The sequence below is a fragment of the Nicotiana attenuata genome, chromosome 3 (genome assembly GCF_001879085.1).
Source record: "Nicotiana attenuata strain UT chromosome 3, NIATTr2, whole genome shotgun sequence".
Taxonomy (NCBI): domain Eukaryota; kingdom Viridiplantae; phylum Streptophyta; class Magnoliopsida; order Solanales; family Solanaceae; genus Nicotiana; species Nicotiana attenuata.
In genome coordinates, this window is record NC_031991.1 from 36555768 (window position 1) to 36627856 (window position 72089).

At 39.9% G+C, this 72089-nt stretch overlaps 2 protein-coding genes across 2 annotated transcripts; one reads left to right on the forward strand and one right to left on the reverse strand.

Annotated features, from left to right (window-relative positions):
* On the forward strand, positions 27717–33279 carry LOC109223533 (ubiquitin fusion degradation protein 1 homolog). The gene is made up of 10 exons (XM_019387895.1): positions 27717–27885; positions 28213–28264; positions 29524–29601; positions 30073–30097; positions 30188–30220; positions 30349–30470; positions 30561–30691; positions 31662–31882; positions 32573–32823; positions 32959–33279. Exons 2-10 carry the CDS (start codon positions 28262–28264, stop codon positions 33052–33054), a joined length of 960 nt encoding a protein of 319 aa, XP_019243440.1. The 5' UTR covers positions 27717–27885; positions 28213–28261; the 3' UTR covers positions 33055–33279.
* On the reverse strand, positions 37591–45558 carry LOC109223534 (epimerase family protein SDR39U1 homolog, chloroplastic). The gene is made up of 13 exons (XM_019387896.1): positions 45285–45558; positions 45102–45164; positions 44878–44953; positions 44038–44097; positions 43569–43687; positions 43275–43319; positions 43071–43149; positions 42756–42817; positions 42546–42648; positions 39734–39794; positions 39512–39582; positions 38179–38318; positions 37591–37998 (listed from the first exon to the last, which is right to left on the reverse strand). Exons 1-13 carry the CDS (start codon positions 45372–45374, stop codon positions 37897–37899), a joined length of 1071 nt encoding a protein of 356 aa, XP_019243441.1. The 5' UTR covers positions 45375–45558; the 3' UTR covers positions 37591–37896.

A 72089-nucleotide genomic window follows, 5' to 3' on the forward strand; every position in this document is an offset into this window, starting at 1 on the left:
CTCGGGTTACTTTGGTAAGCCGCCGTTTGGGTCTGTTGTTGTGCGAGGATTAAGACCATTGAAGGCCTAGGGATGTTCCTGGGTTATTTCTGTATAGGGCATGTAATTACTTCATCGGGCTTGTATTTATTATATATGTAATCTGCCATCTTGTATTGCTTCTTCCTGGGCTTGTAATAACTTGTAAACAAACAGTTGGGGAATTAGTGAAAGAGGGGGAACGGGGGGATACTTTATCTTTGCATGAATGGGTAGAACACATGGCTATTGGGCTTTAATTTGTTTATTTGCTTGACATGTCCCGTCTCTGGGAATTATCTACGCAATGTGTTGATTGACTCATCTATTCACTTAGAGAATATGACTTAGGAATAATATAATGTCTAAACATGCAAATGTTAGAAAGCATGTCTATACGAATTAAAACAAAGCTTGTTGATTGCTCATTGTTGTACCTAGACACCATGTTTAATAGGAGTTTAGCAATGACTGAAACTGCATACTTTTGTGCTTCTTTTAATTATGTGAAGCATCTAGACACCATGCCTATAGGATTTTGATGCCAATAGGGACAAAAATGAATAATTATGCACCTTCACTGGCTTCACTGCCCAAACGCAAATCCTGTAGAGATTATGCCTATAGGGTGCTGTCACTAGCCTAGAAATCATGCTTATAGTATTTTTAATGGGTTCATGTATTAAAATTAACTGCTTTGTCAAGACAGTTTGCCTAGAAATACTGCCTTTAGGACATTATGTCAACTGTGGAATTGTTTAAACACATAGGAACCATGCCTATAGATCTTGAATAATTAGCTCATCTTAATTCCAAACCTTCCTATCTACAGATGCCTGCCTAAATACTTTGAACGTTGCTAGTATACGTTCATAACTGTCTGCATGTATTTGTGTCTATATGAGGAGATGAGCTTGAGCCTTTAGTGTCGATTTTGTGAAGTCCTGTTTGCTTTGACTACACGCCTAGTTTTCTCATTTTGAGCTGCCTAAGAAAAGTCTGGAACGACCAAAGTAGAAGGTCCAAAGCCTCCTGGATCATTGTCCTGGGACGCGTAAAGCACGCATAGGGCACAGTTTAGAATTGAACTAGAACGCCTTAGGTAAACAACTTCAAGATAGTAATTGGGCAGCAGGAGATGATAGTATGTGCCTGCTGAATAATATGAGCAACCCTCATATTAGGGAGTTGCGAAGAACTATTTTTGTTGCACGGGGTGATCCTTTAGGCTATAACACTTAGGGCTCTCTCCCCCATAGTTACTGTTTGTACACTTGTTTGTTTGAACTTAGATTAAACTAGGTCATATCTTGATTGTATCGATTGTTTATTAACGTATAATGTGCTTTCTTTCCTATGTGCAATTTGTTTTGTCTTGTAAATTTAGACTCACTACTCTTCTTTCACTTATACGACCACATAGAGTAATTATAATTCAATAATCCCCATATAGTTTGAAATTTGGTCGGGAACAACAGTTGTGGACCTTGAAGAGTTCCTAACACCTCCTCTTTGATGTAATTTGAGCTCTTACCCGATCTTTGATAACACGGATTGTTATAACAGAGTTATTTGCAAATAGGTGCCTTAACGCGCCTTAAAAATCATTAGGTGGCGACTTTTCTCTTTTAATACCCATTTAAAAGAGTTGTCACATGTCGAAACCCGTTTTTGCAAGAAAATTGGGCGCGACAACTGGGCTATGAACTTGATGATATAGTTCAATGTTCTGAGGAAGCTCATCACGTCCTTCTTGCTTTTGGGTAGAGGCAAGTCTTGATTGGCCTTGATCTTTGAGGGGTCCAATTATATCCTCTTTCTGATGGCGATGAAAATCTAATAGTTCTCTTGCGGGTACTCTAAACGCACACTTCGCAGGATTCAGCTTCAAAATGTATCTCCACAACCACCCAAAGAACTTCTTTAAGTCACTTAAATGATTCGCACTCTTTCGAGACTTGATGATGACATCATCTACACATACTTCAATCTCCTTGTGGATCATCTCGCGAAAGAGGGTCATCATGGCCCTCATGTAGGTAGTCCCGGCGTTCTTGAGACCGAATGGCATGTCCCGGTAGCAATAAACCCCCATGGTGTAGTGAATGTTGTTTTCTTCGTGTCTTCTTTGTGCATCAGAATATGGTGGTATCCAGCGAAACAATCCACGAATGATTGCAACTCATGTTTCGCATAGTTGTCAATAAGGATATGGATATTTGACAGAGGAAAATCATCCTTGAGATTGACTTTGTTGAGATCTCGGTAGTCCACACATATCCTGATCTTCCTATCCTTCTTCGGTACTGGTACAATGTTTGCCAATCAAGTAGGATAATTGGTGACCCTCACCACTTTTGCTTCTATCTACTTAATGACTTCTTCTTTGATCCTTAGACTCAAATCTGGCTTGAATTTTATGGGTTTTTGTTTGACTGGTGGCCTGGTAGGGCCGGTGAAAGCTTAGTCCGGGCATGTCGTCTTATGACCAAGCGAATACATCGATGTATCATCACAGGAGCTCTATCAATTCGTCTTTCTTTTCTGCCTTCAAATGGATGCTGATTCGAGTCTCTTTCACATCTTCTTGACTTCCTAAATTAGTCACTTCTTTATTATTCGAGGTTGGGCTTCTTCTTGCTTTCTAGCTGCTCAATCTCAATCTCTTGCGGGAGGTTCTCAGGCATCATACTCTCGTCGTACTCTTCATAGTCTGGATCATTTTGCTCAAGGGTTTCGTTACATGTCATAATTTCATAATGCGGGTTTTTATTGATTTGATTACTTAAAAGAAAAATTGAGTATAAATAAAGATGAAGATGAATTTGCGATGATTTCAGGAAAGTTTTCTTTTTATTTCATCAAAAGGAACATCTCAGCACTCAAAGAGACAATTTAACAAAAAGTGCAAGCATGGTTCTGGCCTCAATTGACCATGTGTTTTTCAAAATTACTACAATTCCACATACCAAGACTCCCAGAAAACTAGAGATGGACTGGCGGTCCAGTCTGCAAGGTCTCTCCTGATTCGGCATCTAGAATGGTTGGTGTCTTAATATCAACTTCGCTGCAACATTCCTCGATAATGGCCACGAACAATCTTCCCATCCCATAAACGATATCATCTTCTGGTGGTGAGATCTGACCCGGGCCTAAAACGCGCTTTGGCCTTTCGGTTCAATTGGCTCTGTTATCCTATTTGATCGGGCTCCCAGCCCAGCCCCTAGTCGCTATCCGCACTTCATCATTTCTTGCATTGTCATCATTGACCTATAAAGTGACTACATGCTATGATTCTACTCATTCTTCTCTATTTGTGTTGCTTGTATGATCTCGAATTCATGGAAGGCGACCCCATCTAATCCTTCTATGAAAGGAACCACATGCTCCAAGTAATATGACTGGCTCCACTCCCCGTGTATCACAATCTTCTAGCAATCCCACTCGAATTTCATACACTGATGGAGAGTGGAAGGAGCTGCCCCTACCATGTGTATCCAAGGCCTTCCTAGTAGTAGATTGTATGAAGACAAAATAACCATCACTTGAAACAATATCGGGAACTCAACTGGTCCAATCTGCAAGGCTAAGTAGATCTCTTCGTTGACATCCTCATGCAACCCATCAAAATCCCTTACTCTCACGTGGCTCTCTTTTACTCCCCCTAAATGAATGCCCAATTCTTGCAGAGTAGAGAACAGGCATAGGTTTACTCCATATCCTCGTCGATTAGTACTCGAGATATGACTTTGTCTCCATACTTGACTGTGATGTGCAGAGCTTTGTTGTGATCCATACCCTCCACAGGAAGTTCGTCTCTTCGAAAGGAAATCTTGTTTGCTTCCACCATCTTTCCAATGGTTGCTGCTAACGCCTCGCTGGTAGTATTGCTCCTCACACTTATCCCACCTAGTACTTTTACCAAAGCATCCCTGTGACTGTCGAAGCTCATTAACAAATCCATAATTGATATGTGGGCAGGGGTCTTCTTCAACTGTTCTTCTATGGTATATTTTTTAACTGGCATCTCCTCCAAAACTTTGTTGTCTCTGCGTCTGTTATGTTTCTCCTCTAATTCTTCTCTCAACTTGGGTTCCCTTGGTTCACCTCTTCTGGAGCGTAACACTTTCCTGACCTAGAGTGTATTTGGATTGGCTTATTTTAAGTTCTTATTGGCTTTTAAGCACTTTTCTAGTTGTGGTGCTTGGCAATGATAAAAAGTGCTTAACAGCACTTACGAAAAGTACAAAAATAAGCCAAAAGCCAAAAGTTGGGTATTACCAACTTATGGCTTTTGTCTTTTAACCTATAAGCTACTATTTAAAAGCTAATCCAAACACCCACCTCGTCATTCCGTGAGTAGCTACGGTGTCTATAATTTTGCCCTTTCCCTTTGACAAATAAGTTCACGAAACTGTCTTATATTCTCGACTCCTAACGATGGTGGTGAACCGTTGTTGGTACACCTGAACCATCACAGAAGGTTTCAACTACACTGTCATCAATGGAGTTACTCGAGGGGGTGTTCTTTTTCATGTCATAGTCCTTGTCTAATGCGATCATGTTGGCTCCTTGGTTTCTATGGTTTGGTAGTGGGTTACGGCTTACATTTGGTGGGGCTGGGGTGCACTGGATAGCTCCACTATTAATTGATAGTTCGATCTCATTCTTCAATCTATAATAATCCTCGGTGTCATGCCCAGGACCACCTGAATGATAGGCGCAGCGCTTGCTTGCATCGAAATATTTGGAGGATTGATCGGGAATTCTTCCTTCCACCGGGTATATCAGTCCGGCTCTTCTCAACCTTTCAAACAATTGGACTAAAGGCTTGGAAATTGGAGTGAAGTTTCTGGGAATTCTTTCTTCAAAGTTTGGGCATGGACTGGGTGCATAGGCAGGTTTGTTTTTGTGGGTAGTGGTTTGAACTGGGACATATGGTCATGGTGGGGTTGGATGTAAATTGGCTCGGGGTGGATTATAGTGGGGTTGAGCTTTGTAATATGGTTGGGTGGTATATACTGGTTATAAGTGGATTAACATGGAGGATGAGTGTTTCTGGGGCTGGAGTTGGTTTGACGAGGAGGACTTGATTGATACTATGGGATGATTATTGTTACTTCCTCTTTCTTCTTTTTTCCAATGCCTATAGAACTAGATTGTATAACCTTTCTAGTAGCCTGTAGCACAGCCATTTACTAAATCTTACCTGACTTGATCCCTTTCTCCAAGAAGTCTCTCGTTTTGGCCAGCTCGAGAAATTTCTGACCCATCATATTTTCGATATAAATTCCCTCTTGAGCACGGATAAAGTACTTAGTTAGCTCATTATCATCCAATGAAGGTTGAGTCATAGCTTCTTCTGATCTCCAGCGGCGAGCATAATCTTGAAATAATTTAAAGGGCTTCTTCTGTAGATTCACCAAAGCGAATATATCTGGGGTGATTTTGGTGTTAAATCTGAAGCGACTCATAAGATCTTCCGCCATGTCCTGCCACTCCCTCCAATTCCTGTTAAGCGTTTTTCCAGTCAGACTCCTTATAAATAGCTTCATTCTTAGCTTTTAATTTCTTTCCACTCTGACCAGCTTGTCACAGTAAGCCAACAAATGAGCGTAGGGGTCGCTTGTTCCATCGATAATGTCAAGCTTTGGAGGGTTGTATCCCGCGAGCATATCGACATCAGGATGTATGCACTCTGTTACATCTCGCATTTTTGTACGTTAAAGTTTTGTTTTTATTTAATTGACGTAGACTCGGGGATGAGATTATCTTGAGGTTGACGTATTTATGCTATTTATAACAAGCGACAAGTAAGTGTCATGAAGAATAAAGGGTGCACGAATTAAAAAAAAAAACGAGTTTCGTTGAAAGTGGCCAATTTGGTATAAAATACGGGTCGAGCGATAATACCCGATAATTATGAACTAGTAGCATGCAAGGTACCATATGACCACGGTAGTATGATGTATAAAGTATATTAAAAAAAATAGGTAGATTTTTAAGTAATTTAAGATAATTTTTAATTATGCAGGTATTTGATTAATTATCGGGTAACGAAATATTACCTAATTACCTATTAAGTGGATAAAAAGTAAAAATTTCTCCCCCACCCCACGTGGCAGCAAGCCACCTTCCAAAAGATGACTCTTAAGTCACCTTTAATTAGGTGGCAACATACTACAACAAAACATGAATTGGTAGCTGAGGAGCTATGTCTTACACATTACTACAATCAAGATAAGATAATTAGCATCCTTACACTTTTCCATTCTCACAATCAGAAACATTAAACCATGAACTGATAAGAAGCCATAGAATGTTGGCCATTCTTAAGGCTTTCTGCAAAAAACGTGAATTTTCGCAAATAAAAGAAATCCAACGAGAATTGTTACCAACGTAGAATTTTGCGGTTCTAAAGGAGTACGGTGCAACCTTTTCCAAGAACATCATACGGATTTTTCCCTACTCCAGGTATGTTAAGGCTATCTCTTCTTTCTTTTTGGCATGATCCAAATTATACAGAAGAAACGAGCAAACACACAGTCTTCATAAACGACTCTACTCATAGAAATACTAGGGGTATCTGTGTTCTTGATTCCCCATGTGATATATTATTATATCTTTTGTTCATGGGTCTCAGAGTAATACGCAGTTGAAAAAGTTTATCCGGAATGAATATTGAGATTATTACATATTTTTCATGCATTTCATTCATTTATACATGTGCATTGACCCATGACCAGATGGCGTTATATACGCATATTTATATGTGTGTGTGTGTGTGTATATATGTATGTATGTATGTATGTATACGGGATATGGGAAAAAGGTTACGGCGTTATATACGCACCACCACCTGACCAGTTTGTATATGTTGATGATGTTGCCCACAGTTGCCGAGATGATATGATGGGATGCCCTCAGAGGCTTGATGATATTATGTACACCTATACCTGTCACGACCCCAGTTCGCCCTCCGTGAACTGTCGTGATGGCACCTAGTCTCTACGACTAGGTAAGCCTAACAAGTGCGAAAAAACAAATCGAAACTTGCGGAAGTATAAATCAAAAACCCAAAATAACTAAAAGGGACAGTATATAGAATGGCGCTCGGCAAATACAGCACAATATCTCAAACTTCTACATCACTATCCCAAAACCCGGAAACTCATGGGAACACAAGCTGAGAGAAATATAGTAAAATGCTCTAACTCCGGAATGTCTACATCAATAGTATCATAGAAGGGCTAATACTACAAGATAGAATAAAGATGGCGACTCTTCGGTCTGCGGACGCGGCAGATGTACCTCGAAGTCTCCAAAAGCTCTCCCTGCCTCAAGGATGGTAAGCCTGTACAGAGGTACCTGGATCTGCACATGAAAAACATGCGCAGAAAGGGCATGAGTACACCACAGCGGTACTCAGTAAGTGCCAAGCCTAACCTCGGTCGGGTAGTGACGAGGAAGGTCAGGGCCCTACTGAGGTAAGTATATATATAATGAAATGACAGGGTAAATAAGCAGTAAAACAGAGAGTCTATAATAAGGATCTACACAGCATAAAAAGAGTGCAATAACGGAAACAGAGATAAAGACGAACTACAAGGAAATACCACTCATAGCAAGGATGATAACCGTGGATCTCTTGGTATCCTCAAAAAAAATATATTAGGGATCTCTTGGTATCCCGTGGATCTCTTAGTATCCTCAATATACGTGCCGGAGATCTCTTGGTATCCCGCACTTCAGTCCAGATCATAAGTACTTACAGGGGATCTCCCGGGATGCCGTCTCGTAGTCCCAAATTAAAAACACATAGCAGCAACACAAGAAGTATTCTACAAATGCTAGATTTCGTACTAAGTAACAGATAAGTCTAGCCTAACATGCTTCACGTAATGCAATTAAGGCAAATTGAGCAAATAGGCAATTAAGTCTACTAAACATACTTTTCTAAACTAACAACATGCTAAATACGCAAGTAACATGAAATAGGAGAAGGAACTCAATTGAAATACTTAAGAAAAACCGGATTTTTCAACAATTAGCTCAAGTACGCGCTCGTCACCTCACGTACGAGGCATTTCAATTACCACAATATCAATCCTAAGGGGAGAGGTCCCCTACACAAGGTTAGACAAGCCACTTACCTCGAATAAGGCTCAGAATCAACTAGAAACCACGCTCTTGCCACGAGTTTCCGACTCCAAATGACCCAAATCTATTCAATTCCATTACATAATGTAAATAATACTTCAAGAAGCTGAATCTACAATTAAATGCTAAGCTAATACGCGAATTATGTAAAATGACCAAAACGCCCCTCAGGCCCACGTCTCGAAATCGGGTGAAATTTATATTTTCAGAATTCTCACACTCACACGAGTCTATTTATATAAAAATGTCTCAAATCGGATGCCAACAACCCAATCAAAATCCAATAATTCGGTCTATGAAGTTTATCCAATTTTTCCCAAGTTTTTCCAACAAATTCAAAATTTAAGGGCTAGATTCAAGTTAGGAATCATGGAAATTGATCTAAGTTGGGTAGAGATCACTTACCCAAGTCACCCAGGTGAAAAAGTCTTCAAAAATCGCCCCTCCCGAGCTCCCAAATTCGAAATTATGAAAATAAGTTTAATCCCTTGAATTGGGATTTTAATGTCTCTGTCCAGATATTTGTTCACTACGATCGCGAGAAATGGGACGCGATCGCGAAGAAGAAGAATGAAAGGCTCCTGGTTTGGCCTATATGAACGCGACCAGCTACACGCGATTGCGGAAGAGGGACAAACGGGCTTACGCGATCGCGGTTGAAGACACGCGAACGCGAAGAAGAAATTGGGCTACTGAGCCACCGGCTCAGTTTCTACTATGCGAACGCGAAGGGGCAGCTGCGAACGCGAAAGAGGAGTGGGGCAGTACTATGCGATCGCGAATCAAGTGATGCAATCGCGAAGAAGGAATTGGGTCCCCTACGGAATTACACTACGCGATCGCGAATGGATGGCTGCGATCGCAGTGAAGAAAAGTCTGCAACACCTGAACCTGAATTTCTGCAACTTGTAAACAACTCAAAATGACCCGTTGAGCATCCGAAACACATCCGAGGCCCCCGGGACCTCAAACAAACCTACGAACATATCCCATAACATCATTCAAACTTGTTCCAACCTTCGGAACACTATAAACAACATCAAAACACCTATTTTTCATCAAATTCAAGCTTAAAATTTCCAAAAACTCTAAAAACACATTTTTGATCAAAAAGTCTACCAAACCTCGTCCGAATGACCTGAAACTTTGCACGCACATCCCAAATGACATAACGGAACTATTGCAACTCTCGGAATTCTATTCCGACCCTCGGATCAAAATCTCACTATCGGACCCGAAACTTCCAAAATTCAACCTTCGGCATTCTAAATTAGCTACAGACCTCCAAAACACAATCCGACCACGCCCCTAAACCCGAAATCACCTAACGGAGCTAACAGAACCATCGGATTTCCATTCCGAGGCCGTCTTCACACTGTTCTGACTACGGTAAGTTTTCCAACACTTAAGCTCTCATTTAGGGACTAAGTGTCCCAAAACTCTCCGAAACTCAAAACTGAACATCCCGGCAGATCAAAATAGCAGAAATAAACTTGGGGAAAACAGTTAACTGGGGATCGGGGCGTAAATTCCAAAAATGACCGGCCAGGTCGTTACATTCTCCCACACTTAAAAATTCGTTCGTCCTCGAACAAGCACAAAGACATACCTGAAGTAGTGAAAAGATGAGGGTACTGGCTGCGCATATCCTGCTCGATCTCCCTGGTCACCTCCTCGACCTGCTGACCCCGCAACTGAACCTTCCCGGACGCAATGTTCTTCGACCTCAGCTTCCTGACCTGCCTGTCCAATATTGCCACTGGCTCCTCAACATAAGATAGATCCTTCTCCAACTGGACTGAGATAAAATCCAACACGTACGACGGATCACCGTGATACCTCCGAAGCATCGAAACATGAAATACCGGATGAACCCCTGCCAGGTTGGGAGGTAAGGCAAGCTCATAGGCAACCTCCCCAACTCACCTCAATATCTTAAAAGGGCCAATAAACCTCGGACTCAACTTACCTTTCTTCCCAAATCTTATAACGCCTTTCATAGGCGAAACCCGAAGCAGAACCCGCTCTCCAACCATGTAGGAAACATCACGAACCTTCCGATCCGCGTAACTCTTCTGTCAGGACTGGGCTGTACGGAGTCTATCCTAAATCATCTTGACTCTCTCCAAAGCATCCTGAACCAAATCTGTGCCCAATAATCTGGCCTCACCCGGCTTGAACCAACCCACCGGAGATCTCCATCGCCTACCATATAAGGCCTCGTACGGTGCCATCTGAATGCTGGACTGATAGCTGTTGTTGTAGGCAAACTCCGCCAATGGCAAGAACTGATCCCAAGAACTCCAAACTCAATCACACACGCACAGAGCATATCCTCAAGAATCTGAATAGTGCGCTCGGACTGCCCGTCCGTCTGAGGGTGAAATGTTGTGCTCAACTCCACCCCAGTACCCAACTCCTGTTGTACGGCTCTCCAGAACTGCGATGTGAACTGAGTACCTCTGTCTGAAATGATAGAAACTGGAATACCATGTAGACGGACAATCTCTCGGATATAAATCTCCGCCAACCGCTCCGAGGAATAGGTAGTACACATAGGGATGAAATGCGCGGACTTGGTCAGCCGATCCACAATAACCCAAATGGCATCGAACTTCTTCAAAGTCCGTGGGAGTCCAGATACGAAGTCCATGGTGATCCGCTCCCACTTCCACTCCGGAATCTCTATCTGCTGAAGCAATCCACCTGGTCTCTGGTGCTCATACTTCACCTGCTGACAATTAAGGCACCGAGCTACAAACCCAACTATATCCTTCTTCATCCGCCTCCACCAGTAGTGCTGCCTCAAATCCTGGTACATCTTCGCGGCACCCGGATGAATGGAATACCGCGAACTATGGGCCTCCTCTAGAATCAACTCCCGAAGCCCATCAACATTGGGTACACAAACTCGACCCTGCATCCTCAGTACTCCGTCGGCACCAATAGTCACATCTCGAGCATCGCCATGCAACACCTTGTCCTTGAGGACAAGCAAATGAGGGTCATCATACTGCCGCTCCCTGATATGATCAAACAAGGAAGACCGAGAGACCACACAAGCTAGAACCCGACTGGGCTCCGAAAGATCCAATCTCACAAACTGGCTGGATAGGGCCTGAACATCCATCGCCATAGGCCTCTCTGCTGCTGGTAAATAAGCCAAACTCCCCAAACTCTCGGCCCGGCGGCTCAAAGCATCGGCCACCATATTGGCCTTGCCCGGGTGATACAAGATAGTGATGTCATAATCCTTCAGCAACTCTAGCCATCTCCTCTGATGCAAATTAAGGTCCTTCTGCTTGAACAGATGCTGCAAACTCCGGTGATCAGAATGTATCTCACAAGGCACACCGTACAAGTAATGACGCCAGATCTTCAGGGCATGAACAATGGCAGCTAACTCAAGATCATGGACAGGATAATTCTTCTCATGTATCTTCAACTGTCTGGACACGTAGGCAATCACCCTACCGTCTTGCATCAATACTGCTCCAAGGCCAACTCTCAAGGCATCACAATAGATAGTATAAGACCCCGAACCGGTAGGCAATATCAAAACTGGGGCTGTAGTTAGGGCTGTCTTGAGCTTCTGAAAGCTCGCCTCACACTCGTCCGTCCACTGGAACGGAGTACCCTTCTGGGCCAGTCTGGTCATAGGTGCTGCAATAGATGAAAACCCCTGAACAAATCGACGGTAATAACCCGCCAAGCCAAGAAAACTACGAATCTCTGTAGCTGAGGATGGTCTGGGCCAACTCTACACGGCCTCCACTTTCTTCGGATTCACCTGAATACCCTCTCTCGAGACCACATGACCCAAGAATGCCACGGAATCCAACCAAAACTCACATTTTGAGAACTTAGCATACAGTTTCTTCTCTCTCAAGGTCTGGAGCACTGTCCTCAAGTGCTGCTCATGCTCTCCCCAACTCTAGGAATACACCAGGATGTCATCAATTAAAACGATCACGAACGAATCAAGGTATGGCCGGAAAATACTGTGCATCAGATGCATGAACGCTGCTGGGGCATTAGTCAACCCAAAAGACATAATAAGGAACTCGTAATGACCATACCGAGTCCTGAAGGCAGTCTTCGGGATATCTGGCTCCCGAATCTTCAACTGATGATAGCCTGAACGCAAGTCAATCTTAGAAAACACACAAGCACCCTGCAACTGGTCGAACAGGTCATCAATACGAGGCAAAGGATAGCGGTTCTTCACTGTCACCTTATTCAACTGGCGGTAATCAATACACATGCGCATAGAACCATCCTTCTTCTTCANTATGCAGCGCAACCAAAGAGAATACAATTATAGCACGGCAGAAAACTAGTACATCACCCCAACACGTACACCAACAACAATGACAATAATACAAGGTACGGCAAGTAAGTCAACTTAAGAACTGTAAATCACGAAGAAACGGTAGGACCAACTCACAAGGAATAGCCATAGAAAAGAATGCTGGCATAAAGTGAACAGTTCAACAAAGGGAAAACTAACATGTAGCAACGATCCCACAATACACAAGTCAATAACAAGGGAATCGACATGAGTCAAGTAGTCCCAAATAAAGCAAGTCAACAAAAATATAGGTTATCTAAACTCCTTTTAACGTTGAACAAATACGAGGATATCCGACAATTCAATTAAGGAAAGATGATCTTAGATTCACTTAAGACTAAACAATTATAGGAGGAGATGATGATAAATTCCCAATTAAGATAGGCAGCTATGAAAAGATAGCATGACAATAGGAGAAGCGAAATTCTTCAATTAAGTCAAATAGGAATCGATTAGGCAATAACAGTGAATCATGAAGCAATTAATTCCAATTAAGCATGTAGAGGTGAAACTAGTAAATAGGAAACTCAGTCATGTCAAGAACACATTCATACACAGTGAATATAAAGACCTGAGAACCCTAAATGCCAATTTTCCACAAATAAGTCCGATCATACACTCGTCACCTCGCGTAATCGAACTACAATCAACATAGAAGACTCAAATCCTAAGGGGAAGACCCCCACACAAGGTTAGGCAAGATACTTACCTCAAAGACGACACACGGTACTCTAAAATGCACTTCTCGGGTGAAAAGATCTCCGTACGGCTAAAATATACCCAAATTAACTTCAAAGCACAAATAAAACACATAAGAAACTATTCCGGATCATAAAGTCTCAATCTTTAACTATCACGACCCCAGTTCGCCCTCTGTGAACTGTCGTGACGGCACCTAGTCCCTATGACTAGGTAAGCCTAACAAGTGCGGAAAAACAATTGAAACCTTGCGGAAATTATAACTTAAAGCCAAGATTTAACAAAATGTAAATGAAATGTAAAATGCCACTCGGCACATACAACACAATATCTCAAACTTCTACAATACAATCCCAAAACCTGGAAACTCACGGGAACACAAGCTGAGAGAAATATAGTAAAATGCTCTAACTCCGGAATGTCTACATCAACAATATGATAGAAGGGCTAATACTACAAGCTAGAATAAAGATGGAGACTCTTCGGTCTGCGGACGCGGCAGATGACCTCGAAGTCTCCAAAAGCTCTCCCTGCCTCAAGGATGGTAAGCCTGTGCAGAAGTACCTGGATCTGCACATGAAAAACATGCGCAGAAAGGGCATGAGTACACCACAGCGGTACTCAGTAAGTGCCAAGCCTAACCTCGGTCGGGAGTGACGAGGAAGGTCAGGGCCCTACTGAGATAAGTATATATATATATAATGAAATGACAGGGCAAATAAGCAGTAAAACTGAGAGTCTATAATAAGGATCTACACAGCATAAAAAGAGTGCAATAACAGAAACCGAGATAAAGACGAACTACAAGGAAATACCACTCATAGCAAGGATGATAACCGGGGATCTCTTGGTATCCTCAAAAAAATATACTAGGGATCTCTTGGTATCCCGTGGATCTCTTAGTATCCTCAATATACGTGCCGGGGATCTCTTGGTATCCCGCACTTCAGTCCAGATCATAAGTACTTACAGGGGATCTCCCGGGATGACATCCCGTAGTCCCAAATTAAAAACACATGGCAGCAACACAAGAAGTATTCTACAAATGCTAGATTTCGTACTAAGTAACAGATAAGTCTAGCCTAACATGCTTCACGTAATGCAATTAAGGCAAATTGAGCAAATAGGCAATTAAGTCTACTGAACATACTTTTCTAAACAAACAACATGCTAAATATGCAAGTAACAAGAAATAGGAGAAGGAACTCAATTGAAATACTTAAGAAAAATCGGATTTTTCAACAATTAGCTCAAGTACGCGCTCGTCACCTCACGTACGAGGCATTTCAATTACCACAATATCAATCCTACGGGGAGAGGTCCCCCACACAAGGTTAGACAAGCCACTTACCTCGAATAAGGCTCAGAATCAACTAGAAACCACGCTCTTGCCACGAGTATCCGACTCCAAATGGCCCATATCTATTCAATTCCATTACATAATGTAAATAATACTTCAAGAAGCTTAATCTACAATTAAATTCTAAGCTAAAACGCGAAATTATATAAAATGACCAAAATGCCCCTCAGGCCCACGTCTCGAAATCGGGTGAAATTTATATTTTCAAAATCCTCACACTCACACGAGTCTATTTATATAAAAATCTCTCAAATCGGATGCCAACAACCCAATCAAAACCCAATAATTCGGTCTATGAAGTTTATCCAATTTTTCCCAAAATTTTCCAACAAATTTGAAATTTAAGGGCTAGATTCAAGTTAGGAATTATGGAAATTGATCTAAGTTGGGTAGAGATCACTTACCCAAGTCACCCAAGTGAAAAAGTCTTCAAAAATCGCCCCTCCCGAGCTCCCAAATTCGAAATTATGAAAATAAGTTCAAACCCTCGAATTGGGATTTTAATGTCTCTGCCCAGATATTTGTTCACTGCGATCGTGAGAAATGTGACGGGATCGCGAATAAAAAGAATGAAAGGCTCCTGGTTTGGCCTATGCGAACGCGACCAGCTACACGCGATCGCGGAAGAGAGAGAAACGAGCTTACGTGATCGCGGTTGATGACACGCGAACGCGAAGAAGAAATTGGGTTATTGAGCCACGGCTCAGTTTCTACTATACGAACGCGAAGGGGCAGGTGCGAACGCGAAAGAGGAGTGGGGCAGTACTATGCGATCGCGAATCAAGTGATGCGATCGCGAAGAAGGAATTGGGTCCCCTCCGGAATTACACTACACGATCGCGAATGGATGGCTGCGATCGCGATGAAGAAACGTCTGCAACACTTGAACCTGAATTTCTGCAACTTGTAAACAACTCAAAATGACCCGTTGAGCATCCGAAACACACCCGAGGCCCCCGGGACCTCAACCAAACCTACGAACATATCTCATAACATCATTCAAACTTGTTCCAACCTTCGGAACGCTATAAACAACATCAAAACACCTATTTTTCATCGAATTCAAGCTTACAATTTCCAAAAACTCTAAAAACACATTTTTGATCAAAAAGTCTACCAAACTTCGTCCGAATGACCTGAAACTTTGCACGCACATCCCAAATGACATAACGGAGCTACTGCAACTCTCGGAATTCCATTCCGACCCTCGAATCAAAATCTCACTATCGAACCGAAAACTTCCAAAATTCAACCTTCGGCATTTCAAGCCTAAATTAGTTACGGACCTCCAAAACACAATCCGACCACGCCCCTAAACCCGAAATCACCTAACGGAGCTAACGGAACCATCGGATTTCCATTCCGAGGTTGTCTTCACACTGTTCTGACTATAGTAAGTTTTCCAACACTTAAGCTCTCATTTAGGGACTAAGTGTCCCAAAACTCTCCGAAACTCAAAACCGAACATCCCGGCAAATCAAAATAGCAGAAATAAACTTGGGGAAAACAGTTAATAGGGGATCGGGGCGTAAATTCCAAAAATAACCGGCCGGATCGTTACAATACCTATGCATGACACGGCATTTATATGCACGTGCATGACATTATAAATGTTTCAGGATATATAAAGTTATTCAGATTTACAGATGGATTTCTTTATTCCATATTTCATCTATGTCTCTTATGTACTTATTTTCACGCCTTACATACTCAGTACATTATTCGTACTGACGCCCTATTTCCCAGGGCCTGCGCTTCATGCACGAAGGTTCAGGTAGGCAAGTCGACGGTCCCCCTTCTTAGGATCCTTGATCAGCGAGAGTTGGTGTGCTCCACTTGATCCGGAGCTGCTTTTGATTTTGGTACGAAATGCTTGTATATATACATGGGTATGGCGTGGCTCAGTGCCGTCTTTGTTCAGTTGTATTTCGATTAGAGGTCTGTAGACAGTTATGTATAGTTGGATAGTATGTGGCCTTGCCGGCTTTCAGTTATGGGTATATAGTTGTCTATAGCAGCCTTGCTGGCTCGCCCACTGTATTCCGAATATATATGTACATATGCCTTTTGGGCAGGTTTCCTTCATGTATGTTATCCTCGTAATTCAGTAGATGTTAATCGGGTTTTTAGTTTAGATGCATGCTTAGGGGTGTTTGACAGGTATTGGTTTGGGTCGTGACAAGGCCCTCATAATCCAAGCTCTCGCTCCCTCGAGCAACCTGGAGATTCTTCATCTATTTCCTCAATACTCGTAGTTGCTCTGACACTAACTCCTCTTCTTTGTATTTTGCTTCTTTCTCCTTCTTGGCATATTGGTCTATTCATAGGGCACTCTGATTTGACGGGCACGATAAAGGTGGGCTTAGAAGTGACATATACAGGTGGAACATACCGCTCATATGTGGCGGTATGTGCCGCAGGTAGGGGTGTACAAACCAAAATGGAAAATCGCACCAAACAGAAAAGTCAAACCAAACCGATTAAAAAATTCGATGAGGTTTCATTTGATTTGGTTTGGTATTGAATTAAAAAGCCCGAACCAAACCGACATATAAATATATAATTTTTTTATATACTTTTAAGACTTTATGTAGAATTTCTTTAAAAAAATATCTAGAAATATTTGGGATTCTCTTATGGGATGTAATATTTAATAAAATAGGATGTGTTCCATTTTTATTAACTTTAAATAATGTGTTGTATGATCACTTTCTTATCAAGTATTATTGAAATGCGTCAATATCTTTGTTTTTTTATATTCATATGTCAAGATCTATTAGATTCTTATATTTTTTCGAATTTAAAGTGGTATTTCCGATAATTAAAAATTAAATAAAACATAAATCATTATTTAGGTATCATATTGCTCTTATGTTTAATTATTAAATTCGGTTAACGTTGAAAGTCTACATCATGAAAATTTATTGTCAAACAACTAAAAAAAATTAACTATCACGTGTTACTATGAGAATTCTTCCATAAGAATATTTTAATAGATCATATATTTTTCAATTTTTATTATATATATATATACACTTATCAAAAATTTAACATAGTAAGATTGACATATTATTTAATTTAACAAAAAAATCCAAAAATCCGAAAAATCGGATAAAACCGGACCAATCCAAACCGATATAGTTGGTTTGATTTGGTTTTAATAAAAATCGAACCAACCGAGTCCATGTATACCCCTAGCTGCGGGTATATATTATGTGTAGTTGTTGGTAAAAGTGACATGGTCACGGCGCGGTGTGAACCACATTGTTGGTGGCTGGAGGATTTTGTGGTGCTTAGACATAGTCTGGAACATAAGGTGTGTGCATAGGAGGGTTTGTTGGATTTGTTAGGGTTACTGGTGGTATGACTTAAGTTGTGTGGTTTGTAGTCATAGCAGTTGGGGTATTGGTTGTATGACGGGTTGATGAAGGGAAATGATCAGGGATTGAATCTAGGGAAGGGAAGCGGGGTGGTTACGCAAGCATCGTCACGGCCAAGTGTGCCAGCTCCCGGATTTGTTGTACCTCTTCCCTCAATGACTCCATTTCCTGATTCATTTGGGCAACATGTTCGTCATTCCGGGTATCGTCCTTTTCCTCCGATCCCCCTGGGTTGTCGGCTACTACTATAGTGTTTCTGGCTGGGTCATTGGTTGCAGTCATCTTCCCTTGGATAACAGATTGTACAGTGGCTCGGCTAGTTTTAGTATCAACACAAACCAACCTCTGTTTCAGGGATAAAAATAAAGCAATAAAGCGAGAAAATAAAGAAAAGTAGAAGTTATGTAAGGACCTCTTTTTGTCGGAGGTAGGCCTATATCGCGACCATTTGACAAAAAATCAGATTTTGACACATTCAAATATGGAGCAAACTTTAATTTTCATTGATAGGATTTGTGGGTTATAACAAGGCTTCACCACCGGGGACAACTGTCACAACATGGTTCTCAAAATCACAAAAGATTGTGTGGGCTTATAGATTCGCCCTTAGGGAATGAAAAGATACAAGAAAGGAAAATTAACCAGCAACTCAATAATCATCCTCGTTGTCACCTCCCAAGCCTTCTTCTTCCGACTCCTCCTCAGGGTCCTCTTCAACCTCCTCCTCATCCTCGTCATTGTGTACCCTGGTTCCTCCTCGAGATCCTCCTCTAACTCTATTTCTGATTCAAATTGTATGTATTCAATCACCTGGTCATCGTCATCTGGTGGCGGCAGTATATGGTCGATCGAGCCGGGAACCAATTGTCGATGCATGGCAGTGGTGACGAGACAGCAGGGTAAGATCTCGTGATATATCTGCAGAGATGCAAGATGCTGTTGAATCCTCCGATCTGATTAATCCTTCTCTATTGGTCCTGGCCAGCTCGTCCTCTTCGTTGATCCAGACAAAGTACTCAGGCATGCACCAAGGATTTTGTCCCATTGCCATTGTGATCAAGTCGTTCAATTCATCTTAGAGCCTCCTCACCCTTGCAATCGAAATCAGCCCGTTATAATAATCTTCATAAAAAATTGTCCTTGACCAGAGTGGCACGTCTTGAATCAGACCAAATTGCCTCAGAACCCTCAGAGGTGCGTACGACTGAATCCCTTCCGGTCCCACTAACCCAATAAAGTATTTTCCCAGGATTCTCAAGATTGCTCTGCCACCCAACCAGGAAAGTTTCCAAATAATGAATTCTCCACTCAGATGGGTCGACATTTCCCGCCACTCCTCCTGGCCATGTGATGTAACCTAGTGCCTCATCATTTCGTTATGGCTCCGGATCATGTTACTGATGCCAACAAAATAGCCAACGGTTGCATCTCTATGGAAAAGAAATTGGCCCATATCTGGAGTAGCAAGTTATAGGCTCTAAAAAAATCATATCCCCTTGAACATGCCGACAGTTCTCGAAATGTCTCTGCTAGTATCATAGGAACAACGGTGACTTGCTGATTTCCCCGGAAGGTTGCCAAAACTAGGGGCAGCAGGTTGATATTGATTTGTCCCTTCTTCGTGGGAAAACCTGAAGTCCCAATAGTGCCAAAGAAAAGGTTAAGGGGCGGAGCCTCTCCCACGCTTCTTGATCGCACTGAAATTCTTCAAGATGCCACTTATAGCTCTACCGGTGACTGAATCTGTCAAATAGCTGGTCCAAACTCACATATCCATCTTCGACGTTTCTCAAGTTTCTGTTGTTTGTTAGACCCAATGCATGGAGGAACCTGTGGTCTGGCATGACAAATAGCAGTATTGGTTTCCTCTCGGCGAATGGCAACTCTGTGAAGCTAGTAATCTCCTCTAGTGTTGGCGTCAACTCACAATCAACAAATTTGAAGACCACCTTAGCTAGGTCCCAAAACTCTATCAGCAGCCTAGTAAGAACTTTGTCAGCTCGGATGTTCATCAATGCCATCAGTGCTCCCACGTGTGTTATGATCTTGTTCCCCTGCTCCCGTCAAATGTTCCTCCACCACTGTTTCAACTTGTGAGGTGAACCCATGACTATGTTAATCTCGAGGACGTTGCGGTTGATTTCCATCTAAAGAGGTGAAGGCTTAGTAAGTGTTTGCTCCAGATCTTTGGTGTCTTATCCGGATTGGTTCGCCGTTCAACACAAGGCATGACGTTGGGTGCATGACTCGTTGACATTAAGGTGGCTTTCGTAATCGTGATTCAATACCAAGGACTGACTCACCTAAAGTTTATGTTGTATGACCTATGTTTGCTAGAGTAGAGTGTTTTCTAATTTTGGAGTTGGATTGAATAACTACAAGACGTTATGCCATTTGGCCTAGCAAAGCCATTCTCTGAAACTAGAGAGTATTGAAAGAAGGTTCGGGGGTGTAAAGACAATTCTCGCGTGTCATTCGTGTGTGATTGTGTACGGCCAAGACTCGATAGGAAAGATGTGATGATAGTGTATAAAGTAGTACAGATAATCGTGGTAGAGCAATAATAAACAAGTAATCATGTATCAACATGTTGAAAACATAAGCAAGTAGAATGAAGCGAGTAAACATGTATTTGCAAGTCGAGCGAAATATAACAAACATCCCCGAAGTTCAAATCTAGCCTAAGTATGCTAAGGTCAGAACCTAAGTGTAAAAAACCCCAGCAGAGTCACCATGTTGTCGCACCCTATTTTGCACTAGTCAAAATAAAATTCAACTAATGATTCATCTGAAGTTGATAATAGAGAGTCGCCACCTAATATTTTAAGGTATATTAGGGTACCTATGGATTTGTAATGTTATTATCCTAATGTTCTTCTAACCGGTGAGATTTGTGCAGGGGTTCTAGTTATTCTAAGGGGAAGGTGTTAGGTACCCCTCAAAATCTACCTGCGGTAGCTCCTTAGGTTTAGGCTAGGTTTGAGGAAAGAAAGGTCTATATTCTGCTTAACTATTGCTTAAAGTTCTATAAATACTACATAAAAATCAGGTTTTAGCGACGGACAAATTCTGTAGCTAAACAGAAAAATCCGTCGCTAATATCATTTAGCGACGGCTTAGCAACGGATTATCAAGAAATTTTACGAGCTACGAGCGTTTTAGCGACAACGTCCGTAGCTAATTCCAGTTTTTCTGTAATGAAAGTTTTCTGAGTCTTTATGTAAAATTCACTATAAAAGATTGTGTATGTATTCTGAAAGGATTTATAAGTTCTTATAATCTATGAAAATCGCCTTTTCAAAATGTATATGCTTATGAGGTTAAAAAACTAGATATGCTTTATTTTTTAGAGAAATCTTGTGAAGGATTGTATGTTTGAAGGAAAGTTAAGTGTATGTGTTTTTGAAAGGTAATTATCTATGTGAAACTTAGTAAAGTGAGGGACTATTTGAAAATATGCCATGAGTTAGAATAGGTACTCTTTACTTAAAAATAAATTGTAGTGAGATAGTCTTGTGTTTTTGAAACTCGTTGACGTGCACCAGTTTATAAATGTCGTCAGTGTTTGGTTTTTTATTTTGTGAAACGGCTTAGAAACTATTGATGCGCATGCAGCAAGATAAGGAGGCTTATGAGCGTGTTGCAAATAAGGGAAATACTTCATTATGATGTGCACGCGACAAAATAAGGGGGCTTATGCGCGTATAGCTATATAAGGGAAAATACTTCATTGTGAAGCTCACGCGGCGTCATAAGGGTGGTTTGTTGACTATGTTTCTGGTATTTCAAGGTGATTCTTGATGTTATCCTTGTGTTGTAACGGGTTGATAATTTGAACATATCATTATTTTTCTTGAATGATTTCGCTTTGTGTTTTACGGTTGTTGGTTAAATTAACGTGTCATCATATGCTCTATTCTTTGTTGCTATTTATTTTGTCATGTTTTCTGTTGTTAGTTTTATATTGATATTCTGCATAGGTTATTTGACTAGTGGGTGTCTTGACTTGAACCTCGTCATTACTCCGCCAAGGTTAGTCTTGATACTTACTGGGTATCGATTATGGTGTACTCATACTATGCTTCTGCATATTTTTGTGCAGATCCAGGTACCTCGGATTGTGCTGGTCGTTAGAAAGTCGAGCCAGAGCTAAGGAGACTTCAAGGTATACCTGATGTTTTACTTGTAGGCCTCGGAGGCACCTTCTATTATTTCTTTATTACTGTTTATGTATTCCAAATGGTGATGTACACTTTGAGATTTATGATGTACTTCTTAGAGAGCTTATGACTTTGCATTACCGGGTTTTGGGATGTATGACTGTTGTATTCACTCTACGGCTATGTTACTGCATTTTTCAGCTTTTATTTAATGGTTAAGTGGCTTTATTCCAACATTTGTAAATCTAGGCAAAAAAAAAATTATGGGTATGATTAGAATTTATTTATAACATATAGATGGGGCAATATACAAGTTTTGAGGAAAGATTGGAGGAGAGTTGGATTGGTTTGGAGTCAAAATTTCTAGTTAAAATCGAGTTTAAAAGTTTCTCTATGACACATGTATCTCCAACACAGGTATACATGGATATACATGAGAGATACAAAGAATACATAATTGATACATATGGCCTACACAAGTGCTACATAGAGGATATATGGATGGATAGACATCTCATCTTCTTTCATATTCATCTTCTACTTCGAGTTTGGCTCAAATTTTAATTCAAATCTCCACCAATTCATCGCAAAATTGAGATTCAACCTTCTTGAGATATACCCAATATTTTAGCAACACCCACTCGAAATAAATTCTAATTTAGAAATTCAAATTTTCAAATTCAAACTTAAACGAGTCTCAATGACTTTCAATGGAGTTTTAGCTGATCTTCTTTACTTTTTAAATTATTTTGCAAAGCTATTGTATCAAAATACTCGCATTATAACTTTTTTCTTTTCACTTTTTTTGCTGAATTACATCTTTGACAAACATATGCTTGTCGTAGTTTAAGTATCATTCAAGCAATGACACTCTAAGGTAAACCGTTTCATCTTCTGTTACAGCTTTAAAAAAAAAGTTTGAACGCATAAAGCCACCAAAGTATTTTAAATCATAGCATGTTATTACTTTAACTAGATTTTGATCACATTTCTATCAAAGTAAAATTTGTATATCGAAGAGCAATCCATCCATGAAGAACAACAATAATTGCTTTTATATTCTACCAGTTGGTTACGACTTACGTGAGAGAGAAAGAGGGGAGTCGGGAGATGGAGGAGATAGACTAAAGAGAAATTAAAGAGGCACACAAATATTGGTATTGTTTTATGGGTAATTGACTAATATTGGTATTATGTTATGAACAACAACAACAACAACAACAACTATCCAGTAAAGTCCCACATAGTGGGGTCTGGGGAGGGTAATGTGTACGCAGACCTTACCCCTGCCCCGATAGGGGCAGAGAGGCTGTTTCTGATAGACCCTCGGCTCAGAAAGACAAAAATAAAGTAAGAAAAAATAAGAGGAAAGAAATCATTAGTAACTCCAGTGGAAATCGTAATAATAACAGAAACATAAAAACCGAAAGATGAATGATATGCAATAACAGTAACCATAATCTAAGGCCCGGGACTAAGACAAACAACAAGAATAGTGTGGGTCCAACATAAACTGCAAGCCGTCTAAGACCAACCCTAATCCAACCCCGCCTCACCCCCGGAATGAAGTAAGGAAAGTTTTACTACCCCTATCCTACAACCCTAATGCGTGACCTCCAGTCCTTCCTATCAAGGGCCATGTCCTCGCAAATGTGCAGTCGTGCCATGTCCTGCCTGATCACCTCTCCCCAATACTTCTTAGGTCTCCCTCTACCTCTTCCCGTACCCACCACAGCTTACCTCTCACACCTCCTCACCGGTGCATCGAGGCTTCTCCTCTGCACGTGCCCGAACCATCTGAGCCACGCTTCCCGCATCTTGTCATCCACAAGGGGGACGCCCACCTTCTTCCGAATATCTTCATTCCTAATCTTGTCTATCCTAGTGTGCCCGCACATCCACCTCAACATCCGCATCTCTGCTACTTTTATCCTCTGGATATGAGAGTTCTTAACCAGCCAACACTCTGCCCCATACAACATGGCCGGTCTAACTACAGCTCTATAAAACTTACCTTTGAGTATCGGTGGCACTTTCTTGTCACACAAGACTCCAGATGCAAGCCTCCATTTCATCCAGCCCGCCCCTATACGGTGAGTGACGTCCTCGTCGATCTCTCCGTCCCCCTGAATCATCGACCCAAGGTACTTGAAGCTATCTCTCTTGGGGATGACCTGTGGCCCAAGCCTCACGTCCCCGCCTACATCCCTCAACTCAGCGCTAAACTTGAATTCCAGGTACTCTGTCTTAGACCTGCTCAATTTGAAACCCTTAGACTCGAGAGTCTGTCTCCAAACCTCCAATCGCTCATTAACACCGGCCCTCGTCTCGTCAATTAGAACTATGTCGTCAGCAAATAACATACACCATGGCACCTCCCCTTGAATATGGTGTGTCAAAGCATCCATCACCAAGGCAAATAAGAACGGGCTAAGCGCTGAGCCTTGGTGTAATCCCATAACAACCGGGAAATGCTCCGAGTCGCCTCCCACCGTCCTAACCTTAGTCTTAGCTCCATCATACATGTCCTTGATCGCTCGTATGTAGGCTACCGGCACGCCCTTCGCCTTAAGACATCTCCAGAGCACCTCCCTAGGAACCTTATCATACGCTTTCTCCAAGTCAATAAACACCATGTGTAGATCCTTCTTCTTATCCCTGTACTGTTCCACCAACCTCCTAATAAGGTGAATAGCTTCCGTAGTGGAGCGGCCCAGCATGAACCCAAACTAATTGTCGGATATAGACGTCGTCTTCCTCACCCTCACCTCCACCACCCTCTCCCAGAGTTTCATGGTATGGCTAAGTAACTTGATACCCGTATAATTGTTACAATACTGGATATCACCCTTGTTCTTGTACAACGGTACCACTGTACTCGACCTCCATTCCTCCGGCATCCTCTTCGTCCTAAAAATTACATTGAACAACCCAGCCAACCATTCCAATCCTGCTCTACCCACACACTTCCAAAACTTAACCGGAATTTCATCTGGCCCGGTCGCTCTACCCCTACTCATCTTACGCAACGCCCCCACCACCTCCTCCACCTTAATGCGCCTACAATACCTAAAATCTCGAAGACTCTCCGAATGCCCCAAGTCCCCTAGCGCTATATCCCGGTCCCCCCTCCTCATTCAGAAGACCATAAAAGTACGTCTGCCATCTCTGCTTAATCTGGGACTCTCCCATCAATACTCTACCATCCTCGTCTTTGATGCACCTTACTTGGTCCAGATCCCGGGCCTTCCCCTCCTCGCTTTAGCCAGCCGAAACAACTTCCTTTCCCTGCCTTTCTCCCCTAATTCCTCGTATATTTATAGCATTTATTTTTGCTCTAATAAGCCAAACTCGATAGTTTTTTCTTATAAATTTCTAATTGAGATGAAAGTAGTATCCATATGACAGTTTAAAAAAACCGAAGAAATTCATAATTATCCTGATTTATAACAATTAATTGAAAATTAATCATAGTTTCAAAATTAATCAATATATAGCAACTTTTTTATGCGAAAATAAATCTGAAGAAAAAATAACCTTAATTAAAATCCGAAAAAATTCCGGCATAATATGCTGAAGCTCGAATTTTTTACATATGAAATTTTAGCATAATATGTTAAAATTCATTATGTGTTAGAATTCCAATATAATATGCTGCAGGTTCATGCACAGGAATTTCATAATCCAACGTATTAAAGAGGTAGGCGTTCAGGCAGTTCGAATAGGATATGAAATGCATTTTTATTTTAAAATTAAAGAAATGACAATCCAAATCCAATCCAAATAAGCTCGAATTGGATTGAATTTTTTAAGTCAGATTTCAGATTAATCGGTTTTGATATTTGGGCTTTTCGGTTTTGAGCTCATAAGTTAAGCTGCTTTTTCTTCTTACAAAAATGAACATCCAAATGAACTATTCACGTTAAATTGCCTTAATAGTTTCTCATTCTCACCGCAATAGAAACATTAATAAGGCCGATATAAATTTAGAATAGTAATAAAACCATATCTAAATAGAAAATAGTCAGACAATTACTTAGTATTAGTACCAAATTTGAGTTAACGTATAACGGGTAAAGTACTTAGTATTAGTACCAAATATATGAGTTGACGTATAGCGAGTATATTGGACTTATTAGTATTTGAAATATGGATAGTTGGCTAATATTTAATGGATAACACCAAATATAAAGTATAAAATTTTTAGATTTTTGAATATCCAAAAATCAAAATATCACATCTAACATCAAATACAAAAGTTTAAAAATTAAACTTGAAATCTAATCCGAAAATCTAAACCAAAACTAAAAAAAAACGGATTTCGATTTGGATTTTGGGTTTGTCCGAACTATGTCCGCCTCTAGCATATTATGCTAGATTTTTCTCATGTTCAAATTAAGGTTATTTTTTTTTTAAAATTTAATTTTCATATTAAATAGTAGCTATTTTTAATTATTTTGTAAATATTGATTGTTTTGGCCAGCCATGTTATTTTGACCCAAAAGAAAAGGTAGAAAATGACACCAAGTAGGCACTCTAAAAGGCTGTTATTTAAAATTTAGCCAGTGCGTCTTGAATTTCAACTTTTAATTTAAATTTTCCAAGACAAAAATATCCTGAGTTTTCCTGAAATTTTCAGGACAAAATAAATACTGACTAATCTTTAAATAGCATCCTTGAGAATGGCTATATGTGCACTTGCTCCAAAGAAAAGGTAAAAATTGCACGGGGCGCCCTATTTGGTCGCCCCAATTTAACCTATACCCATTTTTTTTTAAAGTTTTAACTTGTATCCACTTTTTAAACAACTTCAGCCCCCTTACTCCTCCTTCCCCTCCTTCGTTTCCTTCTTCTTCTTCTTCTTATTTCTTCGTTAATTGTCTCTTTATTCTTAACATCGAATTATCTTCTTTCGATGTTGCAGGTTCTATTGACCGAATATAAGAGCATGCCTCCCCTATTTAAGGACACACGTAATGCTATCCAAGAGTTGACGATTGCACGTACTATGCTCCATCCTTTTTTATTTGATTTTATTTTACTTCTTTGCTTAATTGCTTTATGACTGACTTTTGAAACATTGATAGGAAGTACATAAAGTAATATGAAAGTTTATAAGATGGAACTGTGAAACAAATAATTAGAGATGAATATAGATGCTTACACATTTTCATGTGTGAGACAAGGGCAAATTAGAAAAACTTCAGCTCTAAAACTGAAGTTTGCCAGTTACAAAAACAAAAATTTCAGCAATTACAAACAAAACTTCAGCAAATAGAGAACAAAACTTCAGCTACTATGCTTAAGTTCAGCAATTACAAACAAAAACTTTAGCACACTTGTTACTTCAGTCTCGTCTACTAGAATGCTGAAGTTTTGCATGATTGTCTTTGCTACTTCAGCCCCGTATGCTGAAGTTACGCGAAAAAGTGGGTACGCTTGTAATTTTTTTTTATAAAGCGGACATAAGTTAAAACGTGACCCAAAAAACGGGTATAGATGGCAAAAAAAAGGTGTGCACCTGAAATCTCATAGAAAGGCCCAAGCAAACCTAGGCCCAGCAAAGCATATGGCGTGCGTAACACGCATAAAGGCGAATCTTAGCCCTTTCTTCTCCCGAATTCAATTCCTATTCTGATTTCCTTCCGTTTCTCTTTAAATTCTCCATCTACTCTCCAATCCGTACCAATTTCTGCTCATCAAAGATTCAAAGCTTTCAACTTGAACACTCAATCTCCATCGTCAATTCCGATCATAGTGTGTAGCTTTAACTCCTAGATCTTTCCAAAATAAAATGATATGTAGATAATTTCATACTATTCCTTTTTTTAATATTATTTATTTTTGTATTACACGGAGTTTACTTTTTAAAATTTGATAGAGTATTTGTATGTTAAGTGTAGGAATAAGTCTGAAATTTCGAGAACTTAGACTACGAAAGCTTAATTTATTTTAGAAGACAATTACTTTTTTGATAAGGATTTTAGAAGACAAATTATTGTGTATTATTTGTTGTATTTTAGCTGATATTACTTTTTTTTATATTTGTTAATTCTCAATTCTTTTCCTTCCTCTTGCTGATAGGTGAGTTGAAACAGTTGATTACTAGTTGTTGGACTTCGATTTCGCAATTATGGTAAGATTCTGTTCTTGCACTACTATTATTTGGTGATTTATATTTCATTTTTATTGGCCTTTGATGTATACTTGGCGTGGTTTTAATACAGTCCTTTTTTGGATAAAATTTAATAGGATTATGAATGAACTTTAGAATGTGTGAGATTTCGATTTTCTTAAGTTGAAAATTTGACTGATAGCTTTTGGGAGCTCAAAGTTGATGAATGGAACCAGTAAGAAAGTGAAGTTTTGTACTTTTGAGTTGTTAAGATTTGATGTATGCCGTGGTACAGTAGATTTTCTAGAGTCGGTGATTGTAGATTATATTTCACATACAGGAGGTTTATGGAGATAGTATGTGTTCACACAATCTCCTTCCAGAATCCACCTGAAGGAAGTAAAAGATAGCAAGTTGCCTATATAATTTATTTTACTACTGTTATGAATTCTGTCGCTTTATTTCAAACCCAAGTTTAGAGGTTTGGCTGTTTCGATTGTCCATATATAGGTCAAGTTAACTCAAAAGGACTTCTTATATGAGTTGGCTGGCTTGCAATTTGTGCTTGACAGTGACTGTCAGTGTCCGCCAAAACCATTAGAACCTATGTAGCAGCATATTTGGCAGAGACATACTAAACTGAGAAAGGCACATTTCTCAAAAGGATCTGCTTTATTGACATTGGTCTTCTGAACTCATCTTATCTCAGCTGATCGATTGATATGCCTAGCTTCAAATTAAGACTCTTCTAAAATGGTGCTTAATGGTGATGTTTTCCATGTTTGATGTTACATAGCCTGTTTGGCAAGCTTCTAAAATCGGCTTATTTTTAAAATTGCTTTTCAAAAAAGTACATTGGGTGAGAAACAGTTTGTGTTTGGCGAATTAATTTGAAAAACACTTGTGAGCAGCAATTAGTGTTTGACCAAGCTTTTAAAAAGTAATTCTAAGCGTCTCAAAAGTGCTTCTAAGTGTACTTTTCTCAAAAGTGTTTTTCAAAAAAGTGCTATTGGGAAGAATCTACCTTTTTCCTGCTTCTCAAAAACTGCTTTTGCTTCTGCTTCTACTCAAAAGCAATTTTTTCCCTTCTAAAAGCTTGGCGAAACGCGTTTAACTTTGGTAAACAAGCACTTTTAGCCAAAAAGAAGATTGGCTAAACAGGCTATTACTCTGTATCTTAGAATTGTTAAAGATCCATAATTGCCTATTTGAAATTTTTGTTATAGAGCAACTTTTACTCTTATTATTGTACTTATGCATTGGTTTGTTTAATATTTCAGTTTTTTGACGGGTATGGATATCATGGAACATCATTTGAGCAAACATACCGATGCTACCCAGCGTCATTCATTGATAAGGTTAGAAGGCTTTTAAAAAATGAATTTTCCCGTATTTTATTCTTCTATCGGTTTTTTTTATAAATTTTTCAGAAAGTCTACCATTTGTATCTTTACTCCCACCATAATTTTTGCTTTAGCATGACAATCATAAAGAGCTTTGAGGTCCTTGACATTTACTTTTGGTCTTGGAATATTATACTGTACCGAGGAAGAAAATAAAACTTCAAAACTTTCTTCCAACGTGCATTCAAAAATTTGAAGGGGGAATTGTTCATCAGTTCCAAGTTAGGGTTGCATGCTTGCATGCTAAAGAGGTCTTGTGTAACCTATTTGTATGTCTAGGTTGATGGAGATGTGAACCTTATATGCATAGTATGTATGATGAATTGCACCAACATCTGTAGTATCTCTCAACATTTAGTTTGGGTTATTTATTTATTTATATGAACATTGCTTCAATTCTTATTCTGTTTGTTCCCAACTGTGCAGCCGCAGATAGAGAATGGTGACAAAAGTAAGTATTGTTTGAGTAGTTTTAACTCTACCTGTTCATATATTAGTTGGATTATGATGTCTTATATTGCTCTTTCTTTATGATTTACAGTTATAATGCCTCCTTCTGCCCTTGATCGGCTAGGTCAGTTTCTTTTATTCTGGGTCTTACCTTCTACTTCATCTCCATGTTTAAAGACAGTTTATATCAATCGAAGCTGGTTCATTATTTCATTTCTTAATTTTGTTAAAAAGTGCGCGTAAATTTTGCAGCATCACTTCACATTGATTACCCAATGTTGTTTGAGCTTCGAAATGCTGCTACAGACCGTGTTTCTCACTGTGGGGTTCTGGAGTTTATTGCGGAAGAGGGCATGATATATATGCCTTACTGGGTAGATATTATTTGTGTAATCTTATATTTTGGGCGCAGTTCAATTGTCGATGTAAATGTGGACAAACTCATATGTTTTGTGATCTTGTAGATGATGGAGAATTTACTACTACAAGAAGGTGACACAGTAAGAGTAAAAAATGTAACTCTTCCCAAGGGAAAATATGTCAAGTTGCAACCACACACGAAGGATTTCTTGGATATTTCTAACCCGAAGGCCATGTGAGTATATTTGCTTTTACTTGGCTGTGCAACCCTTTCAGTTTTATACTCTTCTTTCAGAGCTCCGTGGCTCTGTATAATTTTAGTCTACTCTGTTAAGAGTCTGTACTTCCAGACTGCAAAGTTACTTTCTAGTTTCTTCACCAGTGGAAAACTGACCTCGTTATCAAAAAGTGATTTGCTCCAGTAAATTAGTATATAAGAATTACGCTAGCTAATTCCACATCTCCTTTGTTTCTGTATTAAGCTTCTTATAAGATGTTTTATTAGGCATAAGTCTTGTTCTAGAAGTGTTCACTTTACCAATGGAGTTCCACATCTATCCTTTTGGTACCAAGGAAAAACATTTTGGGCAGAGCTGAAAGTATTGTCTCTATGCCAACTAATGCGGGTTGGGAATGGGCAGTAGAGATCCAAAATAATGAACTGCTTACGGTTTTAACTTTTGATACGTCACATCTTTTGCAATATTAGCTTTTCTCATAAGTGACAGTGAAAGATAATGGTCGCATTAATGGTCGGAAGTTTTCTTTGGTTTGAGTAAAAATCAGAATTGAAATGAATGTTTATGAGGAAAAAACATGAGCTTTCTATTCCTTTGTTGTGTTTCACTTATAATGACTTCCTACATGTTGTATTGCCTCATGCACTCTCATCTCTCAATAGAATGCCACTAGCCCGACCTTTTCTAGTGCATTTATCACGTTTAATGCTCGCAATTGTCAGATGTTTCCTGGTGGAATAATATGCATCACAAAAGTAAATGATTGACAAGTCCAATTTATTTCAGTCGACTTATCAAGATAAAAATTTAAATTATTTAATTTCCCTCATTTTGCGTCTAAATGCATTACCTGTGCGGCAAGCAGTATTTGTTTGTTCAATTGCTTTTTTGTTCCTGTCTTTTGCAAAATACGCACACTTATCTAGGCTTCCAAGTTTTACGCCCTTTTTTTTGTTGCTGATGCAGCTTGGAGACGACACTGAGAAATTTTTCTTGCTTAACCACTGGAGATAGTATTATGGTGGCTTACAACAATAAAAAGTATTACATAGACATAGTTGAGTCGAAGCCCTCTAATGCAATAAGCATCATTGAGACAGACTGCGAAGTAGACTTTGCACCTCCTCTTGATTATAAAGAACCTGAAAGACCAGTTCCATCTCTTCCAAGCAAGACTCCAGCTGAAGGTGCACAATACATTCTGTAATTATAGTTGTGTTCTTCTCTGTCTTCTGTTTATACAATATAACATCTAAGCTCTTATTAGCTGAGGATGGGTCATTTCGGGAATGTTCAATATTCTCCCTCCTTGAACTATTTTTTGATATTGTAGTATCAAGTAATATTACTATGTTGGTTGACGTTTGTGTGGTATTCTATCAACATAAAACTCACAGTTCATGCCTTTTAGCTATTTATCTAAATGTAAAGCTAGTTAACTCTAACTACCTTATACAAACCTTCTGAAAAGAGATTGTACAAGTCAAATGGGATTGTCTAAGAGAATAAAGGAATATCTTCACTGATGGGATTGTCTAAGTTGAATAAAGGAATATCTTCACTGATTGTAGACTCCAGTTTCACTAATTTTGAGGTAGTAATATCTCCAGTAGGCATGGCTACTGTGAAAGCCAGAGAAATATATACGGCTTCAAGTTTGTTTGATCCACTTATGTTATTCACATTATAAATTTGACTGATCATTTCCTGGACTGGAAAACCTTTTTGGCTAATTGCCTTGGTGGATGTTACAAGGCTAAGTTAGCTTCTTACCCCTTATAAAGAATTGTAGACTATTGTTTGTTCCTGGTTATTTCTGTAGAATATTGATATCTCTTAACTTTCTACTAATAACTTAATGGTTTTTGATCATGCAGGTGAAGAGGCTGCCGCAGAGGAGGAGCCGAAATTCAACCCTTTTACTGGTTCAGCAAGACGATTGGATGGGAAACCTCTGAAACAGCAACCTCCACCTGTTTCCACATCTGGGTCTAAAGACAAGCGACCTGATATGGCAAATGCTACTGGACAGTCAGCTGCCGGTTCAAGCTCTCAAAGCTCCAATCGTCAGACACAGGGGAAGCTTGTCTTTGGGTCAAATGCAAACCGGAATCCAGATAAACAAAAGGTTTCTCATCTCCACATGCATAGATTTCATTATCACATGTTTATCTGTTCCTGGCCGTTGGCAAAGTACTAACTGCTGATTAAATATTTGGCTACTGATGTGTTTCAACGTGTTATAATTCCTCTATATCTGCAGGAACCCGTGAAGGAACCCGTGAAGGAGGAACCTCAAAAGAAAGAAGAGCCAAAGTTTCAAGCTTTCACTGGGAAGAAGTACTCCTTGAGGGGTTAACTGTAATATATTCATGTTATTTATCCTCTGTTTTCACATCATATCTGCTCAGTCAAATTACATGGACTATGCGATCAATGTATAATCAATCGACTTAGTTTTTGTTCCAAAGACAACTGATATACAGTTTCCATCTAAATCCCGGATTTCTGGGCTTTTAAACTCTCACATACTTTGTTTACAAGTGCTTATTATTTTGCATAAATGAACAGTTTATTTCAGTTATTCAGCCGAATCCTTGATAATGATGTTATGATTTGGAAGTCTGACCCCAAGTCCAAGTCTAGTAACTTACATTCGCGCCGTGAGAAGATGGATGCATGTAGTTTAGCCTTTTATTTTATTTTCGGGATAGTTTCACTCAAGTACAACTCACACACCTAACTTGCAACATAATAGCCTAGATATCACATTGCAAATCTATAGCCTAAAAATAATAGGCTAATTCCCGAAAAAACAGCTTATTTCACACAATCAACATATTATCTGAAGGTAAGAAATTCAAACACCTTTATGTGCAATTGTTAAAGCAATTCAACAGGATAAAAGAAAAACAAAAAATTGATAAATGAATTAGAATTCCTCCAACGTGTACAATTCTGTTTCATATAGCACATACACGAAAAAGAAGAAGAGAAGGAAGTGTCAAACTTCTGTAGAGACCTCTTACACGCTAACAATGTATATACATCCTTATAAACTGAAAAAAATATATATTTATACAACATTATACACAAATATACATATTTATACACAATTATACAATACTGTATAACTTGTATAAACATGTATAATAGTGTATAAGAGGTGTCTGTATACCCATATACACAATTATACACTATTATACAGTGTCGATACAACCTGCTACATAGTTATGATTTTCCAGAACTTCAAACTTCAAACTTCAGAATCTTCCAAAATTACCAGAACTTCAAACTTCAAAATCCTCCAAAATTAGTGGTTGTTTGTTGGTGCAAATCAAGTTTGAGAGCTATTTATTTTCAGATCTGTGTGTATTTTCATGTTTCTTTCAAAAATCTTCTTCGTTCTTCTGCTTGCCACCATGGACGATGGAGTCTTTCTTCGAGCCTTCTTCGAGCCATTAATGGCAGAATTGCGTAGGGGGTAAAGGAGGGGAATAGCGGGGGCTAATAGAGGATGAGGGATCTATGTGGGTTAGAGAGAAAGGAGTGAAAGGCGGTGAGAGAGAGAAGGGAATGAAGAAAGAAGAAAATAATAAAAACCCTAAAAGTATGTCTTTAATAGTGGGCTAAAGGCTGAAAAGTTTCTTTCAAGTTAGGGAGAAATTCAAAAATAGCCAGATTTACCACTGGTCGTTGAAAAATAGCCAAGTTTCAAAAGTCATCGAAATTTAGCCACTTTAAATCTGAGCGAAAACACTGTTCAAAATCAGGAAAAATACGCCCGCAAATTTTACNTATTTTTCTGTTCCAAAGCTCACATAACTTCGCTCCTTCTTTCTTCTTCTTGAATTTTTCTCTATGTGTGTGTGAATTTTGAAGCCCTTTGTTATTTCTGCGATTTTCTCTCTGCTTACTTGTTTCAAGGATTAAGCTCAGTTAATTTACTTAATTCTTTTTCCTCTACTTTTTCTTCCGAATCTATCCCTTTGTTTCTGTTTCGTGTTGTGTTTATTTTGTCATTTTCTGGCTATTTGTTTGTAGTACGAGCGTTGCGAGCAGGAAATGGAGAGAGGGGGTGAAAGAATCCTTAGCTAGAAGAGAAAGTTTGAGTTTTTCTGGTTTCCTAGATCTAGATTTTTGTGTATTTGAATATCCAGCATTGTTGGGCTTGAAGCTCAATTTTATTTTTGAAGATTTCTTGTTTGATTCAAAGTGGGTGCTGTTAAATATTGCTTATAGTACCTTATGGAAGTTCATACTGATTGGAGCTGATTTGAGGTGATTGAGATCGAAATTTTCAGTTGAAAATCGAAGAAGAACACAACTACAATATACCGCTACGGTATACAATATGTTGTAGGAGTATATAACTATACTGCAACACTATACTATTATAGTTTACAAAACAGTATACCGCTACAGTATACTAATATACTATAGGAGTATATAGTTATACTGCAACAGTATACTATTATAGTATACAATATATTGTTATGGTATATTGTAATAATATGCAAGATACTGTAACAATATGCTGTAATAGTATACAATATACTATAATAGTATACTTATTACCTGTAAATTCACTTGTCTTTTCCCTTTTAATTTGTTTTAAGCTTTTACCCAAGCGTGAGGGGCAAACTGAAAATGCAAAAAGAAAAATTAAAAAATAGTATGCTATATGATGTAACGGTATACTCTTACAATTAGATCCTTTTAGAATTTTTAATTTTTTTTTAAAACTAATATTATTTCAGTTTAATAATTGAATTAAAAATTTTCTACCTCTTTGCGTACAATTGTATACCCTGTTGGTATAGCTATATACTATACTGGTATCATATGTTAGTTAATATTGTTTTGGTTGTATTAACTACATTTAATTGGTACACAATTTGATTTTTCTTTAGTAATAATATAAAAAAAAAATAATAAAAAATAGTGAAAACAGTAAATGAAATTAGATTATGAAGAGAAAAAGAATATAAAAAATAGAATTAGAAAAGAAAAAAAGAAAAATATAAGAAGAAAACGAGAAAAAAAAGGAGAAAAGAAAAAAGAAAGGAAAGAAGCATAGAAATAAAAAAGAATTGGAAAATAAAGAAAAAATTCCCCACAAAACCTATTATGGGTAGAGAATGTAATTAGTTTATAGGTAGAAAAACAAATGGGTAGACAAGGGTAAATAGTTTTATTTTTGTAGGAAACTGTGTCAAAACTCCGTTGCCTGCTGCTTGCAGACTTGAAAATCTTTCGGTTGGCTTCTCTTCGACACATTCTCGTTCTTTCTCCATTATGGGAGCTTAAACTTGTACAGGGATTGTATCCGCTATTCCATTCAATCAATTTAAATTAAGGTGCAGAAACTGTTGGGATCGAAATAAATCAGACGATAAAAGAAAAATATACTAAACTAAGCATAATAGTTTATAATGGTTTGATCAATTGATCTACATATGATAAAATTAATATAAAAGAAGAAAACTATCTAGAGAAAAATCTCCCCCTAAACAAAACTCTTTAATGGCTACATTGTGGATATTTTTTTTTTTTTGTGCTTTTGTGAGAAGTAGAGATCCTTAATTTATAGATGTGCAAAACTTGTCTTCCAAGAAAAGGATAAGACATATTGAGGAGATTTAATCCTTTTAGGGTCTTATTCCATTCCTTCAAGAAAGAGAGTCCTAATAGATTAGAAATTCAGGGCAAAATTCTAACAATCTCCCCTTGGCCTGAATTTTCTTGACAAAGTTGTTTCACCTTCTTCACATAATCTTCGTCACTGCTGCTTGCCATGATTAAAAATCGATATAGGTTGAAAATCTTGGTATTGGTTAAAAGAAGCCCAAGTATTGGTTAAAAGGAGTCCACGTGTTAAGAATAAACATGGGGTAAAAGAAGCCCATGCATTAAAAAGAAGCGTGAGTTAAAACTGGCACTGGAACTCATGCGCTGCAAGTAGGCATGACTTAAAACTGGCATTGGTTAAAAGCGGCCAAAATATGGGTTCGAAGGAGTTTTTATTCCAATAAAGATGCAGCAGCAGGCGTTTTGAATACAATTGTGATTGTAAATTTATCTCCACATGTAGCATGCTGAATAAATCTTCATTATCGTCTTGATCTAAACACGCATTGAATCTGTCTTCAACCTCATTCAATCGTTGACTCTGAACCATTGGCTCTGATACCATTTGTTGGGATCGAAATAAATCAGACGATAAAAGAAAAATATACTAAACTAAGCATAATAGTTTATAATGGCTTGATCAATTGATCTACATATGATAAAATTAATATAAAAGAAGAAAACTATCTAGAGAAAAATCTCCCCCTAAACAAAACTCTTTAATGGCTACATTGTGGATATTTTTTTTTTTGTGCTTTTGTGAGAAGTAGAGATTCTTAATTTATAGATGTGCAAAACTTGTCTTCCAAGAAAAGGATAAGACATATTAAGGAGATTTAATCCTTTTAGGAGTCTTATTCCATTCCTTCAAGAAAGAGAGTCCTAATAGATTAGAAATTCAGGGCAAAATCCTAACAGAAACGTGCCCTCATCAAATTGAATGTCTATCCTTACCTCATTTGAAGATAGAAAAAGTGTTTTGTACTTTTAGAAATAACTTCAACTGATATATATAGCTTGAGTTGAAAATTCGAATTCAATTGCACTTAATCTGCAACTTTCAATATGAACTCGCCCTAGAGTTCTTGAAAAGTTAATTGTCAATGACTCAATTTATAATACGCATGGAGGACTTGCGTTGACCGGTATCAGGGGCGAAGCTATGTTGGTCCAAGGGTGGTCAACTCACCACCTTTCGCCGAAAAATTATACTACCTATAAGATAAACTATTCCTTGTTATTGATTAAAAATAGACTTTGAACATCCTTGCATAGCACACTGGCAAAGAGTGTTCAAAATTTGAACACCCTTATTGAATTTCCTGGCTTTGCCACCGACCGGTATGAAGGTGCGCATACTTTTCAAACGGGCTTGATGTTTACAAATTGAATTATGACTTACAAAAAAATGAGGAAAAAGTGATACGCCCAGACAAGGAAGAGAACAGTTATTTGTTTCTTCACTTTTCTCCCACGCCATTGAAATGCATTAACTCAATACTCTTTTGGACCCTATGAAGTTGACAACTTCAAGATGTATAGATAGAAAATTGGTTGATGATTGATGGTCTCATGACATGATTGCTTTCAGAGCATCTTTGATATATCGGTATTTGAATGGAAAACCCAACTCCTTGGCCCTCGTTGGAACCACCTTCTGCCCATCCAACACCTGAAATACACATTACTAGGCATTTGGACAATATTTGGTTGAAGTTAATGAAAAAAAAAAGTACTCCATTTGAAGCTGAACTCAAAAGGAATATCTGGAAGTTGAAGTTAAGTTGTAGCAAGATTACTAGAGGGAAGTATCAGACAAATAGGTAATAAGCTGAGGTTAGAAAACTCCTACCACAGATGCACCCTCTCCAAGGACAGCTTTGAGTGCAATTTCTGGTACTGGTAGCCATGAAGGTCGCCCTAAAACAGATCCCAGTTGTTCACACATTTCTGCCAGCCTAACAGGATTTGGCGCTGTTCCATTAATCACCCCTGCCATCGGATGACTTACTGTCAGTTTAACTACACTTAAATTTCAGTTAGTTGTTAATCTACATCAGCTTACTGTTCGTATAGAAATGCAAACACAGAAAAGGACCTACAGCAAGGAAAAAGGTCATCCTTTTCTGGTCGAACTTAAGTCAATGAGAACTCTACTGGAAGTTGCAAAGTTAATAATCAATGACCGTGTTAAGTAACTATAGGCAGGGGCGGAGCTAGTGCACGAGTTACGGGTTCGGACGAACCCAGTAACTTTTGTTCAAACCTTATATTTATTTTAAGAGATCTATTGAATATGTATAAATTACTAATTTAGAACCCACTAACTCAGGGGCGTACGCATAAGTTTTCGTAAGAGGCAGTGGCGGATGCACATAGCCACTTGTGGGTGCTTAAGCACCCATTAACTTTGACCATATTTAGTAATTTACATAGGCTATTGTACAAATATTTAGATAAATATTGAGTGAGCACCCATAAATAAATTCATTTTTCCTCTTCTTTTGGAGTCTTTATCAGCGAGCACCCATAATTTTAAAATCCTGGATCCGCCACTGGTAAGAGGTGTCGACATTTAAAGAAGTGAGCCAATAAATAAAACACTATAATGACATCCTATTTCATATTTAAAAAAAAAAACATAATTCAAGTACCCTATTACAACTCTCTCTTCAACGAGTTCTAAGTAATTGCATTTACAATAGACTCATTAGAAATACTTCTTTCTCTACTCTATGAATCATTAAAAGTATTTTGGCAGTGATATATACCAACGGAATGCTGTCGCAGATGGTTTAGTTATTGCTTTTTAGGGAAGAAGTTGTAGCTAGGATCAAGCCTTGCTGGCTTCTATTCCAGAATAATGCTGAAAATTTTAAAAAAATAAAATCAACCTAGCAGGGGTTCGAACTCTTGACTACCACCCGGAAATCTATTTATTGTTATTTTGTTTTACGTAGTTCTATTTTACATACATATTAATTAAAAAAAATTGTCGACGAAGCGGTGTCGGATGACACAGCTCAAATCAACGTGCCTCCGCCCCTTTACTAACTTAAACGATCTAGAATCCTGAACCCATAAATTTCAAATTCTGGCTTCGCCTCTGACTATAGTAACTTAGAGTTCCATAAAGGGTATATGACTGAAATCTACATACTATAGACGTCTGGAAATGAATTTACCTTTATAGGATGGATTGGATAGAGCTTCATATATTAGATCTACAAGGTCGTCCAAATGAATCCATGAAAACCTGCATAGTGAAGGCAGCAGAAATCTACAAAGTGAGAAGGGGGAAAATGTTGGCTGAAATTCAAACGTCTACAGGCTAATACAAATAAACATATAACTGATCCACATTAATGAGAAATACTTGTAATAAAAGCAAAATTAAAAGGCAATACCATTGGTTTCCAGACCCCAAAGGTCCCCCAGCAAACATCATGAAGATTGGGATCATTTTAGCTGCAGAGATCAAGAGAAAGGAAGATATGAAATATGTGAAACGATGATAAGCATCTGAAGATCATAGACATGCCATCTACTATCATTGGTGGATCCACGTTTAGCTGAAGGTTGGCATTGCTCTCTCCCGCTTTCCCCTCAAAATTTCAAAAAACCTTGTAGTAAACCCAAAAAACTAATACACAATTTATCAAATTTGCACCTGTCCCACCCAGAAGTGAATCCAAGATTTAAAATGGTACGCGTTCGACTTTTAAAGTTTTTAGGGATGAACTTATTATACTTATAAAACTATGGGTTAATGTCAGTTGACATTTTAGTGGGTCCCACCACCTCAAGTAAAAATTTAAAGGGAAAAGGGGAAAATGTTAAAAGAGGTTCCAGACATTAAACATCATAATCTAAAAGAGTTGCCCCCCTAGGTATCTAGTACCTTGGGTCTTTTTTATTAACTAGCTTCTGTTCACGTGTGTTGCACGTGTATCCATATTAATCAGTACAAAGCTTTTCAAAATTCGTAAACTGAATTAATAATTACATTTTTCTACATCAATGTTGAAGGTTAATTTAGTTTTTAAAGGGTTAATATTGAAGGACAAATGTAAAAACTCTAAGCAATGATAAGTTAATTTTATGGCAGATGCAAGAGAACTCTTCATACACTCTAAAATTTGATCTCAAAGATATGTGATACTTGAATAAAAAAATTGTATATACCTGGTTTCTCATTTCTCGAGAGTAACTAAAGGGATGCATTTGATTAGTGTACTATATATGTACATGTATTAAAAGTATTCATTCAGTGTCTACATCTTCAAGCATCATTATAATGGCTTTTATTATTACCCCTACGTATTTATTATAAGATGCTAGAGTACAAAATTGAATGTAAGTTTACTTTTTGGTACAAAAATATTACATAAATAGTGTTTAAGTAAAGGGTAAAAAGGTCATTTAGGTTTTGATGGGTATTTTAGTAATTTAATCTTACACTTTGGGCTTCACACTTATAATATAGTATGATATAATGATTTACATAACTGTAAAAGGAATATAAAACCTCTCTTAACAACAATGTTTATTCCCATATTTATAAGCTTTTATAGTGAATGACTGCAATACACCTATAACAACATTCGACGTTTAAATATTTTTGGGTGTTATAGACAAACATTATTAAAAATATAATCTTTTTTCACTTTTTAATGTATAATAGATAAGAAATTATTCAAATCTAAAATCTTGAAAGATGTGCATATTTCACTAATTAAGCATTAAAGCCATCTAATATATTATTAACAAAATTCATAACTAAATGTACAAAGATTTTAACTCTAAGGTACACATTTAGAAGCTACTAGAAAATCAAATTCCTTCAAGATATATGGAAGAACTCTGAAAAAGATATGTGCAAATCATCAAATCTCAAGCAATATACAAGATTGAAACTTTGTCAGGTGGAAAAGATTGTATGTGCAGATCTTCAAATATTAGACATTATGCATGATAGAACCTTTTATAAAATGGAATAAAATATACAAGTATATTTTTTAATCAAATTAAATAAAAATTTTAATTATGAAAGTATGTACTGACACAATAATTTTATTATAAATGGTGCATTAAAGTTTTAATAAATTTGATCAAATTAAATATTTAGGGTTATTATTGGTAATCTTAGAAATTTTACATGGCTGTTATAGAAGGGTAAATTTACAAAGAGCGTACTACTATAAAGATGGAAGTTGTTGTTATCGCTAAAAAGTTGTTATAAAGAGGTAAAACATAACATAAAAAATCGATTATAAGAAAAACATGACTTTTATTGTGAATGACTGTTATATAGGGATGTTGTCTGACCGTAGTCATGCATTATATTAGATGCATTGAAATGATGTTTTGTATGACAATAAAGAGCCATTGGATCCCAAAGGCCAACAAGAAATGCACCAAAGTGAAAGCCAGTGAAAGAAAAGAAACATAGCACCCTTGAAATATTTGACTAAAAATCGTATGCCGACTTCAACTATGCGAGAAGATTTTCATAATGACCTTCTCTTAGGAAGAAAAATGTACCACGATTTTCTTGTTGTCCCTTCGTTAAAAAATAAATTCTTTTTCAAACCTGAATAAATGTTCCTTCTTTTTGGTGTGTGAAATTTTTTATTAACTTGATCCGTGTTGTACAATTTTTCAAAATGCAAAATCATTTCCATCTTTTTTGGATTTTAATTATCTAAGTTTTATTTTCTAAAAGATGAATCAATAACAAATTTTACTTCGCTATAGATAGTTAAGATCAACTCACTCCCAATCTCTAAATTTTATGTCACCTCATGAATAAATGCATAAATCGGCACCAGCTCATGCACACTGTAAGTTGCACCCACCCCAACCCCAATAAAAGAAGAATAAACAAAACCGATTTCTATTTACAAACTGCTAATCTTGAGAGGTCTGCTCAGCTGTAACCTACTTCTATTACAACATAACCTAATGAGTGTTACTTCGGTCTCCAATCCAATCTAGTGTTTATGTCAAATCTGTTGCTACTTTAATTGCTATCAACTACATTGTGCTGCCACAAATGGGGAACCTTTAATGTAAAGAGGAATAAAATTTCCAAAATTTGTTTTCAATCACAATTGTAACAATCAAGAGCAACAATGTAGAAATGGGATATAAATAAAAGCGCATACCTAATTTATTATTTATCAAAACAAAATGAAAAGAATAAAAAAGAAAGCATACCTAAAGCACCACCATCTTTTCCAAGGACAACACCAATGCGAATTAGAGCAAGCCTGACATCTTTATTGACTTTGAGTGCAGCTCCCTCCCATTCTCTACAAACCTAAAAGAAATCAAGATACCGGAAATTAGATTCTAAATTAAACATGAGAACCAAAAATATTTAACATACTCTATATGTATGCAACTGTTAAAACCCATCAGATTTACCTCAGCTAAGTAGTCATTTCCAGACGGACTTTGCTCATCAAACACTCGAGTCTCACTGGTTCCTGAGTACGGAAATCAGGTGGATTTATCATGGAGATGGAATGCACATAAGAATTCGATTATCACTATAAAGCATTAAGAAGATAAGCGGCTGAAAGCCTTGGCGTGCTCCATAAACATACATATATTTTGAGATACTATGGGAATGCTAGCATGCTTACAAGTTCTAGTTTGGAAGTTCTTTGGGAGCCAATAAAACAACACAACAATATATGAACAGTATAACAAAGTGATACATGAACTTGGTCTCCATACCATAATAACCAACTGCTGATGCACTTATTAAAACTTTGGGGCGATCATCATCCTGTGAATTATTGATTAAATCCACAACCTACAGGGTCAACAGAGATTTCTCAAATTCCTGTCAATATCTTCTGCTGTTATAGATAAATCCTTAAAATGAATTGACCTCTTTCACTATGCTATTTCGCATGAAGCTAACAGAGAAGAGGAGACCTTGGAGGTTACTCTAATCCTGCTTTGCTTGATCTCTTTCTTGATCTGCAGCGATACATTGAAAAGTTAATATATGTATCTTACATTGCAGAATGAACTACTGATCATTCGTCGGAAGGGAAACATACAATACAAAAAGGTCAAAATCTTAAATATTCGGATGAAGATATTAAGTAAGAATGCATCTATCCATAGGGATGTATATAACTTGTCTTCCTTAAATATCTTGGAAAAGGAAACAAAAAAGAATAGGAGAGATAGAGAATACAAGGCCATCAAATGATCTCCAAATACCTCAGGGGACCATCTAGTACTAATGGGCATTCCAGCCAAATTTACAACAGCTGTTGAACCTTCAATGCAGTTTCTCCACTCTGGCTCCTCAGCAATTACAAGTCCTGGAAAATCTTTAACTGCACATTTCCACAAGAATATGAAGAGGTCAAATGTTAAAAGTTGGAAGCACAACTGGAAAAACACAAACAAAATACAGTTTCAATGACTGCTGACAACATCTTGTTTACATAAGATCAAATAAAAGAAGGTCGTAGGACAAAGGAGTAGCAAAAGCGCCTACACTTCATTAAGAAGCAAAAATAATAAAAAGTTAGGTGACCAGTGAGCTTGTGACATTCCTTTAGGCTAGAACGATTCTACTTATAAAACAGTCTAAGCTTTCCGACACTATTGCTATCATTTTCCACAGAAGAGAGAGTAATGCTGAAGTACAGTGGGTGAATCAAAACAATCATTACCTTCTTACCCGGAAATAATGATTGTGCTTTGGATCTTGACCTTGTTAACACTCGAATCTGATGCTTATCTGCATTTAAGACAAGAAGTAAGGACTAGTTAAGCTTAATTAATGACGTGCATATTCTACAATAGCAGTTATGTGACCCATCGTTGGGAAAAATCAAATCTTATGGTATGTTCAATTCAGAACAGCGTCATGTATGACAATGTCTCTTATATAGAAGTGTTACTCAGCAGCAACCCAATAACCAAAATATTAATTTAAATTTTTAACCAGCTTCAATTAGTTTAGCAGACACATTTGGTACTTGAACTATTTCATCAGCAAAAAAAAAAAAAAAAGGACATGCCAAGACTTATGAACCTGCCCATAATGGTGTAAGTCAATAGCAAACAAGGAATATGCCTTTCTACTTAAAAAATTCTCGCCCAATGCTGAGCGCAGACTCATAATCAAGTTCTACAGTCATGGTAAAGAACCATATAAACTGGGCAGAACCATGAGCAGTATAATGAAGGCAGCACGTGCGTGCACATCCTCAGCCTACAGACCGAGGAATACACACACACACATTTCCTAAATGCTTACAAATACTTCCTCCGCTCAAATTTGTTGGCACTCTTTCCTCATTCAATCGTCCTAAATCGATCTGTATCTACATTTAGTGACTAGTTACTTTTACATTCCCATTTTGCAATTGACTTTTGACTTATTGTAGGTCCAATTAATTGGTGTTTTTGGTACTTGATGCATATCTATTCAAGAGTCTTTTGTTTTATTAGACTCCATATATATAATATCCAATCAAACATTGCGACGCAAATGGGGTCGTAGTGGGGGGAATACCTGCTTGCAATCTTTGCACCAATCTTTTCCCAATAAATCCAGTAGCTCCAGTAATTGATACAACCATCTGACTTTCCTGAACCAGTAAAGAAAAGTATATTTCATCTCAACAAAGTTAAGCACTGCTACATAAGTAACTAGGTAGATAATTTGGCAGCAGAAATCATCACAAGCACCAAAAATTTCAAAATACAAATATTTGAACAATGTGGAATGAGCAATACCTTCTGAGACTCAATGTTTCCATTCACACACCAAACTCTGAATCTTTTAGACCCACCTCCTACCTATTTTCAATGAAAAATAAAACAGATGAATGATTTAAGGCTGCTTGCTACTACAAATGTCAAAAATACTATTTTTTTTTTTATATATAAAATGAGGAATAAAGTGGGGGGAATGCATACAAAGAGAGTTTGAGGGAGTTGAAGGGTAGAGGAGATGGAATTTGTCCATGCAAATGCAGTAGTAGCAGCTGGTACTCTGCATAGCTCCATTGGAATTTTGAATTAACTGTTACTCCAATTGGGTGTTCTTGATAATGAATGTGCTTTCTATAGTACGCTTTGTGATTAAGTAAATTGGTTTTGGGCAAATTTGAGGATGATGTTCGTGTAGGAATTGGAGCCACAGCTAACCCATCACTCCTTTCCACCCTCTCTTTGTTTTATTATCTTTCAAACATATTGATTTCAAATGCATTTTTTTTCTCCATTTCTTTACTCTTAAATATTACTCCTTACTTTTCTAAAAGATGGATACTATTAGTTCTAATTAATCTGTACAAAAAAATTGACATATTCCTACAATTTTTTAAAAGCTTTATAGCTAAACAAATATATTAATATATTTGACACCACAAATTTTAAAATTCTTTCTCTTTTTATTAAACTTTACATCAATTCAAACTATGACTTTAAATGGAGAGAGTATAATTTTATAATCTGCTCTATCGAAAGGTAACTAAGTTGATAATAAAAGACTATTTTACCATAATGAAATATTATAAATTTGACTATAGTGAAACCAAATTGATATACATTAATTTATACGTTGAGTTTTGGTATAAATTGTTTTTTGTTTTTGTTTTTGCTAATGGTATAAATTGTTTACATATTCACTGATCGTCTGGACTTTGACAGAAATTTCACCAATACATTTTTGCTTCAAAATTGATCCAAATCATATTTAATTTTACATCCAACCTTCTAATAACAATCCCAAAAAATTTTAACTGTTAAATTTAACTAATATCTTCAAAGAGTCGATAGACCCACTTCTTCGAACAATCAAACTCAACAAAATCGAAAAATGAACCAACTGTATTGGTCAAAATTTGGCTAAGACTTATTAGCTGCAAATGGACATGATCGAAGAATAAGCCTACCACAGTGTGAGGGTGAGGAGCCGCCTTAAAAAAGATTAGGGCCGAGGTCAAGCAAAGGGTGTGTGAATAACGGTAGGATAAGATAAATTAAAAAGAAGGAATATTCCACTGAATATTCCTCCAACTGTACTTTTTTAGGGTTTTTAAGAATATCCCCTATAAATAGGAAGAGATAAAGAACAAAAAGGGGAACTTCACTTTTGATAAGATCACATTGTAAAGAGTTGACTGGGGAGAATATACAAAAGCTTATTCACTGATTTCATTACTCGTTTTACGTTATTCATTCACAAGATCCAAAGATTCCTTATCCATCTTCATTGTTTATCACCCCACGTTGTTGCTAGGGAGGAAAATTATCCAAGTCACCTAATATTTGGGTGATAAATTCCTTCTTATTACGTTTATTGCCATTATCTACATTTATTGCATGATTCTATCATTACATTCATTGACAATCATTGGTCATATACTTGATATTTAATATTCTTGAACACGACCTCATCCTACGGATATCCTCACAATCTCAGATCTAGAATTTATTACGTTTAACTAGGATTCACCCTGTATTTTCTCATTAATTAGTTTAACAAAAAGCTTAACACTTTTTGGTCAGACAATTTTGGTGCCGTCTTTGGGGACTTTCTAGTTAAAATTTTAGTTCCTTCTAGATAAAAAAAACAACAACATCATCCATCTTTTTCTCGTTTGCACGAACTAACAATGGCAAGAAAAGGAGATGAAAGACTGAAAGCAGTAGTAGAAATCACTGCCAACCTCTTGAACACCATCAACGAGGTTGACAGAGAAGGCGAGGAGAATGCGACGCCGAGTGCTACAACCAGGCGAAGCGACTCACCTCCCCCTCATGGAAGTGTAACCGCTTCACGCGAAAGGGGAGACTCCATGTCCACAACTGAGGAAGCGCCACCAGCAATCAAAAAACTACTGGAGACGTGGCTGACAAGCACTCTAAGCAACATACTCGACAAACCCGTACAAAGGGCGAATAGAAACGCCATACAAGTGGATACCATAGCAAACACTAACGAGCAACCAACTCCACCAATAGGTAACACTCACACCGCTGTTGACAGGTAACGACGCACTTGCGGCCATCCTAAAGAAAATGGAAGAAATGGAGAACGAGAATAAAGCGTTCCGCGACCAGATGAGAGAACACCAAGAAAGGGTTGATAAGATACCGGACACCCCAAAACTGCTATCAAAACGAGATGTCGGTAGGTTTATCGAACAACCGTACAGCGAGGAAGCATCCCCACATTCCATACCCAAGACCTTCAAAATGCCACCATATTTGAAGATATACGACGGCACAACAGACCCCGAAGATCACATCATTCATTACGTGACAACAGTAAAAGGCAACAACCTCTCAAAGGAGCAGGTACCATCAGTGTTGCTAAAGAAGTTTGGCGAAACCCTAATGTGGGGAGCCTTAACATGGTACTCACACTTACCAGCACGTCCAATAACAACGTCCGAGGAAATGGCCGACAAGTTTGTCACCGCCCATGCCGGAGCTAAGAAGGCGGAGTCCAGGGTGAATGATATATTCGCCGTCAGGCAAACACCAGGCGAGGGACTTAGAGACTTCCTCACTCGATTTAACAGAGTAAGAATGAGCTTGTCAAACGTATCAGAAAGGACGGTGGTGGCATTTTTCCAAAATGGGTTAAACAGGAATGGGTTGAGGGCGATCAGAAAATTGTTAAGCAGACTCATGAAATACCCTCCCACCACTTGGGAAGAAATCCACAACGCCTATTGCACCGAGGTGAGAGCAGACGAGGATAACCTCAACGGTCCAATCCAACGGCTAACGTCAGTCCAAACGGAGTCGAGGAAAGATCGCCGTAATGATGGCCGAATAAGTTCATTGTTAGCATTGGTCACCACGGTCATACCACCCTTCTTCGGCACACATTGCACCGGAGAAGTCCATGAGCTGTCAGAGATAGGATATACCACGCCGGCATCTAACCACTTGATAACCTCTTTTTTCACCACTTCTTGCATCGCCTCATTGAGCCTCCTTTGATGTTCCAGGGAGGGTTTTGAATCATCTTCTAGAATAATCTTGTGCATACAGAATGCGGGGCTTATACCCCGAATATCAGCTAGAGTCCATCCAATTGCCTTTTTCTGCTTTTTGAGCACCGCCAATGTGGAATCTACCTGCATGTTAGTAAGACAAGAGGACAGAATAACTGGTAAAGTTGAATTAGAGCCCAAGAATTCATACCTGAGGTGTGGAGGTAATGGCTTCAATCCAACACCGGGGGTTCCTCAATTGAAGGCTTTGTAGGAGGAGTTTTTCTATTTTCAAGGTCCAAGGATAGCTTCCTAGGCTCATAAGAATAAGAGCCCATTCCATGCAAAACATTCACGCACTCCACTCGACCCGCATCATCATTGACATCCAAATTCAACAATACGACCTCCAAAGGGTCCTCAACATTGATCATTGCACTAGTATCATCAATTATCACAGCCGTGACTAAATCCACAAATGAGCACACTTCGGTACAATTGGGCTGCTTCATTGACTTGCACACATGAAAAACAACCTTTTCATCACCCACCCTGAAAGTGAGTTCCCCTGCTTCCACATCCACTAGAGCCTTCCCCATAGCAAGGAAAGGTCTCCCTAATATGATCGGGACCTCATGATCTACCTCACAATCCAAGATTACAAAATCAGCTGGCAAGATAAATTTGTCCACCCGGACGAGCACATCACTAACAATACCCAATGGTCGCTTCATAGATCGGTCTGCCATTTGCAATCGCATGGAAGTTGGCCTCGGAGGCCCAATACCCAAAGTCTTGAAAACTGAGTAGGGCATTAAGTTGATGCTTGCCCCAAGATCACATAAGGCTTTAGCAAAGTCTGCACTCCCTATAGTGCAGGGGATAGTGAAAGCACCGGGATCCTCTAATTTCGGAGCCATTGAATGTACTATAGCACTAACTTGGTGGGTCATCTTGATAGTTTCACAGTCCATGGATCTTTTCTTTGTCACCAAATCTTTCATGAATTTAGCATAACCGGGCATTTGCTCCAAAGCCTCCACCAAAGGCACGTTGATGGATAAGCTCTTCATCATGTCAATGAACTTTTTGAATTGATTCTCACTTTTCTGCTTGGCTAGCCTCTGAGGATAAGGGGGAGGTGGCCTAGGCAAAGGTGCATTGGCTTTTGGCACAACCGGCTCCGGCATGTCAATTACGTGCTCCCTAGACGGGTTCACATCACTTTGTGTTTCCACCTCGGCATCTTGAATATTGATCCTCACTTCTTCATTCACATTTTCATCAACCATATTCTCAACCACCAAAGGAACTTCATCTTCTTGCAACTCAACTTCTTCACCCAAAACTTGCGTTTGTTTGGAGGCATTCACATCACCGCCTTGTCCACTCCTAGTTGTCACAGCCATAACATGATTGTTTCCTCCCTTTGGGTTCACTATCGTATCACTTGGTAGCACCCTTAGGGAGTGTATTTAGTGATTGAGAGATTTGACCTAGTTGCACATCCAAATTCCTAATTGAAGTATTGTGAGAAGCCAATTGCGCATCGGAATCCGTATTCTTTTTCATCATTTGTTCGAACATCATTTCAATTCTACCCATTTCATTGTTGGATGAACTAGGACCCTGGGAAGGAAAAGGTGGTGGATTGCTCGGTTGTTGGTACATTAGGGGCCTTTGAAAGCCTTGCCCCTGATTTCCTTGGTTATTGTTCCACCCGCCTTGGTTGTTGTTATTTCCACCCCAATTGTTGTTGTTGCCCCAATTTCCTTGATTGTTGCGGTTGTTATTTTGATTTCCCCAATTGTTATTCCCTTGATGTTGATTGTTCCAATTATTGTTGCCTTGTTATTGGTTACCCCAATTGCCCTGGGATCGCCATTGTTGTTGTTGGTTGGAAGAATTTCCTCTTTGGCCTTGGTAATTATTCACATATTGCACCTCCTCATTTTTCTCATCATAGCCATCATCTTGATATCCATTACCATAATTGTCAAATTGATCCGAATTCCCTTGGTTCTGTTGACCTCTTCGCCTTCTTTGGTTCACTAGCATGTTAACACCCTCCATAGCATTCACTTGGCGAGGATTTTGGACTTGTTGCAACTGTGCCTTTGCCAATTGGTTCATTGTAGTTGTAAGTTCTGCTATAGCCTGTCCATGGTCATGTAGTTCTTTATGCAAATGAGTAACCGTGGGGTCACCCTGAGGCACATTGGCTCGACTTTGCCAAGCGGAGTATGTGTCAGCCATTTCATCAAGAATCTCACAAGCTTCGTTATAAGACAGCTTCATGAAATTACCCCCAGCCAATTGGTTCACTATGCATTGATTTGTTGTATTGATGCCCCGATAGAAGGTTTGTTGTATCATTGCCTCTGTCATATCATTGTTGGGGCATTCTTTCACCATAGTTCTGTATCGCTCCCAAATCTCATGCAATGGATCGGTAGGCTCCTGCTTGAAGGCTAAGATCTCATCCCGTAGTGCTGCCATGTGTCCCGGTGAGAAGAATTTGGCAATGAACTTATCCGCCAACTCATCCCAAGTTGTGATGGAATGGTTGGGAAGTCGCTCAAGCCAGTCCAATGCTTGCCCCCTAAGTGAGAAAGGGAAAAGCCTCAATCGAACTACATCCTCGGACATATTGGTTTGCTTGCTCCCCCAACAGGTATCCACGAACCCCTTGAGACGTTTGTACGCATTCTGAGTGGGAGCACCGGTGAAATACCCATGCTGCTCCAATAATGTCAGCATCACGTTGGTCATTTGAAAATTGCCTGCCCGAATCCGGGGCGGAACAATAGCACTCACATAGCCTTGGTTGGGAAGAACTCTGGGAGCCACTCTTGGAGTTGGCGGAGGAGGGTCTGGAATATTGTCATTTGCATTAGCCTGGCGGCCTCTACGTTGTCCTTGAGGTACAAGAGGCATCTCGTCTTTTTCAATGTCATCTACCTCCTCCCTCGCATTCACATTTCCAAGAGGGTCATTAGCATTTAAAACCATTTTGGTACCTGAAGTATGGACACACACAAATTAGTAACAAGAAGGAAAGAGGAACAAAACACAAATCTAACTAAATAGATAGCCAAAATCGACCCAGCAACGGCGCCAAAAAGTGATCGCGACCTACTCCGCACTACTATTTAAGTAGCGAGAGAGGGTCGGAGCAGCTTTTACCCGATTTAGGGTCGGGATCGAATCCACAGAGAGCTAGAATTTGGAATCGAGTATCTATCTAGTATAGAATTACGTATGTGTTCCAAATTACACTTCTATTCATTTTTTGGGTTTTTGTTTACTTCTACTATTATCAAACTACAATTGGCAATTGCAACTAAATTATGCTAAGAGCTATAATGCTACGAGTTGTTCAAATAGGTTTAAAAGGCGCTAGGGTAGTGACTACCGCCTAGGTGGTCAATTGACGGGTACTTGAATCTAAAGCACGTTTGACATGTTTGGGGAGTATGTTATAACCGTTGCACGACTTTACCCACTCTACACCTCTCGGTGGTTTGAGTGATTTTGCCCGAATTGGCTTTCTCAAGACCAATTGGGTATGCAAATTTGCACAAGCAACTAGGGCTCAACTCGGGTATTACTCTCTCGAGGTTTAACCCTTTAATTGGGGCTATCAATCTCTTGAGTACGCCCCAATTCATTGTTGGACCGATTTCGGAGACTTAAGATCTCTTTCTCAAGAAGAGCTCAAGTCAACTCAACACAAACTAGTGTTTGCAACCACTAATTCAGAAATTAACCATGAAATTGGCCCAAATAACAAACGCCCATAGTCAAATTAGCCCTAAAATACAAGACCCATCAATTAACCACACTAGGGTTGAGCCACAACCTTAGCTTATGGGTCTAGCTACTCATAATTAAAGAAGAAAAGCAAGAAATAGATGAAGATAATCTCATATTAGTTAATCAGTAAGTTAAATAACAAGATTCAATGATTAAAAGTAGCTAAAATTGCCCAAAATGGCTTAGAAAGTCGAACCCACGAGTGCAGCTGCTTAATTACAATATCTGATACCCTAAAAATAGAAAAAGAAGCTATTTATACTAGGTTGAAAAATCTGGACAAAATTGCCCCTGCGGGGTTAGTGCGGACCGCACCAAATGGACCGCGGTCCGCACTGGGGCTTTGGCCTTGAAAAACAGCTCTCTAAATCTTGGCATTGCGGACCGCAGAGAATGGACTGCGGCCGCGGAGGCTTCCAGTGCGGTCCGCGTAAAATGGACCGCGGACCGCGAAGGCTTGAAACTCTAAAAATGCAACCTCTCTGATTCTTGGCTCTGCGGACCGCATTAAATCGACTGCGGCTGCATTGCCTTCAGTGCGGACCGCACAAAACCTAGTGCGGCAGCACTGCCTCTTGGCTTGGAATTTTAGCCTCTCTGAATCTCCTAGTGCGGACCGCACAAAGTGGTGTGCGGCCGCACTGGGCTTGTTTTTACTGAGCTTGTCTTGTCTTTGGCACTTGTGCAAGTTTCACTCATTTTGAGCTGATCTTTGACATCTCGTCACTTTGATGATCAAACCTGCAATCAAGTACAACTTGTGAGCCTTTTTGGGACTATTTTGTATGAATTTCTAATCAAAGCATAAGCAAGAAGGAGTATAAAATGCGTCAAAATCCCTAGTTATCAATACCCAATGATAGATCCGCATCTTTTAGCATCTGTAGCGTCGTATTCTCGGAAGCCGCGCACAAAGGAGCAAAGGCCAGCACCGCCCGTTCTGAGTTGGCCAAGAGGTCGTAGTCCACAGGAATGACTATATGCCGATTAGGACCCTCCGTCCTTATCTCCAGATGAGTAGTCCTCTCCATAAAGGCCCGTATCTCCTCAGGATCGATGTCTGAACCAGAGTCATTGTCCCCGCAAGAGTAGCTCTACCTCTCCCAGCCGCCAATGATGAGCTACCTTCAGTAGTCCGCATAAGCTCTCCGCCACAATGAACCCCTTCAACCTCAGAGGACCTCCTCTCCATAACGGCACCCGCCACAGAAATAACCTCGGTATTTGATCTAAACACTGATTCTGCTCCCAAAGCGATAAATCTTTCCGGCTCAACATCAGCGACAATGGCTTTCCCGGTCTCCACCCTTCATCTTTTCCTTGGCGACGTCTCCTTGCCGTGAGATGACTCGTGCACAAGATAATAGATAGGCCGAGAAGAGATCTCATCCGGCACGGCAGCAATTTGAGGGGCAGAGTCCCTCATCGGTGCAACTTGGGTCAGACCTCCCCGAGCGGACTCAGCTAAAGAAAATTGCATTCCGGCCGATGCAACAGCCTGGCGAAATGCAGGCACTAGAGCCTTCGTCTTATTGGGAACTCGCCGACCTGGCACCAACGGAAGGCCGCGTCAAAAAGCAATAGTGAACGGTAATAAGTTAAGGTAGAAACAACACCTACCAAACGGGGTCTTGGGTCCAAAGCGCCTGTGAAAGGATGCCTAGTCGCGAATTCCCACGGTGTGGGGTAACACGCGAGCCACCCAATCTTCGATATCGAAGACGGGAGAAGGTGCACGCCTCTCAGCTGAAAACAAGGAAGCCATGAGATTCAAAAATGAAAGAAGGAAAAAGAAAAGAACGGACATACGACAATATACTTATGATTATAGTTCTATTGCTCGGGAAACCCGGTAGGGTCCACCACTAGGTGCTCGGTTTTGATGAAGAAGTATTTATGCCAGAACCGCCGATTCGCCTTATCATCCATCCCGGCCACCAACCTTTTAACCCCATGATATCGCAGATGTATCAGCATGCCTCTATAGAAGCTGGGTGAGAATAGATGCAGCAGATGGCAAATGTTGACATCACAGCCGGCCAACTCCGCATACTTTGCCAGCATCAGAAAAACTTTGTACAGATAAGGGGAAAGCTACGCCGGGCAGACGTTGTAAAAGCTGCAAAACTCTTCCGCTAACGGGGGAAGAGGAAGAGAATAACCAACCAAGAACGGGTAGACATAGAAGGCACAATATCCAGGTCGGTGAACCTGAACTATGTCGTCTCCCGCCGGAATAATCTCGACGTGAGGAGGAATACAATATCTTGACCAGAGGTTGGCTATTTGAGGCAGCCCCGTCTCAAAAAGCTTTTGAGCAGGAGCGGGAGCAGGTTCCTTTGGGAAGTCATTTCTGACCAAAGGATTCTTGGGAACCACATCCTCCACGGTGGGAAAACTTTCTTCCTCCTCAGCCATGGATTCCTCACCACCGGGAGGAATGGCCACCATTAAAGGAGTGGCATCAGTGACTCCATCGTGAATATGGGGGGAACTTGACATGTTTCCGTGGTAAAGTATGTGCAACAAAGTCGGAGAAAGAAGGTATCAGCCGAGAAAGAAATCAGGGAATGAAGTTGAAGAAATTGTAGGAAATTGGAAGTGGAAGGTCCAAGAAGAAGATCAAAGAAAAATGATATGTATGCAACGAGGGAAATGCTGAAAGTTTTGAAAAGAAACCCTTCTCCTCTAATTATAGGGTTGGGTAACACCGGAATCGAGGCAAGAGCCGTCAACAGCCCCAAAACCGAAGCGACAGAGGCACAGACATCGCATTGGGAAGACGCGTAATGATGACACGTGTGGCATGACATCATTTTACGATAACCACACCAACCGCAGCCCCGCCGCCTATTCAACCTCGGCCAATCTGATTCGATTGTCACGACCAAATTTCCTCTAAACGGTTGCAGACAAGATCCGCTCATCAAGGACGTCCAAGAGCACGACCTCAACAAGCAGAGGGACTAACTTTATTGGTCAAAATTTGGTTAAGACTTATTATCTTCAAATGGACGTGGTCGAAGAATAAGCCTACCACAGCGTGAGGGCGAGGAGCCGCCTTAAGAAAGATTAGGGCCGTGGTCAAGCAAAGAGTGTGCGAATAACGGTAGGACAAGTTAAATTAGAAAGAAGAAATATTCCGCTGAATATCCCTCCAGCTGTACTTTTTTAGGGTTTTTTAAGAATATCCCTTATAAATAGGAAGAGATAAAGAACAAAAGGGGAACCTTCACTTTTTGATAAGAGCACATTGTAAAGGGTTGACTGAGGAGAATATACAAAAGCTTATTCACTGATTTCATTGCTCGTTTTATGTTATTCATTCACAAGATCCAAAGATTCCTTATCCATCTTCATTGCTTATCATCCCACGTTGTTGTTAGGGAGGGAAATCATCCAAGTCACCTAACGTTTGGGTGATAAATTCCTTCTTATTACGTTTATTGCCATTATCTACATTTATTGCATGCTTCTATCATTACATTCATTGACAATCATTGATCGTATATTTGATATTCAATATTCTTGAACACGATCTCATCCTACGGATATCCCACAATCTTAGATCTAGAATTTCTTATGTTTAAGTAGGATTCACCCCCTATTTCCTCATTAATTAGTTTAACAGAAAGTTTAACACTTTTTGGTCAAATACCAACAACGAAACAACATTGAATTTTCATTTTTCGACAATAGACATGAAGATGGAGAAGAAAAAGGAAAAGTTCTAGTGGATGATATAGGAGTATTTGCAAGACTCTTAAAATTAAAAACAAAAGTTAAAGAAGTGTCAGGTGGAAGGACACCCCGTTTTGATCCGTTAGCCTAAACTTTGTAAGGTTAAATGTTCTATGTTATTCTAACACGAAGACGAGAGGAAAAGGTGTTGTATCAAAATTAATAATTTATTGAACTTGACTTATAATTATGAAAGACTAAACAATGAAAATTATCACGCACCAAAAATATAGTGTTCGACACCCAACGCTTAAACCCATATCAAACAAACCAGTGTATCACATTTCACATATTCACGTCACTACTAAAAACTAGCTCTTTTCCGACAAAAAATCGACTAAACGTGGTCGGTTTTGAACATTTACCGACCAAAACTGACCAAATTGGATGGGTAGAAAAAATATCGATCGGTAGCAAAAACTGACCGATTTCAGTCAGTAAAAACCTGCTGGTTATTGTCGGTCCAAGCTCGACCCAAAAAAAAAAAAAAAAAAAAACTACCAAAAAAAACTAACCAAAATCAGGAGGACTGTGTCGTGGAAGGATACTATTCTACTCTTACTNTTATATTTAAGTGGTATTATATTGTAGTTGTATATAACTTAGTAGAAATAATGTACGAAAATTGTAGATAATTTGTAGATAAGTTGTATAATATATAATTAGTTGTATGAAAATTGCTTTTCCTATGTATAAATCAGATACAAAATATACAAAAGACATATTGTATAAATTTTGTATAAAATTTATATGTAAGTTTTATGTTATTGTAGTTGTATTTCACTGGGTGGAAATAACGTGTGAAAGTTGTAGAAAATTGTAGATAAGTTGTATTCCTCTATAACGGGAGATATTGGCATATCAAGTAACTTTAGTGTTCCAGACGAACATGCATGAAAATAAAGATAAATTCTGTTATGAAGAGTTTGTAGAAAATTTGTAGATAATTTGTAGAAACATTGAAATTCTGTATTTTCATATTAATTTTTCAAATGATATGCAGTTTTATTATAAAATAAATGTTGAAAACAAGCCATTGTGAGTCTTATTTGACTTATTCCTCACATTCAACCTATTCTACAAATTCACGCCTCTTTAAATACAATACAATTTCTTGAATTTAAAGGTATAGCAATATATATAACTTAAAAAACATCTTCTCCTCTGCACAAGTTAGCTCCAAAACAGACGAAGTGGAATAACAAGCTCCCATCAAAACTTTTAACACAAAAACACAAAAGCTCAAAAATAAATAAACAACAGTCTATAATTTTTCTACAATTTATCTACAATTGCTGAAATATAATGTATGTCATGTCTTCTTCTTCGAGTTTCAATCTGAAATTTAGCCAAAACCAAGTCTAATCTTCACCAAAACCCCTCAAAATTGAGATATAAACTCCAAACCATATTCCCAATTATTTACAACAACACCCAATCCAAACAAATAATAATTTTTGAAAACCCAAATTAGAATTTAAAGCTTCAAAGCTTTTTAATGGCTGTCAATGGTGGAATTGCTGCTCTCTTTTCCTTTCCTCTTATATTACAGAAATTTGGGATTGCGAGATAGAGAGAGACGTAGAGAGAATTCTCAAATCTTTGCAACAACATCCAATCCAAACAAACAACGTCTTTTGAAAACCCAAATTCGAATTCAAAGCCTTGGCTATGGAAGAAATAATGGGATTTTGATACATAAATCGTGGGTGTGGGAGGGAAACGTGGGTGAAAGTGTGGGAATTGGAGAGAGAAACGTCAGGGGAGTGGTATTAGAAGGAATATACGGTACCATTAAATTAGGAGTGTAATTACCCTTAAAAACCACTAATGGTATATAATTGATAATTAGGTATACTAAATGTAATTATATCAAACCTTAAAAATTGAGGGTAATATAGTTTCCTATATGGCATAGGAATGTAAAAATTCCTTTAGTAAACTAACTTAATTTGTGTTGATTTTTATAAGTAGAAATCAACTTAAGGCAACTCACGTACACATCGACTATTTTGTCATGTACCTGCTATAAAAAAATATTAATATATACACGTTTAAGGAGTAAACACCAAGCATTAACGATGCCGCCACATTGGTTAATTTAGAGCTCGAGTCATGAAAGCCTAATCCCCCATTTATTATTTCTATATTCTACATCAGACTTGAAGGGAAGTCTTGCAGCAACAGTAAATTTGTCTTTGTATAACCTAGGGATCACGGGTTCGACCCGAACCAGCCACTGATACTTGCATCAAGATAAGCTGCCTATATTACATTCCCTGAGATGCGGCCCTTCCCTGAACCTTGCATAAACGCGAGATTCTTTGTACACCAGGATACCTTTTATTCTACATTACACTTGACCCAACTTATTTGGAACCAAAACGCAGTAGCAGTTAACTTGCGTTGTTGCCCGAAATAGAATTGAAACATGCTTAGGAATGGCAAAGGGGCAGGGTGGTATGAAGCAAGGTGAAGTCCTAACAGTGCAATTTCTGAGCCCCTCCACCATCTTGTAAACTGCAATTTCTCCATCTCTGGTGCACTTTACCTTTACTGCAACAACCCTGTGTCCCCTCCCATAACACTATCATACTTTATTTTTCAAATGCTCAACTAAATGCAAAAGAAAAAGTGAATAGTTTCTATCTAACAATTATTTTTAATAACCGAGAAATACTCGAAAGCCATGGCGCACGGTTCGAAAATCGGTGAATAATGGGCCCACTTCTATCCTTCTCCACTTAAAAACCAAGCATTTCGTCTGTGATAGAGTTGTAATCCACAATGTATATCTAACCCACACATCACATGTTGTGCTTTTACCAATACACCAGAGCCCTCCTTAAAAAGAAAAAAAGTGTTTTCCAGCTTAACATGCTACCAGCCAGGACAAAACCTGTATATCGCGATGAGGAATGGAGAAGCAACATTATATCTTCGAATAAACCAATATACACTGCCCATAAACAACAGAATATGCAGAAAGGGAAAAGAAATGGATAACTGGAGGAGATTCTTTTATGTCAAGAGAGTAGAGAAATAAAACTCATACAGCTGCTAACCCATAGAAGCCTAGATAAGTCACAAACTGAACTTTGGAAGCGATGGTTCTCCGATAGCCCAGGGTTCTCCTTACGCTTTAGTCTTGTTGCGGATATATATACATGGTGACAACACTTGTATGTTGCTGACCTGAGTTAAAGACTTGGTGCCTTGGTAATTCTTGAATTTCACCAACCCATTAATGTTCTTTTAACTTTCTCCAAGATTTCAGTTCGAGCTCGCTTGCTGGCTAACGGATACTCTGGGCTTTCATCCAAAAGGAACCTATATACTTCCCACTGCCGCTCTGCTGTTGAATGCCTTGCAATTTCAGCCTGCAACCCAATTAGGAATGTACACATTATGGGAACTGGAGATAAGATACAATAACACTTCCTTTACAGCTATGGGAAGTAAAAACGTTTATGAAGGAGAATTTGAGCATCTGGCACTTACCGAGAAAAACTACAGAGTCCCAAGCTTTTTAAGGCAAATCGTGACATCATAGAAGACACGCGGCCTTCCCTTCCCAGATAACTCAACAGGATTGGCAACTATAGTTCTGTATCTGGGCCACGACTAGCAACAGTGACTCGCAGTGGATGAAGCATCTCTTCCTTCAAGCGAGAACACAAGGATGCTTGGTTTTCATCATCTAGAATCGTTTTTCCCATCTGTTCTCTGGATAAATAGGTCTATGGTGCGATAGCCCTTGGCGGAAGACAAGATTCTTCCAAAAGCAATCTAGACATGTCTAAGGAATTAGAACTAACAAGAACGCATTTATAATTCCTGTAAATCAACCAAGCAAGGCAATTAGGTATATGTCTATCCTAACCGCGAATCCATTCTCCGATGACCAGGTTCAAGAACTTGCTCTACTCAATCCTATATGAAATCTAGAATTTCCACTTTCGAGTTCAATTCTAGATTCCTAGATAGTATTCAATTGGTGATCAAGCAATCAAATAATTAAGCGCATGATTGAATAAATAAACCAATATGATAAACTAAGAAATCAAAATCAATATCCAAATAACAATAGTCATGAAAGAACCACAATCCTAGAACGTGAAGTTAGCTCCGCATAGACATGGTAGCCAAACAACAAATCATACAAAGAAACATAAAAATTACTAAGTTTGGTGGAAGAACGATGGAATCTGATGAATTCCGGCCTTCACGATGGCTCTGTGCTTGTGTTTTCCTCTCAAAAACGTCCTCCTTCCACAAAATAGGTTTAGGTTGGCTTTTATATGAGTTGGGGACGTCTTGGGGTCTAAATAACCGAGTCCCGATCGAAATAGGACATGTTCACGTTGTATACGGTAAAAATCAGAAGGCCCGATTTTATGGCCGTTGTAACGCTTCGCAAGCGCGTCTCCAAAGGCTCGAGGCATGGCTCGAGGTTCGACCCCAAGGGTTCCTAACGTTCGACCTCGAGGCAGTGCAAATCGATGATTATCATGGGAGAGCGGGAAATTCCCAAGGCGCATGATCAAAGCTGACAAAACCTGCAAGAGAAGCACTAGTCTGTACCAAACTAGCGAATAGTTATACCAACTATATTTCTTTGTAATAAATGCATCTGTACCATGTTGGAATTTTCCTTCATATATAAAGGGGATCCTTGTTATTTTGTAACGGATACAATATACAACACTCTACATTGAATACAAGAACAAGAACATTCTCTGCTCTCTAACTTAAATATATTCTCCTTTGATCTTATTAATTACATTTATTGCTTACGTTTATTGTATTTCATTGATTGTTCTTCATTTATTGCTCATCATTGATCATAAAAGAGCCCTCAGCAAGGCCTTTAGAACTATTAATTCCCCGCCGACTGTCCACAGCCTAACATATAGCTCGACCTCGAGGCCCCGTATTAGCCAGCTCGAGGCCCCGATTCTCAGCCATTCGGTTTGCTTAATACGTTACCTTCAAGCTCTTAACCTATTTTCTTGTCACACACTTAGCATCCATCGCTTAACAACTAGCATAAAAATAAATCACGTATTTTTAGAACCACAGAATCAAATCTAATTGTACCTACCATTTTTAAGGTAAACAGTTTGGCACCCACCGTGGGGCTAAAAATAATAGTGATTGTTTTCTGGCTGGTCTACTACATAACGCAAGTTATCTTTCATGCTTTTTTTTGTCCAAACCATCTTTGATTTCAGGTCAAAATGTCAAACTCAGTGAATGCACAGGAGAACAACGGTCCTGAGGACCATGGAGAGAATGGTGTAGTTGTTCCAGATATTGGTGTACCACCACGAAACCCTGAGGATGCACCAGAACCAATTCCGTGGACGTTGTCTCGCGCAACACTCAACACGTCGATATAAGCTCCCATACCGACATGAGTATACGCCAAGAGAACCAACAAGAATCTCAGAAAACCCCAGCTCGGGAAGAGCGAGACATTAGCCTTCATGTCATTTTTGAGATGTTGCAGGCACAACAGCTGGCGATTTCTCAACTGCAAAGCCACCAATAAACTCCAAGCACAGCAGCACCGGAGGCGGCTCCCCGAGCCGAACAAGTACCAGAAAGATCAAGCAACAACGGGTCAGTAGCCGACCCTGCTATCATAAAGATGCTCGAGGACCTCACCAAGAGGATTTAATCGGGCGAGAAGAAGATAGAAGCCAATGACAAAAAGGTGGAGACTTACAATTCTAGGGTCGATCAAATTCCGGGCGCACCCCCGATCCTGAAGGGTGTAGATTCGAAGAAGTTCGCACAAAAGCCATTCCCACAAGATGCTGCTCCAAAACCCATCCCGAAGAAGTTCAGAATGCCCGATCTTCCAAAATACAACGGAACCTTGGACCCCAACGAGCACGTCACGGCTTACACTTGTGCAGTGAAGGGCAACGACCTAAAGGACGACGAGATTGAGTCCGTCCTACTAAAAATGTTCGGAGAAACACTTTCGAAGGGGGCCATGATGTGGTACCACAACCTTGCCCCGAATTCAATAGACTCATTTGCCATGCTGGCAGATTCTTTCATAAAGGCACATGCTAGTGCCATCAAGGTGGCTAAAAGGAAATCCGACGTCTTCAAAATCAAACAAAGAGAAAACGAGATGTTGCTGGAGTTTGTGTCTCTCTTTCAAATGGAGCGAATGGAATTACCACCAGTCTCCGACGACTGGGCCGTACAGGCCTTCACTCAAGGTTTGAACGAGTGAAGCTCGGTAGCTTCGGAGCGGCTGAAGCAGAACTTGGTTGAATATCCCGCCGTGACCTGGTCGGATGTCCACAACCGATTCCAATCGAAGATCAGGGTCGAGGACGACCAACTAGGAGCCCCCTCGGGCTCAGTATATCCTAGCAGGCTTCTAGCAAAGGAGCCAAAACCAAACAACGAAAGGTACCAACCATACACTGAAGATAGAAGAAACGCCCCAAGGAGTAACATACCCTGAAATTACCGAAGGATAGATCAAGGTCAGAATCCTCAGGGACTCGTAAGCAGAGCCGGATTCGACAGACACACAGGACCGACGGAGGCACCTCGATTGTCCGAATACAACTTCAACATTGACGTTTCAGACATCGTCTCTACCATCGGTAAATCCAGAGAAACCAGGTGGCCAAAACCCGTACAATTAGATCCGTCACAAAGGAACCCCAACCTGGTGTGCGAGTCTCACGGCACGCACGGCCATAGGACCGAAGACTGCAGACAGCTCCGAGAGGAAGTAGCCCGACTACTCTGCAAAGGGCACCTCCGAGAGTTCCTCAGCGACCGAGCCAAAAATCAATTTCGGGAAAGAGAGGCGAAGAGAAAAAATGAAACAGAAGAACCACAACATGTCATCCACATGATTGTTGGAGGATTCGACATCCCACAGGAACCCATCGTCAAACGAACAAAAATATCCATCACTAAGGAAAAGTGAACTCGGGGTTACATACCCGAGGACGCTCTCACATTCAGCGATGAGGACATCGAGACCCTGTCTCAGCCTCATAACGACGCACTGGTAATCTCTTTTCTTGTAAATACATTTCAAGTTAAACGTGTACTTGTAGATCCAGGTAGCTCGGACAACATTATCAGGTCAAGGGTGTTGGAGCAGCTCGGACTGCTCGACCAGATCGTGCCTGCCTCTCGAGTCCTCAACGGATTCAACAAGGCGAGCGAGACAACGAAAGGAGAAATCACCCTCCCGGTCAACGTGGCTGGCACGGCCCAAAGTGCCAAGTTTCATGTCATCGAAGGAGACATGAGATACAATGCCTTACTCGGAAGGCCATGGATACACTGCATGAGAGCAGTACCATCAACTCTTCATCAAATGATGAAATTTCCGACAAAGGAGGGAATAAAAACCGTGTACGGGGAACATCATGCAGCAAAAGAAATGTTTGTGGTACACGATGTGCCGCCGGTAGCGACGCCTTTAACATCAAAGGAGCTAAATGACAAACAACAGGGAAGTAGCCATCACGAGATACATTCTCGGCTACACCCAAATAGACGAGTAAGGACCGTACCGCGTCCCCGGAGCAAATGATTGAAGCACATCGAGGCTCGAAGAGCCATCACCACTAAGGTATGATCTTTTCCCCTTTTATTTCACATCTTACACTAACCTGTGTACAGGTGTCCGATCGGAACAACCGAAGCGCTTTCCAGCTTAAAGACCTCAGGTTTTAAAGCATGCGTTGCACTCTTTTCCTTCGATCGGGTTTTATTCCAAAAAGGGTTTTACCGGCAAGGTTTTTAACGAGGCAACATCGATATGCTACCTGAGGAGAACTTAACAAGTATTAAAGGCTTCTCTTCAATCAACCTCGAATATTGGGGGGCATCCCCCCGGGAGATCATCCCCCCGAAGAAGTCAAGATAAAAAGGGTCTCAGTAGGAAAATGATGTATCGGGCCAAACGGTCGAATGAACCGTGTCCGCATAGAATAGTTGAACCCTGGACGACGAAACATGTATACTTGTGCCAAGTAATCAAGGAATATTTTTTGCATCAAAACACTTTGCGCTTTGAAGAAATCCGCTATTTTTTCAAGAAACAGCTCCAGAGCCAGAAATTTCCCGAACACTCGAGGACTAACGTCAAAAACTCGAAGTCATATGACCTCCAGGTCGGAAACTTCGAACTAGTAAGCCCTCAATGAGTCAAATCCAAGTTTACACAAAACGGCTCCAGAGCCAAGAAACTCTTGATGTCTCGGGGACTGTCACTGACGGTCACCCCATCGATTTGTCAACCCGAGGCTATAAGACCCCCTTCGGGCAACCTGGAGCTCATAAGACCTTCACGAGGCAATACCAAATCTGTAAGACCTCAAGAAAGGCATGAATTATACTTGTACCAAGTAACCAAATCTGTAAGACCTCAAGCAAGGCATGAATTATACTTGTACCAAGTAATCAAAATCTGCAAGACCTCAAGCAAGGCATGAATTATACTTGTACCAAGTAACCAAATCCGTAAGACCTCAAGTAAGGCGTGTTAAAATTTATAAGACCTTACAAAAAGGCATCATCCCGATCTTAAAGTTAAGGCTATATATTCGAACTTGTAAGACCCCTAAAAAGGCATACCCTCGATATTGACGCCGAAGCTACTTCACTCGGGGACAAAAAGGCTACGGCCAAATACAACAACCTCGGTCACTAGGCTATACCAGCCAAACTAACGCGACTCGAGGACGCCCGACTGTCGCTAATAAACTCACAGGCCTCCAAATTACTTCAAAAATACTTCGAAAAGAACCGGTTAATCAGGCTACCCTCGGCATAAGCAAAAGATCTTCGACCATGTCAGCTCCGAACAACAAGCTTCGAAACATTCAGCCATCGAGCAAAACCTCCCGAGGTGCTCGCCCATCGTCACATAACGGCTCGCAATCAAGGTTCTTATCGAACCGTCAAAGAGTCGGACGAACACAAAAAACTTCAACGAGGGAAAAATAAGCCTATACTAGAGGTCGTACCGACCCAGCGCGTAAGAGCCTCTGTCGCCAGCCCGTATCAGAGGTCGTGCCGACCCAGCGCGTAAGAGCCACTGTCGCCAGCCCGCATTTGACGTCGTACCAACCCAACGCGTAAGAGCCCAGACGCCACCTTAAAAATTCGAGAACTTGAGGGTCAGTAAGCTTGAGTCGAAATTTGACTCGAAGACAGAGCCCGAAACAGTTAACTAAAAAATGCCTAAGGGCAAACGCGTAAGAGCCTACGAGCCAGCCCAACAAGCCTTAGGGCCGATTTACAAACCTAATGGTTTTTTACCTCAAAGTCCAGTTCACCTGGCCAAAAACATCGACAGACATATGAATCCAAAACAAAAGAAACATACGCAAGCAGAGGAAAATACATGAAAGGTGAAACCAAAAGCTTCCTTTTATACATATGTACAAAGCTCCATTTACAAAGTCCTCCAAGAACACCGTACAAAGAATCAAGAAAGCAAGGCCAAGTCTACGCCCCCCTCGGGGACTGCGGCCCGTCGGCCTCTTCCCTATTATCTTCGGCATCAGATAAGAGGAACTTGGCGTCGTATTCATCCGCCTTCGCCTGCTCTATCTCCTCCGAGAGATCAAAGCCCCTAGCATGAATCTCTTCGAGAGTTTCCCACCGAGATTTGCACTGAGCATACTCATTGCTTCTGCTCTCCCGATTAGAAGCCCTTCTCAGCCCGAGCCGGGCATCGGCAGCGTCATTTAAGTAGGCGGCCACCTTCTTATCAATCTTAGCTCAAACCTCCTCAGATTCAGCTCGGGCGTCCACGACTTTGGCCTTTATCTTCAAAAGCTCAGACTCGAGCCTTACAATCATGCTCGTTTGGACCGAGCTATTTTCACGAGCATTTCGGAGTTACGCCTTGAGGGCGAAAGCCTTAGCCAAATCGTTCTTCTTGGCCGCATCTTGGGCATCTGCCTGAGCCTTTAACTCAGTACACTCAAGCTTGGCCCGACCAACTTCACCCCAAAGGCGTTCCAAGTTTTCCATCTTCCTCTGCAACTGAAGTATCAAAGTGTTAATTTCCGAACAAAGGAGAGGAAAAGTGCCCCCCCCTCTCGAAACAAAGGTTACCTGTCCCTCGAGGTAGCTTTCATAATTCCGGCTCCGACTCGCCTCGTACCACAGGTATACCAGCTCCTCTGCCATTCTATCACAAAGGAGCCTGAGGGATTTCTCCCCATCCAAGGCTTTTTGCAACCCGGCTTCCCGGTGAAGCAACTCAGACTTAAGCTTGTAAAAGGCCTATGAAAAAGGAGCTCAATAAGAAAGTGAAAGCGCAAAATTAGAAAACCAATACAATTGACCAAAACTCACCACAAAACAGAACCGGTGAGCCTCCTCGAAGGTTAAGCGCACATCTACTAGCCCGGCCTCATCGGCCCCAGTAGAACCGCTCCCAACAGAATTGTGATCGTCCGAGAACTCACTTGGGATAGGCGGCCCCTGGCCCCGAACATCCCTCGAAGTACCTTCGAGGGGAGAAGAAGACGGCGCCAAAAAATCCTTGTCCCTCGAAGTACCTTCGACGGGAAAGGAAGACGGCGGCAAAGGAGGAACCATTTTGGCAAGACCAGAAGTCTCGGGCGCTGCAAGCTCAACTGATGCATCTTCTCTAAGCCTTCGGGCAGAACCTGCCTCACTATGAGAACCTTCACCCTTCGAGGGTTCCTCTCATTTGTTATTATTCCTCAGTTTTGAAGCCGACGATCCTTTCCCCTCTTTGAGGGGGCACGATCTAATCTCAGAAAAACCCCCAATGCCTACGGTGATGGAGTCAGTACACACAAAAAGAAAGTATCTTTCAAAGAAAGCAAACCACACAGCACGTACCGTGGTGTTTTGCCTCCCATTTACCCTTGGATAGATCTCGCCACTTATGCCTATCATAGGTCGAGCGGGCTGCCAGCTTCCAAGCCCAATCCATCAGGTTAGGGATCTCGTATGACATCCACGGGGTTGTTGCAGAAAAGAAAAGGAAAGCGTCTTTACAGAATTCGTCTCCACCATGAGCAAAAACAAAAACGATAATAACACAAGTGTACCACTTACGTGTGACATTCCATTTCTCAGGAAACGGCAGGAACTCCGCGGGGATAACATCGACAGTCCTTACTTGGACGAATCGATTCATCTACCCTCAGTCCCCATCTTCTTCATCATCGACAACAAAGGGCCTGGTGGATCGGCATCGCAAAGCTATCAGGCTTTCGCAATGAAAGGGTCGGTACAATCTGATGAGATAGCTAAGGGTGAACTCGAGCCCGGCTTCTTCCGCAAAGAACCTCATCATCAGCACTATCCTCTAGAACGACGGGTGAACCTGTGCCAGGGTAGCTCGATATCTTCGACAGAAGTCGAGCACAACCCTATCAAGGGGGCCCAACGTAAAGGGGTACGTGTATACGTTTAAAAACCCCTCTGTATAAGCCGTGATGTTCTCTTCCGGGGAAGGTACCTGCAGTACCACCTTTTCTCCCCATCCGTAATCTCTCCTCACTGCCTCGAGGTGCCCCTCTCCTATTGATGAAGTGAACCTTGATGCATAATCTCAATGGCCCTCGATATTGGGAGGTCTCTCTAACGAAAGTTCCCTCCTCGAGACAAAGCATCTTGAGGTTGGCTCGCCAGACGCCGGCGGTCTACCACCGATTAAGCGAGAAGAAGAGGCGGAACCCTCCTCTTCTTGATGAACGGATTTAGGCGTAGCAGCCATGGCTATGATAAAACAAGAGAAGGAAAATGGAAACTTGGGCGAAAACTTTGAATTAAAATGATGGAAAGGCTGACGCAAGGAAAAAGAACTCTACGAAAAGGGATAGCGGCTCAAAATAGCAGAATCTTCAAAAAGGGAGGAAACAAACTCATATATAGAGCAAGCGGCGACTGTCCGCCTACTCTAGCGGCCAATTAATTCCGACTAGGCCATTATCACTTTCGGAATAGTGTACCGACGAGACCATCCCGGACGCTTCATGGTCGTGCCATGCAAGCGAAGCTGTCGTACAATGTTCGAGGAGTCAGAGATTCCCGTATCGATCCAGCCTCGAGATGGTGCCCAATCTCGATGATCTCTGCTACCGTAATTATAGGCTCTAAGGAGCCATCAATATCAATCTAAGCCTCGAGGTGGTGCCTGACCTCGAGGATCTCCGTCAAAGCGGATATAAGCTCTAAGGAGCTGTCGACACCAATTTAGCCTCGAGATGGTGCCCGATCTCGAGGACCTTTGGTATTACAGAAAGGACTCCATATGGGGGTCAACCTAAGCCTTCAGATGGTACCCAATCTCGAGGACCTTCGCAATTGCAAGCGCGGGTCACTCACCCGAATTCCTTGGCCCTCGAACTACCTAAGCCCAAGCCGGTTCTCTCTCGATATTTGTTTATAAAGCCTCAGGGCTAATTTCACCTTAAGATCAATTTAAATGCTCTCTCGGCTACTTTAGCCCAGGGGCCATCCGAGTCCAAGCGTATCCTCATCCGGTGTCTATCTATGACGCCTTAGGGCTGTCTTCATTTTTCAAAGCAAGTTTTCGAGGTTGCCCGAGTTCAGATAAACTCTCACTCGAGGACTATTCGAAAAGGACCGAGGGCTGTCTTTATTTTTAGGTGTTCAAACAACTCTGTCTATCGAGGACTGTCAACGGGGCCTAAGAGAGTTAGGTTTTGTTCTTAAATTCGAGGCCCCACTCCCACTCAATTCAAAGTCGCCAATTCCGGCGGCCTAAGTTTGTATCAAGTCAATCCAGACTTGGTCCGAAGAACGACAAAGGATTTCAGGGAATATCATATTTACCAATCAAGAACCAAGGAAATTATTACGCCCAGGCCCGGTATTCGGACCAATCGATAAAGTCACATGCTCAAATTCTTTACAAACGCAGGCAAAGGGAAATCTAGCACAAATCAAAGACAAATTGAAGAAACATTTTTGTATTAATAAATGATGATTACAAAAGCCCATGAAGGGTCCTTACACAGAAACAAAGAAGCAAAAAATAACAGCTAAAGTCTAATCTACTCTCGGAGGTACATCCTCGGAAGCAATATCTACGAGAACCATTCCTTCGGGGACCCCATTTCAATCTTCAAAACGACGTCTTCGAGAACCTCCTCCGAAGAAGAAAAAGATGAAGAAGCAGAAAAAGATAAAGAAGAGGCCGTAGCCCGCCACCGAGCAAAAACTCTTATCAGGCCGGGAAAATTGTGTCTTGGTGAAAAATTTGGCTAGTATGGGTCTCGCCAGCACTACTATTGTGAAGCCACTTCTTGAGATATTGCACCGGTGTGGGATGCAACAGTCAGTGGATGAGGCCACTTCACTCCAGAGAAAGCAAAGGGAGTGAAGTGCCACACCCGGTTGAAGTTAAGAGAGATGAGCAGCAGTTCAAGCACCACATACCCTCTGATGCGGGAACAATTTGAAGCCCCTCTCTCGTCATTTCGGGCCAAAAACAACAACAACAACAACAACAAACCAGTACGATCCCACTCAGTGGGGAAGAGCTCTGAAAGGGAGCCATGGCATAACTGGCAAAACCGCTATCGTGTGACCTTACGGTCACGGGCTCGAATCATGAAAAATAAAGTTTGGATGAGGAAGAAGAGAAGAAAGGAGTTGAAAGCTATTGAAGAATGACTGGATGGAGTTTGATTCAAGAAACCTCCCATTTATAGAAGGGCAGTAGCATAACCAACGGCGCAATCAATGCCTTTGGGAAACGTACCACTAGGCGCAATCAATGCTTTTTGACAAACAAATCGGCGACGATATGACCGCCTTTGGGAAGAATAAACCGGGAGTGCAATGAATGCCTATGAAGATGGATTGACAGGATGTTTCCAGTCGCTTGGAGCACTGAAGTCACAAGCATGACGCCATCACGAGATGTTCAAGAAAGTCAAGAGTCAGGACCGTTTCTTATCATTTTCATTCTAAGAAACGCGGGGACTATCTGTATACGGTAAAAATCAGAAGGCCCGATTTTATGGCCGTTGTAACGCTTCGCAAGCGCGTCTCCAAAGGCTCGAGGCATGGCTCGAGGTTCGACCCCGAGGATTCCTAACGTTCGACCTCGGGGCAGTGCAAATCGATGATTATCATGGGAGAGCGGGAAGTTCCCAAGGCGCATGATCTGACAAAACCTGCAAGAGAAGCACTAGTCTGTACCAAACTAGCGAATAGCTATACCAGCTATATTTTTTTGTAATAAATGCATCTGTACCATGTTGGGATTTCCCCTCATATATAAAGGGGATCCTTGTTATTTTGTAGCGGATAAAATATACAACACTCTACATTGAATACAAGAACAAGAACATTCTCTGCTCTCTAACTTAAACATATTCTCCTTTGATCTTATTATTTACATTTATTGCTTACATTTATTGTATTTCATTGATTGTTCTTCATTTATTGCTTATCATTGATCATAAAAGATCCCTCATCAAGGCCTTTAGAACTGTTAATTCCCCGCCGACTGTCCACAGCCTAACGTATAGCTCGACCTCAAGGCCCCGTATTAGCCAGCTCGAGGCCCTGATTCTCAGCCATTCGGTTTGCTTAATACGTTTCCTTCAGGCTCTTAACCTATTTTCTAGTCACACACTTATCATCCATCGCTTAATAACTAGCATAAAAATAAATCACGTATTTTTAGAACCACAGAATCAAATCTAATTGTACTTACCATTTTCAAGGTAAACACACGTTTTGAGCATCCAGGGCAGCGTGGGGCGCTGGCCCTGGCGCTCAACTTTTTAGCATTCTGTTTTGAGCGCCACAGGTAGCGCCCCACGCTGCCTGTGGCCCTCAAATGTGCACTTTTGCCTTTTCTTCCCATTTTCGCTCCAATTCGCGCGCTTTCATCCCAAATCACATCCGAATGGTTCCTACACATAGAAATATCACAAATTAGCACAAATCATTATATTATACATCCGAAATCTATGAGACATGAGCACAATGTGAGGCAATATATGTAAAAATATGCATACATTAAGACAAATATCAACACCCCACACTTAAACATTGCTCGTCCTCGAGTCAACCAACAAATAACTCTATCTTTGAGCACTATACACCAATGACCATGGTTGATAGCAACAATTAAACTCTAGCATATGCAATCACCACACACTTCCCGCTAACTTATGCCATACTTCAAAAATATTCAAACAATGTGCCCTCACAACAAAAGCAAAGAGAGTAAAATCAATCCACACATTCGAATCTCATGCTCACATATATCAAAGAAAATCACTCACTCTCACAAAAGAAGTCACATGCATGTAATTGGTACCATAGGCTTGCCCTTAATGTAAATCTCTACTAATGTAAGCTCGCTCGATCTAAAATCAATTAGGAATTTTTCATGGTTGTAATGTGGGCTAAGGGACGAGTAGGATATATTTAGGAATAGTGGGTCACCCTCCTAAGCACTTTAGCATATCAAATAATCAATTTTAACCGCTAATTCTTCAATCCCAACTTTAATTTCACAAACAAAATCACCCCAAAAAATGTTCCCTCATTCTTTAAGCACTATCGTCATTTACACTCCACTAGCAAAAACAAGATATCTATTCATTTATCTACATATTTTTATTTTTATTTTTCTCTTTTTTTTTGAACTATTTTTTCTCTTTTACAATTTTTACTAGTGGTGTATTCTTTTACAAAACAAGTGCACCTTTCTTCCTTTTATTGGTTCCACTCAAAAAGTCTCTTCTTACTTCTTTTAACGCTTATTTTACAATTAAAGTGCTTTAAGAGGTAAAAGGATCAAAAGTTTTAATTAAGATCAAAAGAGTATAGGCTTGTAATGTGGGTGCCAAATAAAATCTATAGGCTCAAAAGGGGTAACTAGGGACAAATTTTGTTTATGGTAAGCAATAAGCACAAAAAAAATCAAAGAAAGCCTAAATCATTTTTCACACCGAGCATCACCTAAAATTTCGCTTCAACTCACATACCAGGCAAGTTCTAGACACAAGTACAATACATGGACTACACAAAAACCTCACCACACATGGCACATGATTCACTAAGGACGGTCCCATTTCGAGTCTCAACTAATGCAAGTATTCACAAAGCCACGAGATTATTAAGCATTAAGCAAAGTGAACATAAGTCAAGTAAATGAAACATAGGCATCAATAAC

Bases quoted from the DNA above. Each gene is read 5' to 3' on its own strand.
- LOC109223533 (XM_019387895.1), top strand. The intron at 30,221-30,348 runs GTCAGTTTCTTT...TAAATTTTGCAG, and splicing joins TTCTGCCCTTGATCGGCTAG to CATCACTTCACATTGATTAC. The intron at 31,883-32,572 runs GTGCACAATACA...TTGATCATGCAG, and splicing joins AAGCAAGACTCCAGCTGAAG to GTGAAGAGGCTGCCGCAGAG.
- LOC109223534 (XM_019387896.1), bottom strand. From the start codon at position 45,374: ATGGAGCTATGCAGAGTACCAGCTGCTACTACTGCATTTGCATGGACA. The intron at 44,954-45,101 runs GTATTGCTCATT...TTACTGGTTCAG, and splicing joins GAAACATTGAGTCTCAGAAG to GAAAGTCAGATGGTTGTATC. The intron at 43,688-44,037 runs GTAAGAAGGTAA...GGAAATGTGCAG, and splicing joins AGCACAATCATTATTTCCGG to TTAAAGATTTTCCAGGACTT.